The sequence below is a fragment of the Erythrolamprus reginae genome, chromosome 3, assembly GCF_031021105.1.
Source record: "Erythrolamprus reginae isolate rEryReg1 chromosome 3, rEryReg1.hap1, whole genome shotgun sequence".
Lineage (NCBI taxonomy): Eukaryota > Metazoa > Chordata > Lepidosauria > Squamata > Dipsadidae > Erythrolamprus > Erythrolamprus reginae.
In genome coordinates this window covers 31,530,095-31,602,183 of record NC_091952.1, presented here as the reverse complement: position 1 = coordinate 31,602,183, position 72,089 = coordinate 31,530,095, and the positions used below count along the sequence as shown (strand labels likewise).

Here is a 72,089-nt window from a genome sequence, read left to right as displayed (position 1 = left end):
CTTTTTTATTTTTATTGCAGAACACCCTTTAGTCTTTTTTCTCCCTCACCACTCTCGGCTTTATGTTCATGCATTGAAACTTACAAGAAGGAAACTAAAATAAGGCATTGTTTTCCTGTCGTGATTATTTTGCAGGATTCTTGTGATCATAAAGTAAGGATTGTGAAACTGATTTCAGTGCCACTCTGAACTCTTAAGCAAAGTGGAAAATATAAATAAGCATCACCCTAAAAACATTTTGCAAGGTGTTCTGGAATCTTACTTTTTAAACTACTACTCTGTCTTCTTCCATCCTTCCCTTCAACCAACTTTAAGGTATCAAGAGGCACATCTGCATTCCTCTACCTTCAACTTGAAAACACCTCACTAAGCTTCTTTAGGGACATAGCTGTGGGATAATCTTCTTTGCCATCCACAATTTACACCCAGGTCCAGCTAACAGCAGGGGTATTCTAATCTGATGTGCAAACAGTGTGTTTCCATATTCTCTCCAAATATAAGCTTTGCAGTTCACTCAGTTCCTGTTGGTTTTTGCAACCATTTTCTTCTCCAGTCATTGCCAATTTTCCTTCTTGAGGATTAACATTTGTGATGCTGAACTGACACCATTTATTTATTTATTGGATTTGTATGCCGCCCCTCTCCGTAGACTCGGGGCGGCTAACAACAATGATAAAAACAGCATGTAACAATCCAGTTAATAAAACAACTAAAAACCCTTATTATAAAACCAAATATACACACAAACATACCATGCATAACTTGTAATGGCCTAGGGGGAAGGAATATGTTAACTCCCCCATGCCTGGTGGCCTAAGTGAGTCTTGAGTAGTTTATGAAAGACAGGGAGGGTGGGGGCAGTTCTAATCTCCAGGGGGAGTTGATTCCAGAGGGCCGGGGCCACCACAGAGAAGACTCTTCCCCTGGTGCCCGCCAAACGACATTGTTTAGTCGACAGGACCCGGAGAAGGCCAACTCTGTGGGACCTTATCGGTCGCTGGTATTCGTGCGGTAGCAGGCGGTTCCGGAGGTAACCATACTGGTTCACTTCAGAAATGTCTTAGATTTTCACTTTCTTTACCTCTTAGGGAATCCTTTTTTTGCTCCAATGCCAAAAGGGTGTGTGTGTGCTTGTGATAGCATGCTCATCACACAATGCCCCCACTCTGCACATGTTTGCACACCCTCACCACAAACACTGCTCCCCTGTGCATGCATGAAGGGCTCATGGAAGCCTATGGAGCCTGTGGATGGCAAAAACAGATTCCAACTGATTTTCTGTCTTCCAGAGGCTGGGTGGGTGAGAGATCATTTTTGCCTTCTTCAGGCTTCAGGAAAGCCTCTGGAGCCTGTGGATGGTGAAAAACGAACTCAACAGCCCAACCGGAAGTTTGGAACTTTCAAGAGGCCCATTGGGTCCATTTTTTGCCATCTATAGTCTCTGGAGGCTTTCCTGAAACCTGGCGAAGGTGAAAAAGACCTCACCCTGGCCTCTGGAAGGCCGAAAACCAGCTGGCAAACATGCGCATATGCGCTGGAATTGAGATAGGGTAATGCCTCATGTGCCTTCAGATATGTCTCTGCGTGGAATAGGTTCACCAAGGTTCACTGAAAAAATAGATTAAAGCACATTAAACCAGTTTTTCAAAGATACAGTGGTACCTCTACTTAAGAACTTAATTCGTTCCGTGACCAGATTCTTAAGTAGAAATGTTCTTAAGTAGAAGCAATTTTTCCCATAGGAATCAATGTAAAAGCAAATAATGCGTGCAAACCCATTGGGAAAGAAATAAAAGTTCGGAATTTGGGTGGGAGGAGGAAGAGGAAGAAGAGGAGGAGGACAGTCGCTGCCGAAGGAAGAAGGTGAGGTAAGGGGAATCAAAAAAACCCAAAATTTTAAGGCTTTAAAAGAAAAAGAAAAAGAGGGACTCTGAGGCGGCAGGGAGGAGCATGCACCTCCCATACACCCAGCACGAGGTTGCCTTCTATACACTGTGCCTGAGAGAGAAACCCAGGGGGAATGGCAGGAAACGGTTCGGGCCTTCGTGCCGCTCTCAAATTTCCTGGGAAATTTTTCCAGGCTCGGGTTCTTAAGTAGAAAATGGTTCTTAAGTAGAGGCAAACAAATCTTGAACACCCGGTTCTTACCTAGAAAAGTTCTTAAGTAGAGGCGTTCTTAGGTAGAGGTTCCACTGTATCTACGATGGCCCAAACCTGCCTTGAAATATTTCTAATTATCTTGGTGTCATGTTGCTTTGCTGTCACTAGGGGGCATATCCTCTTAATACAGTAAATAATCTAGGTTTGATTGTGTTGTGAGTGGAACAATTATTTTTAAGGATTGCATAACTAATATTACGCAAATCTATTTTTTTTCCAGAATGCTCTTTAATTTTTTTGGACATCTTATTTCCAGAGATGTTTTGTTTTGTATATAAACTTATTTTCTAATATTGTTGCTTCTTTCCACAGTTTATAGTAACATGCCTGTAATTTGGATTGCTAAAAAAGGGGGAAATAATTTGTTCTCATGCTATTGATGGAGGAAGGAGAAAACATGACTCTTCCAATTCCTATACAGATTATTTCACATACTTTTTCTGTTTGGTTGAATCAGATATTCTGGATGATGCACTTTACGGCCTTGTTAAGATTTTCATGGCAGTGTGCCATGTACTATGCTATCATTTACATTTATGAGGAAAAGATGACAACAAGATGGGGGTACAAAGAGTTAACAAATAGGCAATTGTGATGGTTTGGCACAACTCACTCCCCCACCCCTTGTCTACATTGCAGAATCTTCTGTCTGCATTTCCAATTGGCTTGAAGCCTAGATAACCCAAACAAATTCAGTAGAATAACATGAGTAATGTTATTTACAATGGGGTTACATTAGGAATGACTTAGCAGAGGAATGGACGACGTGTGGCATTCCACATATTTATTTATTTATTGGATTTGTATGCCGCCCCTCTCCGTAGACTCGAGGCGGCTAACAACAGTGATAAAAAAACAGCATGTAACAATCCAATACTAAAACAACTAAAAAAAACCCTTATTATAAAACCAAACATACAAACAAACATATCATGCGTAAATTGTAAAGGCCTAGGGGGAAAGGGTAACTCAGTTCCCCCATGCCTAATGGCAGAGGTGGGTTTTAAAAAGCTTACGAAAGGCGAAGAGGGTGGGGGCAATTCTAATCTCTGGGGGGAGTTGGTTCCAGAGGGCTGGGGCCGCCAAAGAGAAGGCTCTTCCCCTGGGTCCCGCCAAACGATATTGTTTAGTTGATGGGACCCGGAGAAGGCCCACTCTGTGGGACCTAACTGGTTGCTGGGATTCATGCAGCAGAAGGCGGTCCCTGAGATAATCTGGTCCGGTGCCATGAAGGGCTTTATAGGTCATAACCAACACTTTAATTTTAACTTCTTATTAACTATTATTAATTTTAACTTCAAGCATCCTCACAATTTAGTCATTTGTGGAATCAATACAAATAGCACATTGTGAGCTATACATTAATCCATGTGAAATAGTGAAGACTATGCATAATTAAATCCTGGAAGAATGAAACAAGAAAATATAGGGGAATTGTGGGAGTTGATGCAAAATGTAGAAGAGAAACATGATTTAGAGGGAAACTAAAATATTAAGCATAGCCCAAGTGAAAGAAATATATACTGCTAAAAAATAAATAAAGGGAACACTCAAATAAACACATCCTAGATCTGAATGAGTGAAATATTCTCATTGAATACTGTGTTCTGTACAAAGTTGAATGTGCACAACAGCCTGTGAAATTGATTGTCAATCAGGGTTGTTTCCTAAGTGGACAGTTTGATTCCACAGAAGTTTGATTTACTTGGAGTTATATTGTGTTGTTTAAGTGTTCCCTTTATTTTTTTGAGCAGTGTAGATTAACAAAAAAAGAGTAACAGTTCACACCACAATAAGCTTAAGGCAATAAGAGAAATGGAGACAAAGCTAAGAGGAAAACAACTACTATATATATATATGTGAAATAGTTTCATTGATGAAATGTGTACTATCATATAAATATGATCCTTTTGTTCATACACTTCTGACCTTTGAATGCCATGTTGTATTCAAAAACCTGTTGAGCCCCACCTACTTCTCTCATTATCATATTCAAAGCAGAAATCAAATGCAGGTCCATTACACACAGCAGGGTGATTTCCCCAGAGACTGGAAACCCCTGGGCAGCTCACTAATATGACGAAAGGACTTTTATCTAGATTCCTTCTGTATAGGTTGTGACCTACTTTTTTCAGATAAATACATTATGTTTTTCATTTTCATTTCCTATCTAGTTTGAGATACTAATCATCACACTGTCTCAAAATTTTATAACATTAGTGCTATAATGATGCTAACCTTATATGAGTTTGTGAAATTTTTGGCTGAATTTTCACAAACTACTTTTTGAATTTCCTCTTAGTTGCAAAAACCCATTGTTGTTTCATATGGGGAGCTACTCCTTGAACAAATCAAACATTCCAAATTGCCTGGTTTGATCCAGCAAATAATCTGACATTTCCTAGGTATTTGGGGCAATCCTAACAATCATTCTCCAGTATCTATAGTGACTGGGGATAATGGGGCTTAAAATCTAAAATAAATATTGGGCACCAGCAGCGGTGAAATCTATTTATCTTCCCTACTGGTTTGGAAGTCACATACACTTTTTTATCCCACTGTGCCTGCATTTAGCTCCCAGCAACCTTTTAGAGCCCACATGGTTGGCCTTCTCCAGGTCCCATCGACTAAACAATGGTTGGTGGTGGGGCCACAGTGGAGGGCCTTCTCTGTGGCAGCACCGGCACTTTGGAACCAACTACCTCCCGAGATCTGTACTGCCCCCACCCTACTGGCTTTTTGGCAGGCCTGGGGGCTGTGAACAATCAACACTTTTCAGTTCCGGACACAGTACAATTGCATGACATGATATGATTGTATTAATGGGATTTTAAACTGTTTTTTATACTATTTTTATTTTTATTGTGAGTTGCCCAGTCCTTCAGGACATACAAACTAAATAACTAAATAACTAAATAACTAAATAACTAAATAGCTAAATAGCTAAATAGCTAAATAGCTAAATAGCTAAATAGCTAAATAGCTAAATAGCTAAATAGCTAAATAGCTAAATAGCTAAATAAATAGCTAAATAGCTAAATAGCTAAATAGCTAAATAGCTAAACAGCTAAACAACTAAACAACTAAACAACTAAATAGCTGTTTTATTATATTTTCAAAACAGAGCCAAGGTGGTGCAGCAGGTAGAGTGCAGTACTGCAGGTCACTATAGCTGACTGTAGATCTGCAGGTCAGCAGTTCAAATCTCATCACCGGCTCAAGGTTGACTCAGACTTCCATCCTTCCGCGGTGGGTAAAATGAGGAGCCGGATTGTGGGGGCAATAGGCTGGCTCTGTTAAAAAGTGCTATTGCTAACATGTTGTAAGCCGCCCTGAGTCTAAGGAGAAGGGTGGCATAAAAAATATATATCAATCAATCAATCAATCAATCAATCAATCAATCAAACAAACAAACAAACAAACAAACAAACAAACAAACAAACACCCAGCAGTATTTTCAATGTATGAGAGAGATTAATATAGTCCAGGTTGCTGTTCTGGCTTACTGAGGCTGAATATTCCTTTAAATATTGACATGCCTTAAATTTCCTAATTGTTTTATATTATTTGTGTCATCTTTCCCTATTCTGTTACCTTCACAGAGGGAAGTGATGAGGAATGTCATCTAAGGACAATTCCACACCAGATGCTTCTGTTCCCCTTGAATTGGCTTTGCATGGCTCCTAAACCATGCTGCCACTATGCCTTAGCAGATGAAACAGTTTACTTTTGGCTCAGTCGCAAAGGCATTGCTCCGAAGCTGATTTTCATATGGAAATGTTGTCACCCTGTAGTTTAGAAGCAGGCGAATTCCTGCAAGATACAGGTGGTCTCCCTCCCTCCCTCCCTCCCTCCCCCCTTCTCTCTCTCTCCCCTCCCTAAGTGCAGCCATGTTATGCAATTTTTCAGTGGTTTGGACCAGTTAAGGCAGGAGGGAATGGAAATAATTTAACTCAGAATCCTCATGTTCCTATTCCTACAAAAGAATAAAATAAAATGAGGAACCGTGTGGAAACAGTTCAGACTCATCTCTTCCAATGATGCCACTGAGGGCTTCCTGCAGTTCTCTGGAAAGTGAGAAAGCTAAATTGTGGTTCCCACATGCTAAAATATGGGTCACCTAGCTCTAAAGCAGGGGTGGGGAGCAATGGCCCTTTTTTGACCTATGGACTTCAATTTTATTTATTTTACTTTTATTTATTCATTTGTCCAATACACAATACATATGGAAGAGAATAGACATGAAGTAATATATATAAAGATAATATGTAAAAATAGAGAAGATATATGAAAGGAAGAAAATATATATGATATATGAGATAAAGGAAAGACAATTGGACAGGGGATGAAAGGCACACTAGTGCACTTATGTACGCTCCTTACTGACCTCTTAGGAACCTGGAGAGGTCAATCGTGGATAGTCTAAGGGAGAAATGTTGGGGGTTAGGGGTTGACACTATTGAGTCCAGTAATGAGTTCCACGCTTCGACGACTCGATTGTTAAAGTCATATTTTTTACAGTCAAGTTTGGAGCGGTTAATATTAAGTTTGAATCTGTTGTGTGCTCGTTTTGTTGCGGTTGAAGCTGAAGTAGTCATTGACCGGTAGGACGTTGCAGCATATGATCTTGTGGGCAATACTTAAATCGTGTTTTAGGCGCCGTAGTTCTAAGCTTTCTAGACCCAGGATTGTTAGTCTATTTTTGTAGGGTATTCTGTTTCGAGTGGAGGAGTTGAAGGGCTCTTCTGGTGAAATATCTTTGGACATTTTCAAGGGGGTTGATGTCCGAGATGTGGTATGGGTTCCAGACAGATGAGCTGTATTCAAGGATGAGTCTGGCAAAAGTTTTGTAGGCTCTTGTGAGTAGTGTGAGATTGCCAGAGCAGAAGCTACGTAGGATCAGGTTAACAACTCTAGAAGCCTTTTTGGCGATATTGCTGCAGTGGGCTTTAGCACTTAGGTCATTTGATAATAGTATTCCAAGGTCTTTTATTGAGTGTAGGTTGGCTGTGAGAATTTGTTTACTCAGTTTATATATGAGGTTTGGATTCTTTTTGCCAATGTGGAGGGTAGAGCATTTGTTGGTTGATATTTGAAGTTGCCAGGTGTTAAGATCAATCTGAGACAATTCTGGGAGTTGAAGTCCACAAGTCATAAAGTTCCCCACCTCTGCTCTAAAGGAAGGCTACTTTGACAACTTCACATCTTTTCTCTACATCCTCCAGCAGTGATATTAGGAACAGGTATGGCACTAGTAATATTTTCAGCTTCTCCCACTTGTTCTGCAAGTTGTTGTTGCAGAAGAACAGTTGTAACAACACAGGATGAGCAATGTTTTGGGGTTCTTGTTACTGAAAGGTCCATCATCAGTGAAGTTGTTTTCAAACACCTTTGGGGGATTGAGAAGCAGACTAGTAACTATGCCTAAAATGAAGTATATAGAGCAGGAGGTCCCAACCTTGGCAACCTTAAGACTTGTGGACTTCAACTCCCAGAGTTCCTCAGCCAGCTTTGTTGGCTTAGGAATTCTGGGAGTTGAAGTCCACAAGTCTTAAAGTTGCCAAGGTTGGAGACCCCTGATCTAGACCAATCAGAATCCAGACCCTTGATATAGAGCAGTGTTTCCCAACCTTGGCAACTTGAAGATATCTGGATTTCAACTCCCAGAATTCCTCAGCCAGCATTCGCTAGCTAGGGAATTCTGGGAGTTGAAGTCCAAATATCTTCAAGTTGCCAAGGTTGGGAAACACTGATATAGAGGATATAGAGGACATAACTTTTCTTAGGAAACATCTGAAGGCCATCAGGTTGGGGTAGCCACCCTTAATACATAAAATATATGGGTTATTTAAATGTATATTTCAAACCTTTATACTCTTATGATTTTATTGTTAATTATTTAGGAAAATAATTTTGATGCCAAGGTTTATAAATAGGAATACCTCCGAGGTAGTGTGGGATAAGAAACTGAATAATATTCTTCTGTGTGAAGGAAAAAGAAAGGTCCAGCAATAATCTTCTCCAGAAATTTCCCAGCTTTAAGGAAGGTGAATAGTAATAATAATAATAATAATAATAATAATAATAATAATAATAATAATAATAATAATAATAATAATATCATCATCATCTCCGGGACCACCTTCTGCCGCACGAATCCCAGCGACCAGTTAGGTCCCAGAGAGTTGGCCTTCTCCGGGTCCCGTCAACTAAACAATGTCGTTTGGCGGGACCCAGGGGAAGAACCTTCTCTGTGGCGGCCCCGACCCTTTGGAACCAACTCCCCCCAGATATCAGAGTTGCCCCCACCCTCCTAGCCTTTCGTAAGCTCCTTAAAACCCACCTCTGTCATCAAGCATGGGGGAATTGATACTTTCTCTCCCCCTAGGTTTATAAAATTTATGCATGGTATTCTAGTGTGTATGATTGGTTTCTAAATTGGGGTTTTTAAAAATTAACTTAAATATTAGATTTGTTTACATTGTATTATTATTGCTGTGAGTCGCCCCGAGTCTGCGGAGAGGGGCGGCATACAAATCTGATTAATAAATAAATAAATAAATAATAATAATAATATTTATTATTATTATTATTATTATTATTATTATTATTATTATTGTTGTTGTTATTATTATTATTATTATTATTATTGGTTCCCTGTGCATAAGGAGAGGTTTGATACTGTTGTTTGCAAGATTAATTTGTTGTATTAGGATTTTTTTCCCACCTTGCTTATGTCACATCCTTCAGCTTCCCTTTTCCTTTTGTCAATTTGAATGTGACACAACTGTGTTATTTCTGACCTCTCTAAACAGCATAGGTTACTTAGCTAGAAAGAAGGAAAATCCCACTCGGGTGGCTGCTGGCTTTTCCAGGCAACAGGACTGGCAAAGGCCTTTTCGGATAATTTGATTGTGATGTAATCAACCAATTATGTTTGGGAAAGTCCCAGCTCAGCTGTTTAGCCTGCTCTGCAAAGAACCACAAAACCACAAAATTTCCCCTTATGGCAGAAACTTGATGCTATTTGTTTCCATTTTCTACCTATCTCTTAAACACTTCAGTGAGCTGAAATTCTGAGAATCTGTCTGGGGGGGGGGAGACTTCAATAAGACAAGTGGATGTTCATATGAGGGCATGTAATGATGTACAGGAAATAGGGTAATGCTGCAAAGCATTTAAATCCAGCTGTACAATTTCTGGGCCCACCCCTGACTTGAACTCCCTGATTTCAGTTGCACAATTGCCAAACATTAATGGTGCAGTTACTCTTTTGTAGGAGGTTGACAACACTTTGTGCCAAAACAGAACAAGTTTAATATGTTTTCACAAGCAAGAAATTTTCTCCCCAGTGATGGGCTACCAAACTTTTTTGCTGCCACACTGTGGGCGGGGCTTATGCATTTTGTTTCAACATCTTTCAGTGCAAATTGAGTGCTCTGGGGTGGAGCTCCATTTTCGCTACCCCACTGCATTCTCCCCTATCCGGGCAGTAGCCCACCCCTGATTATCTACTACATAAAGCGTATGTACACACACGCACACACAGCTCTTCTAAAATTATACACATTCAACCTCATTTACTGCGATAGGAAAAACATACCCAGAGCCCAGAAGGGGGAAAAAAGAAAAAACCCCAAAAGTTTGCTACCAGTACTGCGTACCTGACCGTTCCCGTAGGAGCCCATCACTGGTTCTCCCCCTATTCTCCACTTACCTGGGAATCTTTTCTGTTCAATCCTTTTTTTTTTTTGTATTATCACTCCCAGTGATGAAATCTACTTACCTTCCCTACCGGTTTGCACTTACATGCTCGCTTTTTCTCGCACATCCCACTGTCGCACACACTTTTTTAACCTCAGCACATGCGCAGAAGGCCTTGCGCAGCGCAGAGGGTTAAAAAATGCAAATGTCAGTCTGGGTGGGCAGAGCCTCATGCTCAGTGAAGAGCTACCAAAATTTTTACTACCACGCTGTGGGCGTGGCTTATGCATTTTCTTTCAACATCTTTCAGTGCAAATTAGGTGCTCTGCGGTGGAGCTCCATTTTCACTACCCCACTGCATTCCTCCTCCCCCCTGGTCCGGGCAGTAGCCCATCCCTGCTCACGCTGCCGCTGCTACTGATTCTCTGAACCACAAGCAGCCACCACTATCGGTGTTCTGCTGGGCTCTCTGATAGGAGCCTCCCGAAAATTCAAGGGTACAAATTTCAGACACCCACAAGTTTGAAAATGCAAAACAATGTTCTTTATCCCAAAAGTCAAAATAAACTAAGCACTCTTTTTGTATTGCAAAGAGCACTCGTCCCAAAACAACCGGGTAGTCTGTAAAATTAACCTTACGCAGTCATTAAGTACTTAGCTAGCAGCTGTGAAGAAACTTCATACCCGTTCTTCTTCCAACGAAGTGAGACACACACACACACACACATTACTCTGCTTTGTTTTCAAAGGCGTGAAAAATCAACAAGCAAAGTCCAGAAACCAGCAACCCAGGATTCTTGACGAACTGCAATCAGATACTCTTGCACAACGGCCAAACCCACATGCTAATATTTATAGCAGCAGCCCTAATTACTGGAGCCCCACCCAAACGCAGGTGGCCACTCTTATCTCCTGTAATATGTCCTTACTTGGTCTCTTCTATGCATAATTCTGCGCTTGGGTGGATCCAAAATGTCTTCATCCGAATCGATGGAAGATAAGGGAGATTGACTGCCTGGGCTGTGTGCCAAGCTGCCCTCTGCCGAGTCACTCCCACCTTCTTCTTCGTCTGAGGAAAGTAAACTCTGAACTGACTCTGCCGGCAATAACACAGGCCTGTGACATGTTGAAATTTCCCCTGCATCCACCTCCACATTCCCTGGGGCAGGAGCTGGGCCAGAGCCAACTACAACATATCGGTATGGTGGAACTGGACCGAACCAGTAGCATTTCACCCCTGATCACGCCACTTATTCCCTGTGGCCCACTGGCTAATCCTAAAGCCCAGAATGATTTTTGATTGTTTATTTTATTATTTGTTTGTTTGGATTTCTATGCCACCCTTCTCCGTAGACTCAGGGCGGTTTTGCCAAGAAATATGATAGGAAAAGGTGATATTTCACCTTTTCTCTTTGTAGTAGGAATGGGAGGAGTTCACTATAAGATGTTATCATTCCAGTTTATGGGTTTGTCATGCTACAGAAATGCCACTTCTAAGGCTGGTGAGGGCAAGAACTGGTTCTGAGACTATTTTTTCACCCTGGTATCTGCTCCAAATCTACAGGGTTCATCCCTCAAAGTTGGGGAACAGATTACATGATGCCAACAGCTATTAATAAGGTCGCTGAACTGCAGAAAACTATTGCTCATTGTCATGTGTTTTGGTTTCTGTTGGACAAGGTAGTGGATATTTTTTATTTCCATCTTCTGAACAGAAGCCAGATCCTTTTGTAATTCCTGTGGGCTTATTATTATTATTATTATTATTTTTTTAAAAACGAGTTAAAGGAAATGCAGAGCACGGGTTTTTAAATTCTTTCCAATCCCTTTACCAGCAGTGATTATAAGAGGCCTCAATCCCCCCGCCCTGTGCAATGAAATAGCGTATTTTGTCTGCATTTTTCTTTTCTCTCTGTGCTACATCTCTCTCTGCTTGAATATTATGTGAGCCACTGGGAAGCATAGAGCAAGATGGATGTGCTTTGTTCTGGATCATATGTCTAGGAAAAGGGCTTCGGATAGGAGCATCCCACAGCCTTTCCTAATGGGAATTTGGAATTCTTTTTCTGGAATGTTTTTCCCACAACCCTGAAGCAGTTCTAACCCAATTTTGCTGGCTTTTCATACTATACCACATTTATTATAGTCTCATACTTCTCCATTTGGGAAGAGTCATCTCACTGCTGGTTAGCTGGATGGCATTTTGAGCCCCTTTGCATAGTTTTAACCAGTGACAGGCTCCTACGGGTACAGTCAGGTGTGCAGAACTGGTAGAAAAATGTTGGTCAGGTACGCAGAACCGTTTAAAAACTTTGAATTTTTTAAAATTTTCCCTTCTGGACTCTGGGTATGTTTTTCCTATCACGGTAAATGAGGTTGAATGTGTATAATTTAGAAGAGCTGTGCACATACACATACAGTTTATATAGTATATATTTTTGTGTGCCTGTGTGTAATATGTAATAAGTCTAAGGAGAGGGGTGGCATACAAATCTAAATAATAATAATAATAATAATAATAATAATAATAATAATAATTACACATATGGCATACATACATAGAATTAAATAGTATATTTTGGATGTTTATTAATAGTAAATAGATAATAGTTAATAGTAAATAGATAGGGATAGTTAATAGTTAATAATAAATAGGGAAATTGTATCTCTTTGAGGCAAGGAGAGGCCAGGCACTCTAACCCTAATCCAAACCCTTGACGTGAGTGACATCAATTGGCCACCTTTAAATCAGTCACATGACCTTTAAGCCACTCTCCTGGTCACATGATCATCAAGCCACTCCTACCTCTCTTGCTATGTCTCTCTTTCTCTCTCTCTTTCTCTGCCTCTCTTGCTGTCTCTCTTTCTTGCTGTCTCTCTGCCTCTCCTGCTATGTCTCTCTTTCTCTCTCTCTCTGCCTCTTATATGTCTCTCTTTCTTTCTCTTTCTCTCTCTCTGCCTCTCTTGCTAAGTCTCTCTTTTTCTCTTGCTATGTCTCTCTTTCTTTTTCTCTCTCTCTGCCTCTCTTGCTATGTCTCTCTTTCTCTCTCTCTCTGCCTCTCTTATATGTCTCTCTTTCTTTCTCTTTCTCTCTCTCTGCCTCTCTTGCTAAGTCTCTCTTTTTCTCTTGCTATGTCTCTCTTTCTTTTTCTCTCTCTCTGCCTCTCTTGCTATGTCTCTTTCTCTCTCTTTCTCTGCCTCTCTTGCTGTCTCTCTTTCTTGCTCTGTCTCTCTTTCTCTGCCTCTCTTGCTGTGTCTCTCTTTCTCTCTCTCTCTGCCTCTCTTATATGTCTCTCTTTCTTTCTCTTTGTCTCTCTCTCTGCCTCTCTTGCTAAGTCTCTCTTTTTCTCTTGCTATGTCTCTCTTTATTTTTCTCTCTCTCTGCCTCTCTTGCTATGTCTCTCTTTCTCTGCCTCTCTTGCTGTCTCTCTTTCTCTGCCTCTCTTGCTATGTCCCTCTTTCTCTCTCTCTCTCTTGCTATGTCTCTCTCTCTCTCTCTCTCTGTCTCTCTTGCTATGTCTCTCTTTTTCTCTTGCTATGTCTCTCTTTCTTTTTCTCTCTTTCTGCCTCTCTTGCTATGTCTCTCTTTTTCTCTCTCTCTGCCTCTCTTGCTATGTCTCTCTTTCTCTCTCTCTTTCTCTGCCTCTCTTGCTGTCTCTCTTTCTTGCTATGTCTCTCTTTCTCTCTCTCTCTGCCTCTCTTATATGTCTCTTTCTTTCTTTCTCTCTCTCAATTGACCGCCACGTCAGGGCTCCCGCTTGCAGTCAGCTGAGAGAGAGAGAGAGCGCTCCCTCTCGCCGCCGCCTGGAGCTCCCTCTCGCCGCAGCCATCTCCCTGCGACTGCCTGCGGCCGCTGCAGCCCCCCCCTCCCACCGGGCCACAAAGGACATTTGCCGCCGACGCCAGTGAAGCTTCAGCTGGGCGGGGCGCTGCCGGTACTTCCCTCCTGGGGCTCCCGCTCGCAGCTGTCCCCCGGCTTCTGCTCTTCATGGCGCAAAGCCACACAGTCCCGGACTCTCGGATTCCTCGCACCAAGGCAGGAGGCGGTGGCGGAGAAGAGTGGGCGGATCGGGCAGGCAATGGGGCAGGACGGAGAAGCCAGGGGCGCATTTGGCCGGAGGCACCGTGGGGAGCAGGGGCAGGGTGGTGCGGCAGTAGGAGTAAAGGGAGCCGCGGCTGCCCCTGCCTCCCCACGGTGCCTCCGGCCAAACGCGCCCCTGGCTTCTCCGCCCTGCCCCATTGCCCGCCCGATCCGCCCACTCTCCTCCGCCGCCTCTCGCCGCGGCACACCTGACAGTGTCTCGCGGCACACCACTGTGCCGCGGCACACCGGTTGGGAAACGCTGTTCTAGAGGAATTAAACCTTGTGTTAAACTGGCTTTTGACTTTAATCTAGCAAAGTTCTTACAGGATAGGCAGGTGAAGATCATTGTCTTTTTATGGAATGTAAAACTGCATTTGAATGGTCCCAAAAGCTAAAACTATATGTTGAGGGAAATACTTATTAAAAAGCATATGCTACTGTTTTGAAGAAGTAGCTGTAGGATCTGATCCAATATTTACTCACAGTCTGTTGTGGAGGCACAAAATACTGTTACCTTCCCACCAAAGGTGATCCTTTTTTTCTACTTGCATTTTTTTTTTTACATGCTTTCAAACTGCTAGGTTGGCAGAAGCTGGGGCAAGTAATGGGAGCTCACCCTGTTACATGACACTAGGGATTCGAACCCCTGAACTGCCAACCTTTTGATTGACAAGCTCAGCATTTTAGCCGCTGAGCCACTGCGCCCTTTCCACTTTATCCTTTGGACTGTCATTTGTTCATGTAGGTGCACTTTACCATTATAAATCTCTCCATGGTCTCTTAGGTTTTGGTAATTGAAAGGGGAGTTTTCAGCAGAAATTAGCATAACTGGAGTCAACATTCACAAGAAAAAATATATAGGGTCCTTTCTTCAAAAGTATAGCAAGTTAGGAAAGTTAAGCACACTTTGAAAATGCTTATTGTAACAGGTTTGGTAGAATTTACATAATTTCTAGATTCCTAATACAGTACTTGCTTTGAAAAAAGGCAGGTGAACCAAAGTTATTTTCCTTTGTTTTACCTTTCAAACATTAATTATAGGTGGTTTGAGCAGAAGAATTCCTATTATATATTGCACTAATGGAATCCCAGGTATGAACTGTGCTTTTAAAATCTGATTTAAGGGCAGATAGCCTTGTAAAAAGCAGTTTCCACACATTTCTCCTGCGTGCTATTTACAGCAACAATACCAAACAAACCTTGACCGTGATTATAAAAACCATATTTTATAGTCAAGGTTTCTTCAATATTGTACGGTAATGAGAATTAAAGTTATCAATGTTAGACAGGTAACTTTGAAGGAATAATTACCTCGTTTTCCCCAAAGCAAGACACCTGATAATAAGCCCAATTGGGCTTTTGAGTGCATAGCAATAAGGCCAAGCGCTTATTTCAGGGTTCAAAAAATGTAAGAGAGTGTTCTGCTTGCGGGTCTCTGATAAATTCCAATTCCCGAAAAATCACTTCTTAGTAATAAAACTCAGAGTTTATTTAAATCAAGCAGTATACATAAATTGCAATGCAGAGTTTAAGTAGCATATGAAGCAGACAATTCTATCTCATTAAGGAAACAGCCTCGACTCTGGGTCTGGGAAGTGTGCCAAAACTCAATCCTTATTACATTCCCAGATAACTCTCTTCTCATAAATCAAAACACAGGGAGAAGCTGACCGGAAACTTTTGCTAACACAGGAACACAGCACAGAATGCACTGGGAGACAGAGACCATGATTTTTAGGATTTATTTTCAGGCACGCCACAGTTTCTCGGCTCTTCCATGTAACAAACACTGAAAGTCCACATCCCCAGGGGTGGGCAGCAGGCAGGACAGGGTGGAACACAGTTCCACCAGTGGAAAATTATTTATTTATTTACTGGATTTGTATGCCGCCCCTCTCCGAGGACTTGGGGCAGCTCACAACATAAATGAATCTGTGTGTCCAGCTTCAGCTGACCATCCCACTCTCCCATCCTCCTCTTCCTCCTCGGAGAGTGGCAAGGAGACCAGCAGTGGCAGGAATTGCAGGGGGCCCTTTTATTCCCCTCTCTTTTCTTAGCCAGCCTGAGGCAGGGAGTGACCCAGGAAGGAGAGTGCGGGAAACGCAAAGCAAATTGTCACCCCAGCGAGCGACACTGGTGATGTTGTAAGTCGAGGACTTAACAGTTCACTTGAACTCCCACCTGGTCAAATGGCTGGCAAGCCACACCGACAAAATAAGCCACACCCACAGTGTGGCAGTAAAAATTTTGTTTGCCCATTACTGCATTTATTATTATTATTTATTGGATTTGTATGCTGCCCCTCTCCGCAGACTCGGGGCAGCTAACAACAATGATAAAAAACAGCATGTAACAATCCAATTAATAAAACAACTAAAAACCCTTATTATAAAACCAAACATACACACAAACATACCATGCATAACTTGTAATGGCCTAGGGGGAAGGAATATCTTAACTCCCCCATACCTGGCGATAAAGGTGGGTCTTGAGTAATTTGCGAAAGACAAGGAGGGTGGGGGCCATTCTAATCTCTGGGGGGAGTTGATTCCAGAGGGCCGGGGCCGCCATAGAGAAGACTACTCCCCTGGGGCCCGCCAAATGACATTGTTTGGTCGACGGGACCCGGAGAAGGCCAACTCTGTGGGACCTTATCGGCCGCTGGGATTCGTGCGGTAGAAGGCGGTTCCGGATGTATTCTGTCCTAATGCCATGTAGGGCTTTAAAGGTCATTACCAACACTTTGAATTGTGACCGGAAACCGATTGGCAGCCAGTGGAGGCCACGAAGTGTTGCAGAAACGTGGGTGAATCTAGGGAGCCCCATGATGGTTCTCGCGGCCGCATTCTGCATGATCTGAAGTTTCCAAACACTTTTCAAGGGTAGCCCCATGTAGAGAGCGTTGCATATCCCCATTTCCCAGAAACCATCCTTTATATAGCCTGGAAGTGACATCACACCTCAAAGAGGTAAGGCTATAAATTAATATCTTATACACTGGATTTCCTCTCACTTTTTAGTCATTCTTCTATAGAGTGGGTTAATCCATGTATTTTCCCCACTGTCTGACAGACACCAATCTTCCATTGTCAGATCAGGCTCTCCCCAATCACTGTCTGCCTCACTCTCGCTCTCAGCTTCCTCTGGTAGCCCCTCTGGCCCAAGGTACCCTGAGGGGCCTGGTTCATCCTCTTCAGAATCAGGCATGACCTGAGGTGGACAAGGATCACTCACAACAGAGAGGGTCATATTTTGGGGGAAACATGGTATTTTTGTTTGATTGAAAAGTGATATCCATATTCTTAATTTGAAAACCATATGCCACATGGCAAGAATCAGTGTTGTATGAAAAGTTTCAACTGAAAACTAGAGATGAAAACCTTCAGTGTCTGTTCAGGAAATGTTACTGAATTCATGCAAATTTCTTAAAGCTGAAAACGTATCAGCCCACCGGTTGATTTCCCACTTCGTGTATTACTCATTGGCCTCAGGTCAGCGATCTTTTTCTTTTTTTATCACTTGGTTTAGGTACGAGAAACCAAGATCTTTGCATTGACTGACGAGAATGCCCTGGCTGGTAAGAAGAAGTGACAATTAAGCTCCTGCAATTCAACACTGTAGAGAGAGTTCAGTAAAGATAGCAAAAACAATCTTCTAAGTTTTTGGACTTTTTAATTGTCTTTTATGTCCATGGTTCTGTTTTGTTCTCTGAATCCAATAGCTATTTTTACTACTGATAGTCCTCAACGTAACAACATTTCATTTAGTGAATGTTCGGCGTTACACTGAAAAAGTTACTTATGGCGTTTTGTCATACTTACGATGGTCAATGCATCAAAATTTGGATGCTTGGCAACTGGCGTGTATTTATGTCATGAGATCCTGCGATCGTTTTTTACGAACCTCTGCTAAGCAAAATCAATGGGGAAATCAGATTCACTTTACATTCATGTTACTAATTTAGGGAGTGCAGTCATTCACTTAACAACTATGGCAAGAAATGGAACAAAACTCATTTAACAATGGTCTTGCTTGGCAACAAAAATTTTGGGCACAGTTGTCGTCATAAGTTGGAGACTACCTATACTTCCCCCCAGTAATGGGCAGCCAACATTTTTACGGGCACACTGTGGGTGTGGCTTATTTTGTGGGTATGGCTTAATGATCATGTGACTGGGTAGGAGTGGCATGCCAGCCATGTTACCAGGTGGGAGTGGCCTGAACAATCATAATCTTTCAAGTGAACTGTTAAGTCCTTGACTTACAACCTTGCCAGTGTCGCTTGCTGGGGTGACAATTTGCTTTACGTTTCTCGTGCTCTCCTTCCTCGGTCACCCCCCCCCCCCAACCTCATGCTGGGTACCTAGGTGAACAGGTGCTGCCAGAAGCATAAATGCTGCCAGCAGCGCTTCCACCCACGCCTTCTGCTTCCATCTCAGGCAGAAGGTGGCCATGTGAGGCTGGAGGGGAGCCAGGTAGGAGAGAGGGAAGTTCATCTGAGGCCAGGAAGGAGGAAAGAGGAAAAAAGCAAGGAGCACAGACAGAGCAGCAGCAGCAGGGGAAAAAGGAGAGCTGAGTCGAGACCAGTAATGCAGGAAGTGACTGCTGTCGATCAGCTTGAACTGTGCACGCATCTTCATTTCCACCGGTGGAACTGTGTTCCACCCTGTCCTGCCTGCTGCCCACCCCTGCTTCCCCCCACCCCAAGTATATAGCTGCTACATGCCATTTTCATAGAACTCCAGATTATCTCACGAGGAAAACAACCATCTATTAAGATCAATCATACTGAGAATGCTCAGGCATGGTAAAAATACTGGATAGTTCATTTCCAGGCTCCTGTGGATTCTCCCTTTCCCTTCCCTCTTTGCAAAAAAGAGATGGGGAACATTTGCTTTTATATTTGATTGACACCCAAGCTTGGAATGAAACGTAATGATGCTTGGGTAGAATAAACTATGGCCAATATTATTAGCCCTGCTTATCAGTTTACCTGATGCAGGAAGTTGCAATTTCCTGGGGAAATAAACCTAATACTAAGATAAGTATGTTTTCCTTATGGCATCTGAATGAAGGCAAAGAGTTAGACCATGGGGTTTAGTCTTGTCTATGCTGCTTAGCAGCAGCTCTTCAATGTTAAGCTAAAAACCCTTTTACCTTAAACATATTAAGACAGTCTCCAAGAATGTTGGATACATCCCCAATAGATCTCTAAAAATTATACTGTAATTTTTAATGTGCCAGAAAGAAAATTATTCAATAGATGACTAAACGATACTAATCCTCATTATCCATGAATTCTGCTTCTACATATTTGCGTGTAGGTGGCTATGAAAGTGTAACCTATTTTGCATGAAACACAGACTCAACATGGTTCTATGCAGCCATGCAGAATAGGGAAGTGTATGAGAGCCTTCCTGCACAGAGTCAGCATGAGCTATGCACAGGGAAACTTCATTCTTGTTGTCTTTTAAAAAAAATAGTCTTTATTACATTCAGTGTATAGGATATAAGGTTTCATCCTCTTGTGGGGGTAAAAAGGTGCATTTTATACTCAAAAAATATGATACATGAATATTTTATCATTTAGTTTTTAGTTTTTTTCTGTTTCTTACTTTGATTCCTAATTTCTAGCCAATTGTAAAATCTATTCCAAATTCTATAATATTCCGATTCCTCTTTTTCTTTTAATCCCATGGTCATCCTATCCATTTCAGCACATTCTAAAATCTTACGAATCACCATTTCATCCAGGGAACCTTTTTTGCTTCCAGTATTGTGCAGAGTTAATTCTGGGCGCTGCTAGTATGTGAAGAGTTAAGTACTGTTTATCTTTCTCAATTTTTGAATCCAATATTCCCAATAAACACAGTTCTGGCTTCATTTGAATTTTATATTCCATCCTTTCTTCCAACCATTCCCTAACGTTTTGCCAGAATTTCCTTGCATGTTAACATTTTTGTTGTCTTGTTCTCACAGTTTTTGTTATGTTAAAAAGTCCCCATGTCAATATTACTAATAGTCCACATGTTTCCACTACAATGAATGCTTCATTAACCATAGTTTCTGTTTCTGCAGGGATGTTCAGGAACATAATTCCCATATATAATGAGGATTGAGTGTATTATTTAATGTTAATTAAACATAAATTACAAGTAGTGCTTGATTTACACCCATTTATTTAGTGACCATACAAAGTTGCAATGGCATGGAAAAAAAGTGATTTATAACTGGTCCTTGCACTTAGCTCCACCATAACATCTGTAGGGTCATGTGATCAAAATCTGGATGTTTGGCAACTGGGATGTATTTACGATGGTTGCAGTATCTCAGGATTATGTGATCCCCATTTGTAATCTCCTTTCCCTGTTGGCTCCTGACAAGCAAAGTCAACAAAGGAACCTGGATTCACTTAACATACGTGGGATTCAGAAGTGGGATTCAGCAAGTTCTGACCAGTTTTGGAGAACCAGTAGCGGAAATTTTGAGTAGCTCGGAAAACCGGTAAATACCACCTCTGACTGGCCTTGCCCTCATCTATTCTCTGCCTCCTGAGTCCTATCAGATTGGGAAGAAATGGGGATTTTGCAGTAACCTTCTCCTGCCATGGCCACCAAGCCACACCACACCCACCAAGTCACGTCCACAGAACCAGTAGTAAAAAAATTTGAAACCTACCACTGGTGTGATTCACTGCAGTGATTTGCTTAACAACCATGACAAAAAGGTTATAAAATCGGGTGCAAACCACCTTTAATAATTGCCTTCATTAGTGTTGTGGTTAACTCTGGCCCAACTCCTGCCCCAAGGACTGTGGATGTGGGGGAGACATCCACATGCTGCAGGCCTGTTTTGCCCCCCCCCCCCCCGTGGAATCTGCTGATGAAGGCTCCTCTGACCAAGAAGACATGAGTGACAGGGAGGAGGAGAGTGTGGCGGACAGCTCAGAAGGAGATCAATTATCTAGCTCCTCCTTGGATTCAGAACAATAGTTAATGATACAGTCACGCATGCGGAGAGCGATGCATAGGCAACAACAACTGAGAGATTATTATCAAAGAAAATGAGGCCACCTGTGGTTGGGTGGGGCTGTGGTAATTAGTGAGGCTGCTATAAATAGCAGCCTGTGGGTTTGGCCATTGAAGAGGATTATCTGATCGTTGTGTTTCGTGCCTGCTTTGCTGCGTTTGACCTTTTGTGTGCTGATTTTTCCTCGCTTTGAAACTAAACCAGAGCAAAGTGTGTTTCACTTTGTGAAAGAAGAAGGACTGTGAATTACCTCACAGCTGCAAGCTAAGTATCACAGAACTGCTAAGGGACTTGTACAAATTACCAGTTTGTTTGGAGAGGAGTGCTCTTTGCTATACCAAAAGAGGGCTTAGTTTAAGTGAATTTTCATTATAAAGAACATTGTTTTGAATTTTCAAACGTGTGTGTGTGTCTGAAATTTGTACCTGTGAATTTTCGGGAGGATTCTACCAGAGAGCCCGACAGAACAATTAGAAATGCAAATTGTGGTCCAAAAATAGTGATCATAAGTCAAGGATTAGCTGTATATCAAATTTAGGTTTTGTCCTAGCCCTATTGTCAGTTGTTTGAGATCAGCCAAATTAAGGACAGACAGACCCACAGGGATTCTAGGAATAGTACTTTATTATTCTGTGTATTATAATATGGAAATTTAGACTTTTTTCTGTCCCATCTCATACTAAAGAAAATCAAAGTGGGGGCTGGTGATAGTGAGCATTTTTCTCCTGCTTTGGTCAGTCACAGTAAAACCTAAACATTTCTTCAAGTCCCTCCTTAATAGATGTTTCATACCATCCTAAGGTCATTTCTAAATATTTTTTACATTGACTCACTTTGTTTTGGAATGTGGCTGCTGAGATATTTTTCTTGGTCCAGAAAAAAATGCAATTTTACTAGAAATGCCAGGTGTTACACAAAAATATGCCACCAAAGCACCGTAAATTGTCCAATACCCGAAACACGTGTAAGATGAAATACAAACATGAACTGACGTAATACAAACATATAGAACCATATAGAAAGTATGAAAAGGTAATATAATGTTCACTTGATAATGACTTTGTATTTAGAATAGCTTTTAAACATTAACCTCCTGAATTGGAATATTTGATATTGCTATCTTCTTGATATTTTAATGCCTTTTGTATTTCTATCTGCTTTCCCCTCTCCCCAATTTTTAATATTGAATTTATTATTATTTTAGTAAAGGAATGGGATTTAAATAACCAGCATAATGAAATGAAAATAAGCTGTATCTATTTTGAGATAATTCAGAGGGGTTTTCCCCCATAAACTATTCTTTCAAGATATGCTATGAATAATTTTATTAACTGTCTTGCGGTTTTACTCTTTGCCAAAGGAAGGTCACGTCTTTTAAAAAGAAAATATATGTTAACATCTGGGTTGGGGAGGGGAACATTTAAAAAAATCAAAATGCTCTCCACAAGTGAATCATTGAAAACCTCATGATTTCTTACATACATGTAAGAAGGGATGAAATTTCAATGTCATGGTTGTGTATCATCTTGGCTTTTTCGGTTCTTGGTATCTACCTTTTAAAAAAAAAATAACAATGTCTCATTCATATCAACAACTGTTACTCTATTTTTTGTGATAATTTATTACATTTATATCATGCCACAGGAAGAAATTACTCTTGGAATGATGGAATTCATATTATCTACTTTTCCTTACTGGGAAAATATGAAAATATGACACTTGTTGCTCTTTGAATTCATAGATCTGAATTAGATTTAACATTGTCTATGGCTCTGAGTTTCAAAGCGGTATAAAAAAATACATACTAATGTTTTGATCCTCAGTTTCTTAAGTAATCAAAACATTGTAATAAAAATGTATCTTTTCTGATGGGCTTCTACAGGTACGATCCGGTACGCAGAACCGGCAAATTTTTTTTAGTCAAGTACATAGAATCGGTAGAAAATTTTTGATATTTTTCTTATTTTCCTTTCTGGTCTCTGGGTATGGCTACACTGGCTGCCAATTGGTTTCCGGACACAATTCAAAGTGTTGGTTATGACCAATAAAGCCCTACATGGCATTAGACCAGACTGTCTCTGAAACCGCCTTCTGCTGCACGAATCCCAGTGACCGGTGAGGTCCCAGAGAGTTGGTCTCCTTAGGGTCCCATTGACCAAACAATGTTGGATGGCGGGACCTAGGGGAAGAGCCTTCTCTGTGGGGGCCCCGGACCTCTGAAATCAGCTCCCCCTGGAGATTCACACTGCCCCCACCCTCCTTGTCTTCCAAAGGAGTCTAAAAACACATCCTTGCCTTCAGGCCTGGAGACATTAGACCTTCCCCTGTCGAACGAAATGTTGTTAGCATGATTATTGTATGAATAATCATACATGTCGTTTGGCGGGACCCAGGAGAAGAGCCTTCTCTGTGGCGGCCCCGACCCTCTGGAACCAGCTCCCCCCAGATATCAGGGTTGCCCCCACCCTCCTTGCCTTTCGCAAGCTCCTTAAAACCCACCTCTGTCGTCAGGCATGGGGGAATTGAAATTTCCCTTCCCCCTAGGCTTATAGAATTTAGACATGTATGCTTGTATGTATGAGTGGTTCTTTAAATTGAGGTTTTTTAGATTGTCTTTTAATATTAGATTTGTTTACATTGTCTTTTTATATTGTTGTTAGCCGCCCCAAGTCTTTGGAGAGGGGCGGCATACAAATCTAATTAATAATAATAATAATAATAATAATAAATGTGAATGAATGGTTTAAATTAGAAATCTAGAATTGTTTTAGTATATTAATTGGACAAACTATTGTTATGTATCTTGGTATATGTTGTGAGTCACCCCGAATCCATGGTGAGGGGCAGCATACAAGTCCAATTAAATGAATGAATGAATAAATAAATAAATGAATGAATGAATGAATAAATAAATATGTTTTCCCTATCTCAGTAAATGAGGTTGAATGTGTATAATTTTAGAAGATCTGCGCGTGTGTGTGTACATACACTTTATATAGTAGATAATGTATATTTTTGTGTGCCTGTGTGTAATATGTATGTACACATATGGCATATATACATAGAGTTAAATAGCATATTTTGGATGTTCAGTAATAGTAAGGGAAATTGTATCTCTTTGAGGCGAGGAGAAGCCAGGCACCCTAACCCTTGATGTGAATGACATCAAGTTGGCCAGTTTTAAGCCAGTCACATCATGGCTGGTAAATCACACCCATAAAATAAGACATGCCCGCAGGATGGTAGTAAAATTTTTGCAGCCCTTCACTGGACCAAACCCACCAGATTTGGTACACTTGAGCTTGTCCTTGGACAGTGTGAAAATAAGAAAGAAAGAAAAATAAAATACAGAATCTTCAATCACAGGCTTGGGATGAGCTTCAGGCACATTATTTTGTTGCATGCTTGTGTAGAGGTCAGGTGGAGAAACCAATGTACATACTTATGCCCCACTTTTAAGCAGACATGTGGCTGCATACCTAGATTTCTGTAGGAAAGGAATGTGATGTGAAAATAATGGAATGTGAATCACAACACAAATGCCACTGCTTGTGTTATGATGTCATTGCGTGCACGTTGTCATCTTCCTGCCACTGTTGTTTATTGCACACATCTGTGAGACCATGACCGTTTGCCCACGTTTTAGTTATTTAAAAGCAAGGCTTCTATATAATTCAGGACAATCATAAAACACATACATAAAATAACTCTTTGCTGCTATTTAATGACTGTCAGGATTTTGGCAGCCCAGATACAGTTTGGCTTTGCCTCTAAAATCCTGTAGCTTCATAAATTCCCTAGAACTCCTATACAGTTCCGGCACAAGCTATTCAAATGACAAGCCACCCACATGAGTGGCTTGTCCTTCCATATGAAGGAAATACAGATGAATCATAGCTGCCCACCACCTATATGCTTTCTTTGGCAACAAAGCAATCAACTGCTCCCTTAGCAGACTTTAAGACACATTTCCTCAGGGTTCAGTTTATAGCAAATCAGAGTAGTGTAACACCTTCAGAAATTTCTTAGAGCCAGAATAGTACAGTGACAAAGTCTTATCATTCATAGCTAAAATCTTTGTGCCACTTTGTGTACTTTAGAAGTAAGCAACACATGTTTTTGAAAATCACACCAACACTCTGCACTCCCACATCACACCAACACTCTTATATCACACCAACACTCCGTGAGCTACACTGACTTCCAATCAGTCTCCGGATGCAATTTAAGGTGTTGGTTATCACCTATAAAGCCCTACATGGCTTAGGGCCAGACTATTTATGGGACCGCCTTCTGCCGCATACTTTCCATGGACTGATTAGGGCCCACAGGGTTGGCCTTCTATGGGTTCTGTTGGTTAGACAATGTCAGTTGGTGGGGCCATGTGGGAGGGCCTTCTCTGTGGTGGTGCCGGCTCTCTGGAAGCAGCTCCCCCCCAGAGGTCTGGACAGCCACTGCCCTCCTGGCCTTCCAGAAGCCTGTCAAAACCTGGCTTTGCCAGCAGGCCTAGGGCCACTAAGTAATGGTATCATCTAGACCCGGCCAACAGGATATGAATGATTTTTATTTTTTACGAGTTTTTAACTGTTTTGTTTTTAATTGTTGTATGCCTCTCAGAGTCCCAGAGGAGCTGAGCAGCCTATACATTTAAATAAATAATAAATAAAATATTATTTTCACAAACAAATAAATCAGAAGATAAAATCTGTTATAATAGTGTCTTGATTCTGTCCTGAGAAAATTTCTACTTTTTAAACTTGTTAGTTATTAAGTAATTTGCAATCCACCTTTAAACTTATCAAAAGCAACTGCATATATTACACACTTAAAACAAGTAACAGGATATAATTTAATGGAATTAATGATTTTTTAAACATAAAAGAAAAAGAAACGAGATACTTAGTAAGATTTTTTTATAACATGATCCTAAGTGTGCTTATCTAAGTACAATTCTTACTACCGGTATATTTAATTCTAATAAATGGGCATAAATTTGTACTCATTTTTCAAATGAGTTTTAATTTATTCCGTACAAGTCTTCTTGAGAATAATTTTTATGCTGGATTTCAGTGCCAGTTACTTTTAAATACAAGACTGTATACTGAATCTACTTTTTCTACAAAAGAAAAAAAGAATATTTTCTTTTGAGGCTTAAAGATGATTTTGTTCTTATGCATTGGAAGTGAACCTCTCACATAATCTCTTTAGAATTGTAGAAATCAACTGGTCTAATAAAAGAAATGAAATGTGCATTGAGTTATGCTTTGAAAATAGGACTATGCATAACATATTATTTATTCAGTAAGCCCACATTGAAGTTCATTTGGCAGATTACGAGTGATAATTAAAAGTCAAATGGCTTTAAAAAAGCCGCCCAAATGCCTCTTCCACAGAAATACATTAGAGATTTTTTTTCCTGGATTTATCTTTTATCCAGTCTTCAACCAGATCCAGTTTTAACATGATCTCTCCACGCACAATGCATTTGGTTCTCTTCTGCTCAGTTTTGAAGTTATCTTGCTCAAAAGGACAGTTGAATCTCTTCGACAATTTCTTTTTAACATTTCTTTGAGTTGGGAAAAACAACAATATAAGAAAAGCTTCTAAATTAATATCCACCCTAAATACACATAGTTCTTAACTTACAACCGTTCATTTAGTGACTGTTTGAAATTACAACAGCACTGAGAAAAGTGACCTATGACTGTTTTTCACACTTAAAGATCATTTCGTAAATTACTCAAGACCCACCTATACTGCCAGGCATGGGGGAGTTGAGACACCTTTCCCCCAGGCTCTTTATATTTTAGGTTTGGTATGTATGTGTTGTTTGGTTTTTAAATATGATAGGGTTTTATATGCTTCTTTTTTAATATTAGATTTGTTTCGCTATAATATTGTTTTTTATTATTGTTGTGAGCCGCCCCGAGTCTTTGGAGAGGGGCAGCATACAAATCTAATACATTCTTATTCTTATTCTTACTCTTATTTTTATTTAAGTGATGTTGTATCATGTAAACAAAATTTAGATACTTGGCAATTGACTCATATTTATGACAGTAACTCTGTCCAGCAGTGTACATTCTGACCAGCAAAGTCAATCAGAAAGCCAGATTCACTAACCATGATACTAATTTAACCACTACAATGATTCACTTAACAACTGTGCAAGAAAAATAGTAAAATGAAGAAAAATCCATTTAACAACTGTCCCACTTAACAACAGAAATTTTGAGCTCCGTTGTGTTCATAAGTTGAGGATTACCTGTAATAGCTCCAGTGTGGGTCACTTAATCAGAAGGCAGAAGCTAAGCATGGAACAACTGATAGCATTCCCACCTGATGCCCAATTGCCAGTCTCACACATTGGATATTTTCCCCCACCCTGGGTTGTTTTTCTCCCCAATCTTCTGCCAGCTTCAGACCATTTTTGAAGTTAATGTTTCTTTGTCTGGTTTCTTCTACTACACCAAATTTGCTTCAGTTCAGGTTTGAGAGAGTTATCCTCCCAAAACATAAAATGCCCAATATCTTTATGTAATTTCTTCCTACAATTTATTGGATTAAGAAGCAATACAAAAAGGAATGGCTGATAAAAATAAATGGGAAAAGTAAAGAATGAAGGCTATGGCGTTTCTCCAATATCCTGTGCCGTAATGATTTACTGTATTTCTGTTGAGACATGTGGCTCTTAAGATCTATGGAAGGAGCAAGATATAGCTGGGAAAAGTGAGGCTCCTTGGGAGGAATTGGAAGACACCGCATTTGGCAGAAATGTGGCTCAGTGTTTCTTCAGCTACTGTAAATCCATGATTGGTAGTAATGCATAGATTTCAGATTTCAGTGTAATTCAGGACTATTTACTTGGCAACGGAAGCTTGTTTTTGATAAAAAAATTGGTTTCCAACTCCTGAGAGAAATTTGGCCCTCAAGAACTGCTAGCTGTGGAAGTATTTGTGATGAAACAGCAGGGAAGACGTTTTCTTCTATGCCAAAGACCAACCTTAGTTTCCTTTTCTTCATATATCTGAAATAAAATCCAGCACTTCTGCCAACTGATTTCACATCCAGAAACAGAGCTGGGCCCTCGCCCGGAATCTTTGCTCCTTCCCCCAACTATACTTGTAAAAGTTGGTCTTGGCACATTTTTTTTCACAAGGGACCCCAGCACAATGTATCTCTGAGGGGGAAAAGGCATTCAAAATCAAAACATTTTTCCAAGCTTCCTTGAAGTTTTGCTCTTCTCTTTGTCTCTTTGTTTCTTCTCTTCCTAGAGTTGCTTATGGTGTAGCTTTGGGGTCAGGAGAGATTGCTAGAAAGGCCATGTGGGAGGTTGGCAGAATTTAGCTGGTTTTTGTGCTGGCAAATGACGCTGTTTTGAGGGGAAAGAACTGTAGGGAAGCCACAAACGGCTGCCCAAAACTGCATCGCAAAATGTTATGCCAGGATAGCAACATTGCCTAAGCTAGTTGCTAAGACATGGGGGGAAAGGCTGGGGGGGGAGGGCCCCCCAAGATAATTAATATGCTGCATTTTTCAGAGCATAAGACACACTTTTTTCATTCCTTTTTTTAATGTTTTATTTTTGTTTTTATTACATATAGAAATACATCTATTTACAGATCTTTGCCCATTTTTGGTATTGTTCTGTCGGGCTCTCTGGTAGACTCCTCCCAAAAATTCACAGGTACAAATTTCAGACACACACACACACACATTTGAAAATTCAAAACAATGTTCTTTATAATGAAAATTCACTTAACCTAAGCCCTCTTTTGGTATAGCAAAGAGCACTCGTCTCCAAACAAACTGGTAATTTGTACAAGTCCCTTATCAGTTCTGTGATACTTATCTTGCAGCTGTGAGGCAATTCACAGTCCTTCTTCTTTCACAAAGGGAAACACACTTTGCTCTGGTTTAGTTTCAAAGTGGGGAAAAATCAGCACACAAAAGGTCAAAGTCAGTAAAGCATTCACGAAACACAACAATCAGATTATCCTCCACAATGGCCAAACCCACAGGCTGCTCTTTATAGCAGCCTCACTAATTACCACAGCCCCACCCAACCACAGGTGGCCTCATTTTCTTTGATAATAATCTCTCAGTTGTTGTTGCCTATGCATCCCTCTCAGCATGGGTGGCTGTATCATTAACTCTTGTTCTGAATCCAAGGAGGAGCTAGATAATTGATCTCCTTCTGAGCTGTCTGCCACACTCTCCTCTTCCCTGTCACTCATGTCTCCTTGGTCAGAGGAGCCTTCATCATCAGATTCCACGGGGGGAAAACAGGCGTGCAGCATGTGGATGTCTCCCCCACACCCACAGTCCTTGGGGCAGGAGCTGGACCAGAGCTAACCACAACAGGTATACATTCTTAATAGTTTTTAGTTTTATAGCACATAGGTAGAAACGAATAATGGGAAAACAGGGAGCTTACATCAATCTCAGTTAATATGTGTTAGTGATAAAAAGGAAGGGGAGAAAAGAAAAGAGATTTTTAACATATACCCATCTTGCATGATTAACCATATGGTGAGATACTCAATTAATTCGATACAAATGTGATCTGAGGCTTACAGTTCTTCTGTCAAATATCTTTTTTGGATCCATATATGCCAATTCTCGCATATTTTTTCATTCCTAAAAGAGTCTGGAAATTTGCGTGCGCCTTATATTCTGAATGTAGCTTTTTTGGAAAAAAAAATCAGCCCTAACTAGGTGCTATAACAAATGTCCCGGCTTCCTATTCTCTCCCAAGACGTTTTTTCTCTGCCCCAAGTCTTTACAGGCTTGATTTCATTCCTACTCCCTAACCAGGTGATAAAGTAATGCGCTGAACCTGAACAGGCTAAGGACGCCAACCAGATGAATACCTGGAATACCCCCCCTCATTTTCCTCCCCCAAAAGTAAGGTGCGTCTTATATTCTGGTGTGTCTTATACTCCGAAAAATACGGTAGTAATGCACGCAATTCTGAACTTACAACTATAATTGGACTGCAACTTTCCTCACGGTTCTTAAGTCAGTTATGCCGAATTTTACTACCTTTTCTCTCTTCAGTTGGTAAGTGAATCATATGGTTGCTAAGCAAATCCACCTTCACACATTGCATGGTGGAGGCTTGTGGGAAGGTCACAAATGACGACCATGTGAGCCTGGCATGCAGCAACAGTGGGAAGTGTGAGGGCTGGTGGTAAATGATTTTTTTCCAGTGCTGTCATAACTTCAAAGAGTCGTCTAAACAGCTGGCCATAAGTGGAGGACTTAAATTTCAACTCAAGAATGTAAGGAAAGCCATTAGAAAGAGCCTAGAGAAGACTATAGTATTAACTATAAGCAGAGTAGCCAGATCTGCCTTGATCGGAGTCCCCAAACTTGATAACTTTAAGACTTGTGGACTTCAACTCCCAGAATTCAGAATTCTGTTTTCAGTAACTTTGAATGGTCACGAAATGAACGGTTGGAAGTTGAGGACTATCTGTACATAACATTTTCTATAAAAGAATGTCTTATATGGTCGAGATAAACGGGATTAAAATTACTATCGCCCAAGCTGTGAAACCTGTGGTCTATTTAGTCATTTCTTCCTTGACCTTCCATTTTTATTGAAAAAAAACCCCGTTCTAGATTCCTCATGGGCTTTTCACCTGACATATTTTAATAGAGCTCTGATTGATTAATCTCTAGGATATGGGTTTAAAGTTGCCAAGTTAGAAGACCTCTGGCCTTGATGAAGTCCAGGTAGTCCATGACTTACAACGGCTCACTTAGTGACCATTCAAAGTTACAACGGCACTACAACAGGTGACTTATGACCATTTTCACACTTACGACCATTGCAGCATCCCCAGGTCACGTGATTTACATTCGGATGCTTAACAACTAACTCACATGTATGACCGTTGCAGGGTCTTGTGATCACCTTTTGCACCCTTCTGATAAAATCAAGGGGGAAGCCAGGTTCAGTTAACAACTGTGTCACAAACTTAAAAACTGCAGTAATTCACTTAACAAATAAGGCAAGAAAAGTTGTAAAATGGGGCAAGACTCACTGAACAAATTTCTCGCTTAGCTACATAAATTTTGGGCTCAATTGCGGTCATACTTTGAGGAATATTTGTAGTTTACAGGGTAGTTTTGCTCAAGTCTTCAACAAAGCAAGGCATCCTTCTGAAAAGCCACATGGTTTCATATTTAATTTTTAATTACATCCAGTTTTTGTCACTTCTCTACCCAGTTGGAATGGTGCTCCAGGACCCTACACGTAGTCCTCAATTTATGACCAAAGTTTATTTATTTATTTTATTTATTTAGTTTGACTCCGAGTTCTCGGAGAGGGGCGGCATACAAATCTAATAAATTATTAGTATTATTATTGTTGTTGTTGTTGTTGTTATTATTATTATTATTATTATTATTATTATTATTATTATTATTATTATTATTATTATTATTATTATATGTTGCCCAATTCCGAAGGAGTTGGGACCAGCATTTCTGTTGCTAAGCAAGGTGGTTGTTAAGAAAGTTGTGTCTGATTTTACGAATATTTTTTTTACCATGGTTGTTAGGCGAATCACTACAGTTGTTAAATGAAACATGCAGTTGTTAAGTGAATTGTGCAACGAATGTGACTTCCCCATTTGCTCGTCAGAAGACAGCTGGGTAGATCAAAACTGCTGATCATATCACCCCAGGACACTGCAACAGTTGTAAATATTTGCCAGTTGTCAAGCACTTGAATTTTGATAGCAACTGTGTGGATGCTGGGAGGGTTGTGAGCATAAGAACTGCTCATTACTTTTCTCAGTGCTGTTGTAACTCGAATGGTCACAAAACAAATAGTTGCAATTTGAGGACTACCTGTAACCTGCATCTTTTTTTCTCATTATTTTTTTTTTTTTTTTCTTCCAGCATAGAATAAAAAAAACAATGCATAGTTTCCAACATAAAATCAAGCTGATTATCAAACATATACACTTTTTTTCTTTTTACTTTGTAATCATTCAATCAAGGCTCTTATATCTCTTTCTTTCACAAAAGGACTGTAGAAATATATAATATCTTATATATTCAAAAACTTCTTAAAATATAGCTTTTCTCCATCTAATATTAAAACATTACAGTAACCTTTACATTAATCGCTGGTCATCAAATTCACATCTTATTTGAGTCTTACAAATCTATCAAACTAATTGTTCCAAGAAACAATTTTCCTATAATCATCATATGTGCATGATATGACTGTATGTATGTTTTTTATATTGGGGTTCCTTGCTTTTAGATTTTTAAATGTACAATTGTTATTTTAGATTCTAATTATTAGATTTGTCATTATATATTGTTTTTATCACTGTTGTGAACCGCCCCGAGTCTGCGGAGAGGGGCGGCATACAAATCTAATTAATAATAATAATAATAATCATCATCATCATCATCTAAGAAAATTAGATTATATATAAAATAAATCTTCATATTGCAACAAAAAAATCTAAAAAACTATAATCCTATATGTCTAATAAAGTAATTAGTGTGCATAAGTAACCCACATCTTCAAGCACCCAAATTTCACACCTTGCCTATTTTGAGAGAGAAAAAGAGAGAGAGAATAACATCATGTTGTCACATAGATAGTGCATATAGTTAAACAAATAACAAGGAATGAGATAAAGTGGCTAGAGACAAAAGCATTGGGCGATCAGCTTTGTAAAGCTATTTGTTGCAATTAATGGGGAAGATGAAGAGGTAGGTGATGTAAGATATGTGAAACCTTTCACCCTCCAGATCACAGTGATTTGTAACTTCCAGGCGTGAAGAATGCCTGAAACTAGTAGTTCAGAAGATCCAACAAACCACATTTTCCATCACTAAGCTGTTGGACTCGCTTTCAGTCTACAGTCTAGAAATATTTTCAACTTCTGCCTTTGCTTCTTCTTACGGCCTCATGGAAATCCCCCGTTCTCTCCTCCTGGCCTGGTGTGAATCTTTGAAAGCAATCCTGCCAAAAGCGTCTTTCAAACCTAACTACAGTAACCTTTGACAAGTCTCACAAATCTCACGCTACTAACCAGAGCTGACAAAACTTTTGCCAGACCTATTCTTGAATACAGCTCTTCAGTCTGGAACCCACATTGCATCTCAGACATAAACACCCTAGAAAATGTCCAAAGATATTTTACCAGAAGAACCCTTCACTCTTCCACTCGCAACAGAATACCCTACGTGACTAGACTTACAATCCTGGGTCTTGAAAGCTTAGAACTTTGGCGCCTTAAACATGACCTAAGCATTGCCCATAAAATTATATGCTACAACATCCTTCCGATCAACGACTATTTCACCTTCAACCTCAACAACACATGAGCACACAACAGATTCAAATTCAAGGTAAACTGCTCCAAACTCGACTGCAAAAAGTATGACTTTAGTAATCGAGTGCTTGAAGCTTGGACCCCACTACCATACTCTGTAGTGTCACCTCTTAACCCTCAAAACTTTACCCGTAGACTGTCCACTGTTGACCTCTCCAGATTCTTAAGAGGTCAGTAACGGGCATGTATAAGCGCACCAATGTGCCTCCCGTCCCCTGTCCTAATGTCTCTTTATGTCTCACTATCATCATGTATATGAATATTACTATTTCTATTTCTATTCTTCTAATCTTTTATTCATGTATACAGTGGTACCTTGGTTCTCGACCACAATCCGTTCCAGAAGTCGAGAACCAAATTAATTTATCCCATAGGAAATAATGGAAATGGATTTAATTGGTTCCCAGCCCATTGACTTGGCCTGGTCTCCCTCTAGATCAGGGGTTGCTAAACTTTTTGCCATTACATCTCCCTTTAGCATAGCACTAATGTACACACCTCCCATAAAAATAAAAACACTAACATGAACAGAAGTGAAGCAGTGAAAGACTGACATCTTTGGCGCTACCGGTGCACCCTCTGAGGCTGTCGAGGCTGTCGCACCCATCGGCATGAGATTTGGCTTCTGCACATGCATGTGAGATTTCGCTTGCTGCGCATGTGCAGAAGCCAAATCTTGTGCAGGGCGTGCATGTGCACATGCTCAGAAGCAAAAAAAACGGTGAAAATCACTGAAATCTTGCACGAGCATCTTCACACAAGATTTCACTTGCACATACACAACAGCCAAATCTCATGCAGGGGCGCATGCATCAGGGATGCACAGCTACATGCACATCTGTAAAATCGCTACTGGAGTGTAGCACCTGACTGTTCCGGTAGCAGACCATCTCTGAAATGAAGAGAAGCGCTGGAGGGAGGGGGTGGCGGCATGAGGGCCGGCAGCTGCTGACTCCACGGACCGGTGCAACATGCCCCGCGGCCCGGTACTGGTCCGTGGCCCGGTGGTTGGGGACCACTGCTCTAGGGGGGATGGGAGAGGGCGTTTTTACCCTCCTCTGCTTCCAGGAAAGCTTTTGGAGCTTGGGGAGGGTGAAACACAACTTCTGGGCCCACCAGAAGTTGGGAAACAGGCTGTTTCTGGCCTCCAGAGGGCCTCCGGGGTGGTGGTAGTAGGTGTTTTCACCCTCCCCAGACATTGAATGATGGGTGTGGGCATTCACGCATGCATACTCTTTCGACACCCGAGGAAAAAAAGGTCTGCCATCACTACCTTAGACTACCCACTGTTGACCTCTCCCAATTCCTAAGAGGTCATTAAGGGGCAATGATGGGCTACCAAAATTTTTACTACCACACTGTGGGCGGGGCTTATGCATTTTGTTTCAACATCTTTCAGTGCAAATTGGGTGCTCTGGGGTGGAGCTCCATTTTCGTTACCTCACCGTCCTGGCAGTAGCCCACCCCTGATCTACTATATAAAGTGTATGTACACACATACGCACAGCTCTTCTAAAATTATACACATTCAACCTCATTTGCTGCGATAGGAAAAACATACCCAGAGCCTAGAAGGGAAAAAAAGGAAAAAAATATCAAAATTTTGCTACCGGTACTGTGTACTTGACCAATATTTTGCTACCAGTACTGCTGACCGTACCCGTAGGAGCCCATCACTGGTAAGGGGCGTGAGTAAGTGCACCAGAGTTCCTTATCTTAATGTTTCTCTCTTACTAGCATATATATAAACACTGTTAGATCTTTATATAGTACAAATTGTGTTGTTGCTTCAACCGCAACAACACAAGAGCACGCAACAGATTCAAACTTAATATGAACCGCTCCAAACTTGACTGTAAAAAATATGATTTCAACATTCGAGTTATTGAAGCGTGGAACTCATTACCGGACTTAATTGTGTCAACCCCTAACCCCTAACATTTCTCCCTTAGACTCTCCACGATTGACCTCTCTAGGTAGCTAAGAGGCCAGTAAGGGGCGTACATAAGTGCACTGGTGTGCCTTTCGTCCTCTGTCCAATTGTCTTTCCTTTCTCTCACTTATCATATACAGTGTTCCCTCGCTTTTCGCGGGGGATGCGTTCCGAGACCGCCCGCGAAAATTGAATGTCCGCGAAGTTAGAGATGCGGAAGTAAATACACTATTTTTGGCTATGAACAGTATCACAAGCCATCCCTTAACACTTTAAAGCCCCAAATTGCAATTTTCCATTCCCTTAGCAACCATTCAGATTATTACTCACCATGTTTATTTATTAAAGTTTATTTTAAAAAAATATTTATTAAAGGCAGACGAAAGTTTGGCGATGACATATGACGTCATTGGGTGGGAAAAACCGTAGTATAGGGAAAACACCCGCAAAGTATTTTTTAATTAATATTTTTGAAAAACTGTGGTATAGACTTTCCGCGATGTTCGAACCCGCGAAAATCGAGGGAGCACTGTATATTCTTTCTTTCATATATCCTCTCCTCTAAGTTCACTTTTACCCTTATACATATTATTACATGTCTATTTTTCTTCCTATGTATTTGTGTATTGGACAAATGAAGAAATAAAAATAAAATAAATAAAATAAAAATAAATAAATAAATATGTACAGTACTTGACAAAACAAACAAATCTACGGAGAGGGGCGGCATACAAATCCAATAAATTAAATAAATAAATAAATAAAACAAAAAATTAAAAACAACAGAAATAAAATAAAATAAAATGTCCAAGAGCGGGGCAACACCAACAACGAAGCATCCTTCATTATACTCCGTGGTGTAGATGCCGACACGTTTCTGTATCGCCCGCTGGCGGCCGGTCTCCGCCTTAGACTTGAAACAGGCGGACGACCCAGACGGGCTGTTGTGAAGTGCCGAGAAAATAACAACGCCTCACACGGCACGTCCCTAAAAGGGAGCGAGAGGGGCGGCGGCGGGGAGCAAAACCGAAAAGGAATCGCGAAAGCCGGGAAACTTCCCGCCGTCCGCCCTCGCCGCGAGGAGGCCCCCTTTTGTCGGGCTCCTCCCGGGAGGAGGCGGGCCTCGACGGGAGCCTCCTATAAGAAAGCCGAGCGCCGACGCGGGTGGGGGTTACAGAGGATCCATCGCCGCTCGTTTCGTTCTCTCTCGCCGCCCGCTTTGAAGAAAACGCCATGCAACTCGTTCGTCTCGCCGGCCTGTGCGCCGCTCTCCTGCTGGCCGTCAGCGCGGCTGCGGAATCGGTGAGTGGCGTTGTCGGGGATTTGCGTGGAGGAGGAGGAGTTGGGAGAGGGGGGTCAGCAAAAGGTTGGCGGTGGGGCTTCTTATTTTGGATGGGAAGGAAATTAAGCCCGGGATTGGCCGACCGTGATTTATTCGTAAACCGTCCCATCGTAGTTAGGTCTAAAGTTGAGTAGCCGACATCCATCTTCGCCCTTTATTCCCGGTGGCACGCCGGAGAGAGGGATCCCTGTCCCTCTTTTTTGAAGAGAAACCGACCCTCTTCCCCCCCCCCCTCAAGTAATCCTCTTTCTCCAAATGCCGGAATAGAGAAGGGGGGACGCTGGGCTCCAAAGCCGGAGCGAGCCGCCCTTTCTTCGCAGGAAGTTAGGAGAAGAGGGAGAGGGAGAAAGAGACGCTTGCAACCCCTTTGCTCCCGCCCCCCGCTTAGTAGTTTATTCTTTACTTCAGTGTTTCCCAACCTTGGCAACTTGAAGATATCTGGACTTCAACTCCCAGAATTCGCTGGCTGGGGAATTCTGGGAGTTGAAGTCCAAATATCTTCAAGTTGCCAAGGTTGGGAAATACTGCTTTACTTGGTCTTCTTTCTATTACTTGTAGCGCAGCGTTGGTTTTAACCCGCAAACATATCTTCTCGGTCCTTTTGGGCGTCCTGAGATTGGAGAAGGAGTGGGGGGGAGTAATCTCTTCCTCCCGTCCTTTACGACCAAGCGGGATGGTTTTCATCATCTCGTTGAAACTGCCTGGTTGGATTCCTGCCCTCTTCTCTGCCTCCCACCCCCCTCGCCCGCCGGCCCCAAATGTTCTCGAGAGCCTCCCAAAGAACCAACGCAGTTTGGCAAACGGCGTGCCGTCTTGTTGCCTTATTTAGCACTTCCTCTAGCTCATAGCTGTGGAATGAGTAACCGCTGACCCAAAGCCTGGCTCTGTTGCAATGCTCCATCGTCACACAGAAGAACCCATTAAGTGAAAATTCCCAGAGGCCTTAACACATCAGAGATCTGGGGTGGGGGGGGGTTGGTTTCCTGTAAATGGGAATTCGGATCTTTGCTCCTGGATGCATGATGGGTTGATTGATGGATTGGGTTTATATGCCGCTCAGTCCCATGGGACTCAGGGCGGCTTACAACAATAAAGCGATAGAAAACATTAAAGTCAAATCTTAAGCAATGATTTAATTTAATTTATTCGACTTCTATGCTGCCCAATCCCATAGACTTGCAACAGTAAAGCAATACAATACAATACAATAATAAAAAGAAGTCAAATACAACAGTAATTATAAACCCCAGTAATTATAAAACCCCATTAAGCTAGTCAATCAATATTAATAGCAATAAAATCCCTACAATTATACACTCATACATACCAATCAAACTGTAATTCCATAAGGCCAGGACTAAGATGTTAATTCTCACAGCCCTTCCTTCATTTCACCTCCTCCTGCTTTTTGAGAAAATAAAAAGCCTCTGTTTTGCTTCTCTTCAGTTATTTAGCCAGCCTTGGGTTTTTTTATCCTCTGGCAAACGCTCTTCAAACCTTTGACCTTGCCAAATTTCTGGCCTGCCTGTTGCTGATGTCTCCACTTTGGTGGAGTGGTTAAGTTACTGGTCAAGAAATCGGGAGACTTGAGTTCTAGTAACCCCCTAGTCAAGAAAGCCAGCTGGATTGGGGGGGGGGCAATAAGTGTCCCTCAGCCAAACCCATCTCATAGGGTCCTTGTGGGAAAAAGAGGAGAAGGAACTGGTACTAGACACAGTTGCTTATAATGTAATAAAGTTGTGATAAAAATCTAATGAAATTCTTAAACCTTTGTGTCTTCTCAGAAGAGATCGGTGGGAGATTAGTTGCAATTTGCTTTATAAGGTTATGCTGGGAGAAGATCAGAAAGCTTGAACAGCAAGCAGCATAGAGGGATAATTCAGGCTAAATTACTCCTCAACAGCCTATACTTAGGAAATGTTGCTTTATGTTTTTAGTAACTTGAGTGAGGGATTTCTTTGTATTTCTAGAGGGGAAGTTTGATGTTTATAAACTCGGTTTTGGTGCTTAATCCCTCCCCTTTATCTTATTTCAGATCAAGCTGTTTTACTCCTTTGCCAGTTTAGTTTTTGTCCTGCTTTCTTCTCTGTCTTGTCATTTGAGCCTCTGTCTGTAATTGTGTACTGTGATGTTCTGTGATCTTCTCTTGTAAATTGTTTTCGTTTTTGCTGGATTTGGGTATGGATTGCAGTAATCTGTAGACATGAATATTTTAACCCTCTTGTAAATTGCTGCTTAGTATCCTTTGCCAGATTGTTCCTAAAAATTCTGCACTTAGTTAGTGGAACACAAACTTTCATTTCTTAGTAATGAATCTGCAGAGCTTATTTTATTCATAAGCAGTAGTAATTTGTCAACTTCTCATCAGAGGTAACATTCAACTTAGCTTAAAAATGCAAAAAAGGCCTGGCCCCCAAACTGATGAGTCTAAGAGAATTTCAAGATGATAAAGCATTTCTGAAATGGAACACTTTTGTTTTAAACATTCCTGCAATTTCTCAGTCAAAGGTTCTGTTGAGGGTTTCTTCAGTCTTTAGTAAAATATGTAGTTATCCAGCTTTTCAGAGGGAATTCTAAATATTAACTCACCTTAATTTTATGGAATACTAGAATACACAAGAGGTTCTTACTTGTTTTAAGTGAATCCATGCAGAAAGTTATGTGTATCTGAGGGTTTATTTTATTGCCTTATTGGGTTAATAAAAATGTTCAGAGATTCTAATTACTTGGTATTCTGTAAAAGAAGGTTCAGAAAGGCTGTAGCTTTCTAGGATATGTTGAATTGCCATTCTCAGCAATTTAACCATTGCTGAGGGATGCTGGGAGGGGTAATTCAGTAACACCTGAATTGTGATAGATTACAGGTAGTCCTCAATTTAAGGCCACAATTGAGCCCAAAATTTATGTTGTTAAATGAGACATTTTATGATTTTTCTTACAACAGTTAAGTGAATTACCATAATTGATAAGCTAGAGACACAGTTGTTAAATGGATCTGGCATCCCCATTATTTTTGCTTGTCAAGAGGTTACAGAAAGTGGTCACATGACCTTTGGGACAAGTATGGGTCCATTGCCAAGCATCTGAATTTTGCTCACGTGATCATGGGGATGCTACAAAGGTCAGAAGTATGGACAAATGGTCATAAGCCCCTGTTTTCACTTTGAATGGTCACAAGTAGAGGGACTACCTGTACATAACCTTTTCTATAAAAGAATGTTTTATATGGTTTGAGATAAACCAAATAAAATTACTAATTTAATTACTAATTAGTAATTAAATTAAGCTACTATCACCCAAGCTGTGAAACCTGTGGTCTATTTCGTCATTTCTTCCCTGACCTTCTGTTTTTGTTGAAAAAACTGTTCTAGATTCCTCGTGGGCTTTTCACTTGACATATTTCAATAGAGCTCTGATTGATGAATCTCTATGATATGGGTTTACCTACAGCAGTGTTTCCCAACCTTGGCAACTTGAAGATATCTGGACTTCAACTCCCAGAATTCCCCAGCCGGCATTTGCTGGCTGGGGAATTCTGGGAGTTGAAGTCCAAATATCTTCAAGTTGCCAAGGTTGGGAAACACTGACCTACAGTACACGTCTCTGGTTTAATGCTGCTTTTTACTCTTTTATTTTGCACAAATTCCTCTTAACTCTTTCTGGAAGCCCTCCCCCCCTAAGGATTATAATGAAAGGGTGGTGCATGAATCATATTTTACACTGCTGTGGCAGTTGGAATTCACAAAGCTTTTGCTGTGGGGAATCAGATTGTGTCGTAAATGCAGCATGCCAAGTTTTTTTCCATCTTGGTGTTCAGGCGGTGTTAATCTAATTTCAAAAAATATAAGATTCTGGCTGAGCTTATTGTTTTGAAAAGTAGCACAGCATTATTAATGAACAAACCGGTTTGTCCTGTCCTGCTGCCATGGGATCCCTCAGGCTTGTTCTTTCTACTCTTTCCCAGTTTTGTTTTCTGTCTCTCACAATCAAATCAACATTGTTAGCCTAAATATGTACTTTTATTTCCAATGTATAACATGTGGTTTACACGGGCTGAGACACAGTACAGATATGCCTTCATTTGACCAGTATGATGTACTGTAACTGTTCAAAGACTGGTTATGTTAGAAGCATCTTGTACCTTGACAAAATCTAAATCTTTTTACTAGCATCTCCAGAATATGTTTAGCAGTGAATGGCCAAATGTTTTGTGTGGTTCTTGAGATTTTTCTATAGTTTCTAGTCATTTAGCATGTGACAGGAGACAGAACATGCCATAATATTAAAATATGGTTTGGCCTGTACCATCCAAAGCCATCAACTCACATCTCCAGAAGATGAGAATGTCTTAAATCTTTTAAACACAGAGGAAAGGAATTTGAAATGAAAACATGTTAAGAAAAATGGATGTTTATTTAGTTCGTATAGATTATCTTAACTGGCTTCAGTCTTTGACTTCATAATGTTTCCCATATAACTATTAGGGCAAACAAATTGTTTAGATGTTCCCTTTACACTTTAATAGAAGTGTAAAGTAATAGAAATAACAAATAATGAAGCAAGATAGTGGGAAGACTAAGGGTGACCCATAGTACTATGTATACAGTATGCCTATAAAACTATTATGTTCTGGGACCATGGTATGAATAAGTCACAAATGGGTAAATTCACATTGTGCAAATGCAGTCACTGGATTCACACAATATATACAAATAAAATCAAAGAACCGCAAGATCATTTTATATTTATGAACTCTGACTTGGTTGTGTTTGAAGAAATATTTGATCTTTTCAGGCATTCTTTCTCTGCCACTAGGTTATAGATCACACATGGTTTGGGGTGAAATAAGTGGGCCTTACAAACATACTGGGTTATGGAAGACTGGTGGTAACCATCTAGTAATTTAATATAAGTTGAATAGAGCTGCTAGTTGGTGGCTGCCAAAATTGGGAGACCATTAGAGTTTACTGAATCTTTGGGCTGCCAAAGGATTGTCCAAATTTTTATAACCTTAATTTAGCTGCTAGCCAATTTGAATTTTATATCTAGTAACAGAAAGACTATATTTTGTTGATTTTGCATTAATCTAGGATTGAATGTAGGTAGAAAAATTGCACAAAATTAGGGCCATTATAAAATACATTTCAGAATGTCGATATTGCATTGTGGTTCAGTTTCATTGCCTAAATTGAGATTTTTTTCATATTTACTAGCAAATGAATTGGGACTTGGTTTATTACATTGTGAGACCTCAGTATCGGTAAGATACTTTATGTCCACCTGTTCACTGCTATCACTTGAAACTGTACCACTTCACCACTTGTCAAACACCCACTGTTCTAAGTGAATGCTCAGAATTCTTGAGCTTAAATGTATGGCTATGGTACTTTAAACCTTCATAGGGAGGGGAATGTCACCAGAGAAAGTACCGTATTTTTCAGAGTATAAGACTCACCCCTCCCAAAAGAAGGGTGGAATTGTTGGTACGTCTTATACTTCCATTTTTGGCCTCCTGAAATGGGCCCAAGGTGAACCATTTTTGCCCAAAACAGGCCCATTTCCGCAAAAATGGGGTGTGCATAGGGTTTGGGAGGCCTGCAGAGTGCTCCTGGGGGCTGGAGTGGGCAACAGCATGGGGGGGTTTGGGAGGTGAAAAATGGGCCTGTGTTTCACAAAAATTGAGGCATTTTTGCCCTCCCCAGCCCTCAGGAACACTCTGCAGGCCCCCCAAACACTCCGTGCACCCCTTTCTTGTGAAAAACTGGCCTGTTTTTCACCTCACACCCCCATCACATTTTTGCCCTCCCCAGCAACCTTTGTGCATCCCGGTTTTGTGAAAAATGAGCCCATTTTTCACAAATCAGACTGACACTGAGTTTGGGAGGCCTGCAGAATGCTCCTGGGGGCTGAGGAGGGCAAAACCTTTTTGTTTCTTGTTTACCTCTTCAAAATCTTCTTGTGGTCTTATACTTCGGTGCATTTTATAATCTGAAAAATACGGGAAGTAGTTCTGGCTGAACTCTTCCTAGGAAAATTCCTGCTATAGTTGACATGCCTTGCTCTCTTGACCTAGAATGTCACACTGCAAAGATCATGGAAAGACTAAACATGTGGAAAAAGTATGACTTAGTACTTTGGCATATTGATTTTGTCTACAAGTTGCTACTTGAGATGGAAGATGACTCAGTGGAAACAACTCCTGGGGGGTAAAGACAACCTCCTGGTGTTTTTTTTTTAATGTCACATAGGAAATGGAGGAAGATATATTGCAAAATTAGTGGCAACAGTAGTGAATGAAGAATACATCCTATGTTCATCTGACCTGAAACCTTTTGGGTCTTGTAGAACAGGGGAAGCATAGTTAGGAAATATTGTTTCTGTCAACTACAGCAATGCAATGAGGAGAGGGGATCTTGTATGGTGATCTAGCATTAAGTCAACACGAGAAGAATGTACACAACCATCCTGAAAACTCAGCATTTCTCTATATTTTTGTAATTGTTAGCACTGTTATAAACTAAACAGGGAAGGTAATTTTCCCAAGAGATGTTTGACTCCCTAGCCTTTTGTTATTGACCATTTGGCAAATTGATTAAATTTATAAGTAATAGAAGTCCTCAGACAGATTCTAGCAATGATCTGCCATAGAACATAGATCTGAGGGGACTCAGGAAGTTCAGCACTTTCCAATTGAGCAGAGATAGATTCTGCAAATAATTCCAAGCAAGAAATATCTGTAGTTATTATATAAGGTCAGATTTTAAAGCATCAATACTCAACATGAGAACTTAATATTAGGTTTTGAGTTCCTGTTGATATAAAGAAAATACCAGAGTCTGATCATTTTCAAGCAACTGATTATCTTAGTTTTAATACTTTTCTTTTTAAAAACTTTAATGAAACTTGCCTTTTAAAAAGAATACTGAAACTTAAGAGGAATGACCTTGGATATGTCCTATTCTGAAGCGAATAAGAAATGCTTTTTAAAAAGAAAAGCCGATATATGCAACTAATCTCTGAGTTTAATTTGACTGTCTGATAAGAGGTTACGGGTGCAGTGCGCTAAGCTTTTGCAATATATTATGCATAGCTTCTTACATATTTTTTGTGATAATGTGTTAAAACTGCAATACAAATGAAACTGAATCAGTGCTGTTTGCCCCTGAAAAGAACATTCTTTCTTAAAACCATTATACCTAGTAAGTCAAGCTTTCCAAACAATTTGACATTCTCAGAAGTTTAAATTACGTATAGGATCTATTGTCATTGCTATTCTCAAAAAAATGTTGAGAGTTAGCATTTACTGCTTCACTAAGAAGCAGTCCAATTAACACACATTGTTTTTTTGTACATACGTATGGAATAACATGCTCAGTCATGACAACATATATAACATATATATATGTATTTGCTTTAACCATCAGATCTCTATAGTGCGTAATTTTACATGAGTTAATTTCTTAACTGTCCCTCATTTCCACTTCCAATAGATAAATGTTAATGTTAATATTATACCAGTAGTGCAATATATCCCACTCAATGGAGTTACATTAGGAAAAGGTTAAGTCCTTGTTACAATCTGTCAATCTTCCCTACCTCCCCCATCTCTTTGTAAATGAGGCATCAGGATGGTAATTTAAGCATAGTTTATAGAATCTCCTTGTTTTTTTGGGAAACAAACACACATTTATTGTAAAACCCTTCAGATGAAGTGGTCATTTGCTACGCCTTAATCAACATTCTACAGCTGGCCAAATGCTAATACTGAGATATTTCATTTAATCACTTAACAGATTTTGCTTTTAACCTTGCGTTAGGCCAAAAATTAATAATAATAATTTGAGGGAGGAATGCATACTGATTATCTGACACAATGACCTCTGGACTCAGAAAATGTGGGCTGATGTCCATGAAAGCAAGTATCCTGAGAACCTATTGTATTAATGAACAGTTAGCCTTTTCAATCCAGTCTTGTAATGTAATTGAGGAAAAATGGACTCTTTTCTGAATGTAATAGAAAATTCAAAGCATTGTATGCAGAAATTTACACAAAGGTAAATATGCTGTGGACATTATTAGAATATAAATATTTGACATATACAAATGGTTTTTAATTACAAGGAAGAATCTCTGCAGTCCTACAGAGGAAAGGATCTAATTATATCTAATCAGGGGATTTGAAGGATCTTTTTTGTGGAGACAGGAAAAGTAATATATCTGTTAACAATACAGACATCCTTTGGGTAAAGTAAAACTTCCAGGATTTTCAGTGAGGTATGCAGGTGGTCCTTTATGACCAACTTGCCTGATCTAGAATCTCAAGCTGGGTCAAGCCAGGTTAATATTTGGATGTAAATGCACTGGAAGATTATTGCTGTAGACCAGACTAGTAAGACAAAATGCATCCTGGAAGAAGGAAATGACAAAGTATCCTTGTATCTTGCCAAGAACACTGTACTGGATACATCTGTGTAAACACCAGAAGTTGAAGTTGACTCCAAAGTAACTTAACTTTTTTTTAATGGAATGAATTATTTTTTGTGGCAATGTCATCATAAAAATGTCCTTTGAGAACTTGATTCCTGGTGACTATATGGACATATTTTCTAGCCATTGCTGCCTTCTGGGATATTTTTTTGGTCTAATCTAGGATCCTGAAATTTTTTATTTGTTTGCCATCTAAAGGTTTAAAAAAGTCCAGCATTGCTTAACTTATCCAAGTCCTCGCCCCCAAATTGATAAATGATGTTTTTGAGGTCATCTTGATTTAAAATTTTCATGGGAGTAAAAGCAAGAAGATGATTATCTTTCTTGGCCTGAAAGTAACTTCTGCTGTTACTACTAATGCATCTTTCCCCCCGATTAAATATCTTCATTTTATAGAATGGGATGAACAGTCTGTCCAGATGTTATTGAACTAGAGTTTCCAGCAACTCTGGTTAAAGTCTGGGGACTATAGTTGAGGAATTCTGGGAACTATAGTTGAAGGGCCACACATGTTTCTAATCTAACTTTCACCTTTCAAAATCATGAACTGGGTTGGAATTATTACATATAATGCATTCATGCATTTAACTTTATTTCCTAGGGATGGTGATAGGGAGACTCACATCAGTCAAAACTGATAATTTTGCAAAGCAGAATTAACCATAAAGGTCATAGGCTATATCTTAATTAGTTGCAAATTTAAAAAAGCTATGCTAATCTTTAGGCATCCTGATTAGATTAAAACAGTTAGCATGGACATCATGCAAGAATTTAGCTGTACAAACAAGCCTGGATTATCTTCCTAGTATATCTTAATACAGGCTAACTACATCTGAAATATCACAGATATGATAAGTAAGTGCCAGACACTTAAATAATTAAATCAAGCTTTCTTGACATTAAAAAGTTAATCTGACATGGCAAACTAGTTGAGAGGCATAGTTTAAAAAAATAGACTAAGCATGGAGGTAGAATGCATCTTGTGCTGAAAAGACTTATGTTAATCTCAAATCAAAAGATCAAATCAAATAGTCCAAATGGAAGACCCAAGGCTACATGTTTCTCAGTACTAGTTGTACCCAGTACATGTTTTATGCTCATGATTAAGGGTATTTGGTTGGGCACTATGAACTAATACATAATGATTTGTTCTGCTCTAGCACTTAAGTTTGTAATTTTCTGCAGATTAGAATTGGTTCTTCTTTATGTCATTTGATATAGAAACATAGAAGACTGGCGGCAGAAAAAGACCTCATGGTCCATCCAGTCTGCCCCCATACTACCTCCTGTATTTTATCCTAGGATGGCCATATGTTTATCCCAGGCATGATTCAATTCAATCACTGTGGATCGACCAACCACGTCCGCTGGAGGTTTGCTCCAAGCATCCACTACTCCTTCAGCAACAAAATATTTTCTCATGTTGCTTCTGATCTTTCCCCCAACTAACTTCAGATTGTGTCCCCTTGTTCTTGTGTTCACTTTCCTATTAAAAACACTTCCCTCCTGAACCTTATTTTACCATTTAACATATTTAAATGTTTCAATCATGTCCCTCCTCTGAGGTTAGTTCGGGGAAAGATCAGAAGCAATGTGAGAAAATACCATTTCACTAAAAGAGGAGTAGATGCCCGGAACAAACCTCCAGCAGACGTGGCTGGTCAATCCACAGCAACTGAACCGAAACATGCCTGGGACAAAGATACATCTACCCCAAGATAAAATACAGGAAATCGTATAAGGGCAGATTAGGTGGACCAGGAGGTCTCTCTCTGCCATCAATCTTCTATGTTTCTATTCCCGGTCTTCACAGAACCAGAGTTGGAAGGAGATATTTAGGGACAAATCCAAATGAAAGCTTCTCTGGATACCATGTCTGGGTCCAAGTATACTATTGATATGAGAAATCAGGGTCACCTCTTTCTTTCACTCTCTTAAATAGTATGACTTTGGACTGCTTATACCAGTGATGGCGAACCTTTTTCCCCCTCGGGTGCCAAAAGAGCATGTGTGTGCACTATCGCTCATACACGACTGCCCACACCCATAATTCAATGCATGGGAAGGGCAAAAACAGCTCCCTCCACCCCTGGAGGCCTTGTGGAGGCCGGAAACAGCCTGCTACCCCACTTCTGGTGGGCCCCATAGACTCGTGTTTCACTCTCCCCAAGCTCCAAGGGCTTCCCTAGAGCTGGTGGAGGGTAAAAACATCCTCCCCCATCCCCTCCAGAAGCCCATAACACCCTCGCAGAGCCTCTGTGCAAGCCAAAAGTCAACTGGGCAACACACACATCCATGCTGGAGCTGAGCTAGGGCAACAGCTTATATGGCAGCAGATATGGTTCCGCTTGCCACCTCTGGCACCCGTGCCATAGGTTCACTATTAGTGGTTTATACTAAGTGGATGGTCTCCGGACCACTGCTTTATTTACCTAAAATGCTATCTTTAGATAATTTAAATAAGGAATCCTAGCTTTTTTTTTTCTTTTTGGCTTGCCTATTCTGTTAACATCCGTGCTCTTGTAATTCACACATTCAAAACGAGTGCAAGTACTTCCTGGAAAACTCTTTAATGCTAGTAAAGGTGGAATAGAAGGAGAGAAACATAGAAACATAGAAGATTGACGGCAGAAAAAGATCTCCTGGTCCATCTAGTCTGCCCTTATACTATTTTCTGTATTTTATTTTAGGATGGATATATGTTTATCCCAGGCATGTTTAAATTCAGTTACTGTGTATTTATCTACCACGTCTGCTGGAAGTTTGTTCCAAGGATCTACTACTCTTTCAGTAAAATAATATTTTCTCATGTTCTTGCCCCCAACTAACTTCAGATTGTGTCCCCTTGTTCTTGTGTTCACTTTCCTATTAAAAACACTTCCCTCCTGGACCTTATTTAACCCTTTAACATATTTAAATGTTTCGATCATTGTCCCCCCTTTTCCTTCTGCCCTCCACAATGACTAGTAGCAATGTTACAATGTCAATGAGTAAAGTATTGGAAGACCTGAAAGACCAATTTAGGGGCAGATCCTAGGACAAAATTTGTGTGGACATTAGTGCTTGAAAATAACTTTGAGGCACATAATCCAAGTGTTCTACCTCTCTGAGCACAGAGGATTAGTTCCCATTCAAAAGTGACTTTATTTTAAAACTTAGTTTGCATTCTGACTAGCTGGAGGGATGGGGTGATGGTCTTACACAACAAGGCCTTTTGTTTGATACCTATAGAGTAGAATCGGTGCATGACCATAACTTCAGCAGAGTCTGCTGATGGAAGGATTCTCTGAACTTCCTTAGAACCGTGGAGTCATAAGACTGAATGAACCCATACTGTACTTCTCTTTTCTCGCTCCGAGTTCTTCTTGTAAGACTTAACCTTTTACCACTTTACCCAATTCCTTAGCAAAGGGTTTTTTTTTAAAAGGAACTTTAGGAGTCAGAGCTGATGTAAAGATTACAAATTTTCCAAATGGTCAGCAAGTCTCAAAGCAGCATTTTTGTAAACGGAGGATTTGAACACCTAATGAACTGCAGAGCATGAGATTTACTTTGGCTGAGACACCCTCCGGACCACGGAGGCTGCCAAGAGGTTATGTGGTAACTGCAGGAGGGGAGAGGTTGTGGGAGTGCCAGGTTTGCCCTTCGGGTCTGCCAGTTAGAATTCTCTCAATAAGGTTCTGTCCAAATAACACAGTCCGTTAAGTCATGTTAGGTAAATCTGGTGAGCTTATTGCTACAGTAAAGCTGCTCTAAAACTTGTCAATGCATCTTGGAGACCATTGCATTGGCATCCTTCAGTCTAGAAAGACTGTGCAGTCAGGCGGTAGGGAAAGCAAGTGGAATGCTTGGCTGCATAGCTAGAGGTACAACAAGCAGGAAGAGGGAGACAGTGATCCCGCTGTATAGAGCGCTGGTGAGACCACATTTGGAATACTGTGTTCAGTTCTGGAGACCTCACCTACAAAAAGATATTGATAAAATTGAACGGGTCCAAAGACAGGCTACAAAAATGGTGGAAGGTCTTAAGCATAAAACTTATCAGGAAAGACTTAATGGTCTGGAGGACAGAAGGGAAAGTGGGGACATGATCGAAACATTTAAATATGTTAAAGGGTTAAATAAGGTTCAGGAGGGAAGTGTTTTGAATGGGAAAGTGAACACAAGAACAAGAGGGCACAATCTGAGGTTAGTTGGGGGAAAGATCAAAAGCAACGTGAGAAAATATTATTTGACTGAAAGAGTAGTAGATGCTTGGAACAAACTTCCAGCAGACATGGTTGGTAAATCCACAGTAACCGAATTTAAACATGCCTGGGATAAACATATATCCATCCTAAAATAAAATACAGGAAATAGTATAAGGGCAGACTAGATGGACCAGGAGATCTTTTTCTGCCGTCAATCTTCTATGTTTCTATGTTACTATGGTATCTATCAAGGCCTGGGTAGGTTAGTATGGAGGTTAGACTATTACCCAAGCAGCAGATCCCCTCTCTCCACGTGTCTGAAATAATCCAATGGAATGGCAAAGTCAATACGATTGGTTCCAGCTATGTTGCAGAATTATATACACAGTCACAAACTGCTTCTAGGACACTCCGACTCTGTTTTTTGCCTCAAGGTTTACTCCTGAAGCCTTTTCCAATAATGGATAAAGCCACAAGGCGGTGGAGGTTTGCTTGGGGTGTGGCCTATGCGCATGTTACAGCTGCTCGGAGCCACAGGTGAGAGATGAGTGACAGGTGGGGACCAACGGTGATCGAGCAGCCCCAAAAGCTGCCCTAAAATGAGCTGCTGTAAAAGAACACGACATGCCCCTACACCAGAGGTGCTACCCCTCCCTGAAAACCCCTATACACCCCAATTGGAGACACCCAAGGGCAAAAATACTATTAACTTTGTTTAATTAATACATATTAGTAGCTTAACTTTTCTCCTGCTTTGTTTGGGAAGTAATTAGACAGAAGGATTGCCGTAGTCCTTTATAAACTGTTGGGATGAAGATATGGTAGAAGACATCTGGCTCTTAAGTTTTAGTCCTCAGTTAACCTTTTCTGTATCCTTCCACTGTTAAAGCATCAGCTAGCAACACATGTCATGCTAAAACTTAACCATGTTACAAACTTAAGGATTTGGCTCAACCAAATCTAATACATTGCACGAGAAACCTTTGTGCTTTTGAAAAAAAAAAGCAGGGTAATACTTTAGACTAGATTAATTAACTGTGTGCACCCACAATTAACTCTTAACTCTTGTTCCACACATACTTTAATTGAAAGATTCATACTGGTAAACAACGTTTCTTTAATGGAAGGTTGTCTACTGATGACTAGTGATCTTCTGTCCAAGGACTCTAAGTCTCCAGGGAATCCTAAATTTCTTTAAAATAATATTGAAAATCAGTATGAGGTTAAATAAGGACATATGCATACTTTTTATGGAATTAAATCCCTTCTATACTCATTTTAATAGTTTTTGCCATTTGTATATGTAGGCAGAGAATTTTTGCACTTGAAATCTGGGCCAATTAACATAGAAGTATCAATAGCTTAACCCAAAGGAAATTAGACATGATCTTGCTTTGCTAGCTTAGATGAAGCAACTTTTTCATTAGGAATGATAAACATTATGACTAAAAATTTGCATAAATCCTGGCCAAAAGCATTGGAATCAAAGTAGTTAAGTGCTAGATCATCTGGGGGGACTTATATATACTGTACTTCTTTCTACATTACCCTGTAATTTGAAATAGAAAACTTATTTCTTAAATATAAGTAACTAAAAATGAACATTTTTCTCACTATTATATAATATTATGTAAGACTTTTGTGATTCTTTTTGTTGGTTTCTTATTTTCAATAGTTAATAAGCAATAGCTCATAGAACTTTTGAAAATAAAACATGATTATATAAAACATGTGGGCCAATTAAATATGCATACTGTAGCAATAATGTTTGCCTTGCCATTTCTACCTGTGGCTACGATAATGTTCAGAATCTTAAAAAATAGCCAACATTGTTAGTAATAATATGGTTGGTTGCATTTCTGCCAGATGTTTAGATTCAATTTGGCGTTTTCTTCTTCTTCTTCTTCTTCTTCTTCTTCTTCTTCTTCTTCTTCTTATTATTATTATTATTATTATTATTATTATTATTATTATTAGGAAATTGCAACAAATAAAGAATATATGTACAGGAAAAATCTTCCAACACTTAATTAATTAATTAATTAGACTTCTATGCGCCCAATCCCGAAGGACTCAAGGCGGTTTGCAACAGTATAAAACTACAAGTAACATGGTAGTTACAGAGTTGCTTTTACCCCAATAAGAAGTCTGCTTCTATTTGCAGTAGAGCCTCTGATTCAGAAGTGGAAGGAATTAGTTTTCAATTTCTTCCATGTCACGTTTCACACTCTTCAATTTTCTGCTCAAGGGAGCTGCAGGAAGAATAATTGGTTGTAATCTCTCCTTATATCAGAAATATTTGCTACTAGGATCTCTGCATTTAAATCTACAGGTGCCTGGAGTGTGAGAAAATTAGGAAGGAACTGACACAAGTACGGTATGTCTTAATCAGGGCTTTTGAATCTGTCATTTTAATCCAATCTTGCACAATCTTGTTCCATTCACCTACAGATTGGATTAAAAATGAATAGCCCTGATAAAGACACACTTGTCTCAGTCCTTTCTAATTTTGATAAAAGCCAACAGATACTTAGCAAGATAAAATGCATTGGAAGACAATTGTCCACCCTTTGTATAAAGGAGGGTTTATGGTCTGTGCTTGACTTTTCTGTTTTCTCCAGTCGTTCTGTTCTTCACATTCCTGGGAAATTGAACAAACAGGGCCAAGCTGTATTATTGCCCACCTAAGTAAACAGTTGAATTATGTACCGTTCACAAAAGAGTGCACACGTGAGTGTGTGTGACCGTGTCTGGGAGGGAGCAGGGTGTTGTTTTAGATTTAATAGGATCCATTCCTCCTGCACCTCCTATCTGACTCAGAACAAAATCAAGAACTGGCATGTTTGAAAAATCAAGACTGGCAAGAATCATAGTGCTCTGAAAGTCAATGTTTTACTGGCTTGAGAATTGTTTTTAAACCCACTTGTCATACATTGAGCCACACCCCACCAGAGAGTTTTAAATCTTCATTGGCTATCATTATGCAAGATCATGGATGAAGCAGTTCCCCAGGAAAAGAGCAAATCAATTCACCTCTCTTTGTCCCCTGGCAGCTTTCCTCCAAGTATATTGTCATTTGAACTGGTTAGATACTTTAAAAGATATACAGATTTGCCATACACATTTTCCTATTTGGGATACTGAAAAAAATAAATGTACTTCTGCAGGCTGCAAATTGTTGATACTCAGAATTTTGGAGGTAAAAATATGCACTTGATTGCTGCGCCTGTTTTACTTTCTTTAATAAGGATTAAATAGAAGAATCCGAAGTTTAATTATTTGTCTTACTGAAAATGGCAGAAAATGTGACATGTATAGTAGGAAATTCTGATCTTTGGTTTCAGACAATCCTTGGGTAGATTTGAAGTTTTCAATCAGTCTTTTTTTTTTTTTCTAAAGCCACAAATAAGATTCCCCCAGAATCTGATTGTCTTCAAGATTATCTGCAAATGGGTCTCTGAATAGAGCACCAGGTCAGACTGAAAAAACCCCAAAACTATCATTTTTGACTTGGCCCTAAATATTTCAAGTAATGAAAAAGAAACTGTATTAGGTTTGCTGGTTTACCTAGAATCATATCTATAAAAGTATCTTTGCTCTCTGCTCTAATGCTATTTTAAGGCATTATTAGATACATTAGCTGTACAGTTAACTACCAGGATTGTAAATATTTCTGTAGTTTCATTCCTAACTAGCAACTTCAAGCAAGGCACGTTTGTGTGCTTGCACAGATTTGTAGCTGGTAGCTGAGAAGTAAATCTTTCAGTGATTTGTAGGTTAGAAAATCTGCTTCTCCACCCTTCTGCTCCTCCCTATGATGTTTACTAATCTCACTTGGCACTCAATATGGGTAAAAGCTGCTTAATGCTCAGAAAATACACTGGAACTGGATTAAATGTAGAAATGACAGACTCCTAGTAGCTAAAGGATTCAGCTGGAGAGTGGATTAAGAGCCAGGCTCAAGGAGACTGTCAGAGCTGCAAGAACTCTTTTTCTGTCAAAAACCTTTTTTGGCACATGTATTATGATGAAGTCATGGTGGAGTTTTAAAAACAACCAAAGCCAGCCTTTATATATCACACTAACCCTATATTCTAAACCCAAGTAAGGCTTTATTTTTTAAAAAAGCAGGGTATAGTCAGCAAAGCAAGTACACTGTCCCAGTTCCTCTTCATAATAATGTGAAAGCTATAGGGGTGGGGTGGGGGGAATGTATAACAACTCTGTTCTTATCTAGGTTTTTCCCCCCAATGCAGTATATATCTAGTGAATATTTCTGATACAGAAAAATACTGATAACTGACAGCCTAATGGATCCCATGTAAAATTGCCAGCTTATTTTATAAAAAACAAATTTAGAGGGCTTTGTTCAGACAAAGCAAATGATTTTAAACTTGGGGTTCTTTTAAAAGAAGAATAACAACTACCCCACTTCTCCCATCTGTGTTGAATATTATGAAATTAGTCAAGCAGATTGCATATATACACTGCCAATTAAATATATACTGGATATTTACATATAATATTTATATATATATATATATAAACTTTTATAAAACTGAAACTTTTGGGGATGGGAAAGCAAGACAATAATATATATCAGAAGTCAATATGTATTTAATTTTAAATACAGTGCTACCTCTACTTAAGAACTTTTTTAGTTAAGAACTGAGTGTTCAAGATTTTTTTGCCTCTTCTTAAGAACCATTTTCTACTTAAGAACCTGAGCCCAGAAAAATTTCCCAGGAAATTTGAGAGCGGCACGAAGGCCCGGCCAGTTTCCTGCCATTTCCCCTTTAATCTCAGCTATCTTGTGCTTTTCTGGGCTGCTAGAGGAGCCTTTTGGTGGCGCTTAAGGAGGCTTTGGCAGGCCGTAGTGAACACAGCGGTTTCCTTTCTCTGGGCGCTTGGAGAGGGAATAAACCACTTTGCTGTGGTGACTCCCTCGCACTGCCTCCCATACACCTGGCACGAGGTTGCTCCCAGAGCACCTGGGCGTGGAAAGACAAAAGAGGGTGCTTCGCCCCGGCCGGGTCAACTCGGTTTCAGCCAAATTGAGAAGGAAAGGCACCGGCTACAAAGCGAGCAAGCGAGAGGAGAGGGGAGCCCTTCAGCATGGGAAGGAAGAGGAAGCAGCTAGCAACAGCAGCAGCTGCTGCCTTTTGGTCAAAGGGGTGGGAGGTTCCCCCCTCTCGCCCGCCTGGGAGGCAGCCTTGTGCCGGGTGGATGGAAGGTGTGTGCCCCTCATCACTGCCTCAGAGTCACTCCCCTTTTTTTAAGGGTTAAAGTTTTGGATTTTTTGATTCCCCTCACCTCACCTTCTTCATTCAGCAGAGACTGTCCTCCTCCTCCTCCTCTTCTTCTTCTTCCTCCTCCCACCCAAATTCCGAGCTTTTATTTCTTTCCTAATGGATTTGCACACATTATTTGTTTTTACATTGATTCCTATGGGAAAAATTGCTTCTACTTACAAACGTTTCTACTTAAGAACCTGGTCACAGAACGAATTAAGTTCTTAAGTAGAGGTACCACTGTATTTGATGTAAATCCTATTTTTCATCTGGGAGCTCCATATATTTTATCCAATCCTACTTTCCCCTCAACAAAAAAACTGTGAGGTAGATTGGGCTGAGGGAATGAATGACTGACTTAAAGTCATTGGGTTTCCTTCCTCCTAGTCAAGTACTTTGGCCACTCTACTATTGTCGCATTAAAATTCCTGAGCACACAGAATTGTGTAACTAAAACTGCATATAGGCTGTTTTGGAGAAAGTGTGTGGTCTAGCCATATGACGTTTGTCATACACTTGGTATTATTCATATAAAGTACATTGCTTAATGCTCTTTATGCCTCATCATTGTGTGCCTGAGTGAATCAGACATCCTATTTTAAATGAAAACTCTGTTCACTTGTTTAATCTGGTTATTTAGTTGACCCTTTATTTGAGTTTCTTGGTACAGTAAAAAAAAAGGCATTTTTAAGTTAGGTTCAACTCTTGCTGATTTCACAAATATACCATTGCTCTTTGAGGAATGTGTATATCAAAATTTGAAAGATGGTGGCAATGACATTGTGGTAAATCATCTTACAGATTTTGACAATTTATACATGGACAGATGGACATGTGTGGACATATCCATGTGCTAAAGTACTGAGCCACAAACTAATGAAACAGGCCAAATTCAGTGGCCAATATTTTATTTATTTATTTATTTATTAGATTTGTATGCCGCCCTCTCCGAAGGATCAGGTTAAAACTAAACAGTGTACTATTTTGTATGAATGCAGCCACTGAGACTCATTGACCTGATTAAGTATGTTGCACAATCCCAGTCAAAATAAAACAGTGCATGATATATGGAACATGAGATAAGATGAAGGGCTCTTCGGAAGCTAACCGAAGATCAAAAATATGTCACATTTATTTATTCATTCATTCACTCACTCACTCACTCACTCACTCACTCACTCACTCACTCATTCATTCATTTATTCGACTTCTAACCGGGGTGGTGCAGTGGTTAGAGGGCAGCACTGCAGGCTACTTCAGCTAACTGCTAGCTGTAATTCAGCAGTTCAAATCTCATCACCAGCTCAAGGTTGACTCAGCCTTCCATCCTTCCAAAGTAGGTAAAATGAGAACCAAGATTGATTGATTTATTATTTATTTATTTAATTGGATTTGTATGCCGCCCCTCTCCAAGGACTATCGTTGGGAGCAATATGCTGATTCTGTAAACTGCTTAGAGAGGGATGTAAAAGCACTATGAAACAGTATACAGTAGTACCTCTACCTACGAACTCCTGTACTTAACGAACTTTTCTAGACAAGATTTTTTGCCTCTTCTCAAGAACCATTTTCCATGAGTCTCCGAAACTGTAACCGGAAAAGGCAGGGAGAAGCCTCTGTGGGGCCTCTCTAGGAATCTCCTGGGAAGAAACAGGGCTGGAAAAGATAAGGAGAAGCCTCTGTGGGGCCTCTCTAGGAATCTCCTGAGAGAAAACGGGGCCTGCACCCTCTCTGTGGTTTCCCCAGTCGCATACATTATTTGTTTTTACATTGATTCCTATGGGAAAATTGCTTCTTCTTACAAACTGGTCACGGAACGAATTAAGTTCGTAAGTAGAGGTACCACTGCATAAGTCAATATGCTACTGCTAAATACTATTAACAAAGCAAATCTTGCTGTGACTAGACCTTCATGTAGGGTGTCAAACTCACGGAGTCACATTGCCGTCACATAATGTATCGTAACCTAATGTATCGTAACATTTTTCCCCTTTGGGGAACTGGGGCGGGCATGGCCTGCACGTAATGCCTCTGGCACGTGGGCCACCAGTTTGACACCCCTGGTTTGTATCGTGAAAATGCCTGATTTCAGTCAAGATTGAATAACTAGACTCTATAAGTATTTTCTGCTTTTTGAGGTTCCTGTAAATGGGTAACCTATAATTAAATTCCCTAAAGAGACTTTCAACATTATGTGAAACAAATTGCTTAATATCTAGGTATTTTAATGCATCCTTTACAAACTTGGACTTTTCATAATTTCAGAAAATGAGGTTTTTCAGTAAAGAGGCTATTAAATGTTCAGGTGATTTTCCCTTTAATGTACCTTTTTGAAAGTGGGTTTTCAGCAGTTAGCACACCCACAACAACATCTGAAAAGAGTCTGAAAATTATGATTGCTACTTTAAAATTATTCTAGGAGTTGATGACAGATCTCATTAGCTGCAAGATCATGCATGCAGTTGAATTCAAGGTATAAGCGGGAAGAGTATTACTAAAATATGTTTTACGTCAATATTTGTATTTTTCTTCTTTTTAAAAAAAGTTAATAATACCACATACAAATCTAATAAATAAATAAATAAATAAATAAATAAATAAATAAATAAATAAATAAATAAATAAATAAATATAGTCTCAATATATTGATAGCTTGGTATTGATGGTCTTTGGGAAACAGGTTTTGAATAAAGTTTTTGATTATGTAAAGTGCCCCATTTTACCACTAAAACCTATCTATACTCTTTCAATTAAACTCCTGTAGTTGCTAATTAGAAGCCGTGTGATTATATATATATATCTGGTCCTTGACCTTGCTTATCCTCTCCATCTACTGATTTCAACTCTTCCCCTGTAGTAAAATCTGTTTAGTCTTTTCAAATCTCTCATCAACAACAGAATGACTTGAAAAAAAAAGTTGCATTGATGAGTCAATAAAATGAACGCCGTCTGAGTTGGCATATATAGGTGTGTCCATTATGTCTGTTCTGAAAACAGGACAAAAATGAATCACAGTTCCCAATGCCCATAGTATCAAAAGCCAAAATTTGGTAGCAAAACGTATCCAGTTTGCAGAGTTCCAGTCATGCAAGATTTATACGGACCCTCTAGATCAGGAGTGTCAAATTCAAGGCCCGGGACTGATCTGGCCCATAAGGTGCTCAGATCTGGTCCTCGTGGCTGCCCTGGAAATAGTGAAGGACTGGCCCATGGTGCCTCTGTCAAGGAAAACAGCTTAGGGGGCTGCGTTCGGCCTCTCAAGTTTCTTTTTCACTGGCAGAGGGTTTCAGGAGGCAATTACAGCCGAAAGTGGAGCTCGGAAGCACAGTTTTGCTGGCAGAATGCTCGGGCCACCACAGGCGCCCCCTACAGGAATAATGTTGAACTGGCAACGGCCACCACCCAGTCCCGAAGTCAAACACAACCCTGATGTGGCCCACAAGGGGCTACCCTTGAAAAATGTTTGGAGACTCCGAATGGTCCAGAATGCAGCCGTGCGGGTTAAACCTATACTCCGTGAGCTGCACTGGCTCCCTATTAGTATCCGGGCACAATTCAATGTGTTGGTTATTACCTATAAAGCCTTTTATGGCTCAGGGCCAGATTATTTATGGGACCGTCTCCTGCCACATACCTCCCAGAGACCAAGTAGAGCACACAGAGTTGGCCTCCTCCAGGTTCCATCAGCTAAACAATGCAGGTTGGCCGGACCGTGGGGAAGGGCCTTCTCTGTTGCTGCCCCAACTTTATGGAATCAACTCCCCCCCAAAGTCTGTACGGCCCCCACCTTGTTGGCTTTTTGTAAAGCCACGAAGACCTGGCTATACCGGCAGGCCTGGGGCCCCTAAATCAGCCACTAGCTTGTCCATATATTTGAATTTGGTATGAATGACTAGTACATGTGTTGTTGAATTGTTTCTTAAGTTTTAATTAGGATTTTAGAAATTGCTCATTTTTTCCCTTGACTTCTTTTTATTTTCATTGTTATTGTAATTTTATATTGTTGTGAGCTAGGACTGGGTGGCACAGAAGTATGTATGTATGTATGTATGTATGTATGTATGTATGTATGTATGAATAAATAAATAAATAAATAAAGGCATGATCGAAACATTTAAATATGGTAAAGGGTTAAATAAGGTTCAGGAGGGAAGTGTTTTTAATAGGAAAGTGAACACAAGAACAAAGGGCCACAATCTGAAGTTAGTTGGGGGGGGGGATAAATCAGAAGCAACGTGAGAAAATATTATTTGACTGAAAGAGTAGTAGATGCTTGGAACAAACTTCCAGCAGACGTGGTTGATAAATCCACAGTAACTGAATTTTAAACATGCCTGGGATAAACATATATCCACCCTAAGATAAAATACAGGAAATAGTATAAGGGCAGAGTAGATGGACCATGAGGTCTTTTTCTGCCATCAGTTTTCTATGTTTCTATGTTAACAAACAAACAAACAAACAAACAAAATCAAGTTTGATACCCCTGCTCTAGATTCTGCAGCTTGGCATACTGCCATACCTTTCTTGTTTTGGATTTTCTGAAGCCATTTGGCAGCCTTTGTAAGTGTTACCAAGCTTGTATCAGGTACTTTGATCTCATTCTCAGAGCTGTAATTCGACACATAAACATTCCAGAAAGGATATTCTAATAGATGACGCAACCTTTGGGGCTGTGGAGAGGAGAATCTGAAAGGCTCATTCTAGTCCTCTTGTTGTTTGTTTCCCATTCTGCACACAGCAAGTTCTCAACTACTGCTGCTGCTAAATAAATAGATTAAAATTAGACTTGCTTGCAAACTCTGATACTTCTGTTCAGGCAGATGGAGAACTTGTTTTCAAAAGCAAGGCCACACGTTATCAAAGTAACAGAACTCCCCACTGATTTTGGAATGGAGCCGCTTGCAATTTTAAGTTGCAATGTCCTAATCACTGCGCTATCCAAGGTTCAGTGGTGTTCCGCAGGAAGCGGGCTTATCTCGTAGGACTGTAACACAGGTCCCCCTCTGGTTCCTTGAAGGCACAAGGTAAATGGGCTCTGATAAAATCATGTAGTTTGACATCTCAACCTTGGCAAAGTCACTTTGGCTTTTATGTATTGTGGAGCGGCTTATCTGTTGTAGCAATGCTAGCGTTATATCTAGCTGTTACTGGGCCCCAGCATTGAAGCCTTTTTAAAAAAAAAATTCAAAGGACAGTTAACCGAGTTTGCTTTATAAAGGGCAATGTTCTTAATGGAACACTTAATTCAAGTGAGTTAATATTTTTTACACGCTAGCCCCTTTGATCTTCCGTCAGCTAAATTTTCAGATTGAAGTACAAACAAGTCTATCAGTTTTAACTTGAATGTAATAGTCCTATTTAAAAAACATTTACTATTATATTATAGGCAAAGGCTTCAAAGAATTAAATGATTTAAAAAAAATCTATACCTGGCTTCAGCCACTAGCACTCACGGTCTGGAAAAAAAAGTACACTTGGCTCATTAGGAGCATACAAATAAAATAAAAGTTGGTTGCATGAATTGAATTGGTGGCAATGCTGTAAGAAAGTCATTCCATTTTGCCCACTGTATCAAACCTTGTTTTCATTTTTTAAATTAACTACCAGCACAAGTACAAGAAGGGAAACAAATTATACTATTAAGTATTCTTTCTTACTGGATCTGGGCTTTTAACAAATTAAGTCCTGTTTCTAAGTGACGACTTTTACAATTCCTCAAAGGAGTTTGGCATGAATATTGCTCAATATACATGACCAATTAATTATATTCCTAATCTTACCTCCTTGCAATTTTCTGCAGAGTTACCAATATTTCTATTTTTTCCTGTAAACCTTCAATATTCCTTAATTTTCTTGTTGTTTTGACATATATGAGGCTCTCAAATACTGGAATTTAGTTGTGTTCCGAGTCAACAAATCAAGCTGCTAAAGTCACCACTTTGAACCTCTCCTTGTGTTGCAAATGCTGTGCTTGGTCATTGGTCTTCAGTTGTTCATCTCTCTCTCTCTTTCTCTCTTTTAGGTAAGAGAAACTGAGATTATGGACCCAAAACTAAACATAGAAGAATTTGCATCTGGAGACTTGCCAGATGATGAAGATGCAAGGTCAGACTTAGCAATTGATTATGAGGAAGAGGATGAGTTCTCAGGTTCAGGAGATGAAGAAGGTAGGTCTTTTTCAGAATTAACTCCTGGTCAAATTCACGTTTTGTTTTGTTTTTGATAACTGTATCAATGGGAATGGGTGCTTCAATATGTAAATGACCATAGTTCATAAGTCTGAGGTTATATTTCAACGTAGACTTACTGTGCTGTTGTTTACTTTCCTGAATACCATTTCTCTAATAAATTTGAGATGACAGTATTGAACTTCTTGCCTTTGACCTGGGAATGTGTCTATGCAAAATGGTTCCTCAGCTGGGTAGAATTCAAGAACTTTGGAGAGCTTGCTGCTTCATATTTTCTGATCATTCAGATGTAACCCACCTGGTTCACATATTTAACTTGTAATGCTTCCAATACCCTTGTTTCCACATGCCCAGTAATGAGAGAGTCTACTATTGCCTGAGTTTTCTAAATCACCTTTCAAGAAAACCTGCTATCCTCTAGATTAATTTAATATGTTTTTAACACTGTTTTTTTTGGTGGTGGGGGCATGGCTTTTGACATTCCATTGTAGTATCACTTTTTTCTGAAGATGACAAACGCCCCCCCCCTGTTTTTACCTTCTGTTTGTAACTAATTTACAAAGTGGTATTGGTTCTTCACAAATTCTCAACACTAACTTTTTGTAACAATGCATTGACCTCATATACTCTGTGTTCTCAAGAAAAACAATTTCTGAAACTAGCACACTGCAAGTTGAGGCAAATCTGGTGGTTAATATGAGTCAAGGACTGCTACCACTTTCAAGAAATGGGTGTTTTAAAAGAACCAACAGATTCTTTGCAAGGCAAGGCAAAATACATTTTGAATGACCTGTAATTCAGGTCTTTGTAATTGATTGCAAGATCTAATGAGACGGATGTATTTGATAGAGGAGTGTGTATGATCTGGCGCAAACTAACCAAAAGAGCTTGAGAGATTAAGCTAATGATTGTTTAAAACACTGCATTTCACAATTTTAATATTAGCAAGGATTAAATATTATTTTCTTTCCTGTAGGTTATACAGATATGGAGGATAAATTGGTTTCTACCACCAATAGCACTATGGTAGGTATTTCCATTGGAAATTGAATTTCTGAAGCAGCTGGTCATTGGCTTTCCTACCTTTCATCATGACTGATCCACTGAAAACAAAAAAAAATATCTTCAGTGCATTAATAGTAGCACGTTTAAATCACGGGAGGTATAATAATTCAGTTTTACTCTGAAAAGGAAGATAGAAAAGCAAGGTGTATGAATCATAAAAGGGATTGAAACTCAAACTCTGAGTAAAGTTAAAGCAAATAGAATGTTTCACATACACATACAAAAGAAAAATCAATTTACAGATATATAAATGTCTGCCCCATGCAAGAGGGGGGGAACTTGGTTGTCAGTTAAAACAAAAGGCATGACAAGGGAATATGCATTGTAATTAACGAAATAACCTAGATGGATTATTTTGAAAAATGTCCTGACAATAAATATAGTTAAGCAACAGAACGAGTCTCCTTAGAACTTCTGAAGTTCTTCTCTAATGCTGCAGTTGGATAGCCATGGTTTGATGCAGTGTTTTTGAAAGTTGGTAACTTTAAGATATGTGAATTTCCACTTCCAGATGTCCACAGTCAGCATGTTTCTGGGAGGTAGAGTCCACACATCTTAAAGGTGCCAGCTTTAATGGTTTAGTGGATTCTGACACTGGTGCAGTTGGTCTAGATCAGGAGTCTCCAACCTTGGCAACTTTAAGACTTGTGGACTTCAACTTCCAGAACTCTGGGAGTTGAAGTCCATTAGTCTTAAAATTGCCAAGGTTGGGCACTCCTGGTCTGAATAACCTTCTGAGAATCTGGTTCCTACAAATCTCTATCTCTTCCACTCTTAAAAGTTAAAAAAAAGTTACGGGGAGAAAATGATGTTACTGTGCAGGAAAATAGGACGGTAGAAGCCCTTAATAGCATTATTAATATCCATAGGTAATGTGTGACCCTAGTTGAGTACCTGATTTCAAAAAGGAGCTATTGTTTACTCTCCGATTTTTGGGTCAATCTCCATCACACGTTGCCCCCAAATGTGTGATCAGTCCTAAATAGAAACTTGGAACAGGTAGGGTCTGGGTGGTATCAAAGTCTGGCTTTTAAGAACACTCAACAGCGCTCATTGTTCTAATGTTCTCAACTGTACTTTAGAGGTAGGATTGACGTTCTTCTCTTTATTAGGATTCCATGGACAACTCTATTCCTGACTCCAAAAAAGATGCCAAGGATGAAGTTGAACCAGCTGTGATAGACAACGAGATTATTGTTCCCAAAAAATCATCTCCTGAAGGAGAAGACTTGTCTAACAAAGTCTCAATGGCCAGCACAGCCAATGGGAGCATCTTCGAGAGAACAGAAGTGCTTGCAGGTAACCACCCTTTGGATCAGGAGGTCCTAAACTTGGCAATTTTAAGACTTGTGGACTTCAACTCCCAGAATCCCCAGCATAGCTGTCTGGAGAATTCTGGGAGTTGAAGTTCACAAGTCTTAAAAGTTGCCAAGTTTGAAGACCTCTGTTTGTATGGATGGATAAACTTGGCTCTCTATAACTAAGGAAAAGGCCATGCTTTCTGAAGCAAAGATTTTTTTAAAAAAATCAAGAATGTCCCATACGGACACAAATTATAAGTCTGCAATGCTAGTTTTAATCTAAAAAACCCTCCACCAAAAATTGTTTTGAGTACTGCTTTAAAATTATTTCCCCCCAGTCTCCATAGCTGTTGTTTTTTTAAAAATAGAATGTGTATGAGGCGTTAGGACATATAAGTTGAACATTTCTACAGAATTTGGTGTTCCAGATCCATTGCTGCTTAAACCAGAGGGGGCACATTTGATTAAACAATGTAATAAAAACTAAAGTTTTCTAATAAGAATTTCCCCCCATTATTGATGATCCGTGATCTTCACAAGGTTCAGAGAAGTGAGTTTATTGATGGAAGCTTGTCTGAGCAGGCTTTGCTGCTCTGCTACCCCCAGAAATCTATTGCATCTGCACAGTAGCTTATTTTGATCGATTTGGGATACATGAAATACAATACAGGTTATGCACGCAAGACATAGGCAGATCACATCCATGGATAAGTGCAGCCCTCTTGACTACTGGATAGAGGTTTAGAAATATTGAAGATCTACCATATTCTCCAATTCATCCTCATTCCAGGATAATTCTGGAAAATATGAATTGCAATATAATGATTGCATAGACAGTAAACCAGTGTCTTTCCCCAGTCCCCAACATTTAATACGTTTTGCTGAATGGCTGTTCAGATTTAAAAAAAAAAAAGATTTTCTCATTTCCTGTCTCAGTAGAAGCTTTCCAGGATCAATTTCCAGGCATTCATTGTTCAGCCAGAAATGTGACAGTAGCTTTGCTGCCTTTATTTGGAGTTTTTTTTCCCCAGCATGAACTGCAGTTTTATATAGTGGATCATATTTATTCCGAGTCAGAACTAAAGCAGGATAGAGAGTGGTTCTCGGTAGCTATTTTCTAAAATCAGCAGGGGTAAAGTTGCACTATTGGACAGAATCAGAATGTCAATGCAGAGCTTTTCAAGTTTCCATGGCATTTATTCTACTTTTCTCTTTCCTCCATCCCTTTCCATTCCAGCTCTTATTGCAGGTGGAGCAGTTGGGCTCCTCTTCGCTGTCTTCCTCATCCTGCTCCTAATCTACCGCATGAAGAAGAAGGATGAGGGTAGTTATGACCTTGGCAAGAAGCCCATCTACAAGAAAGCTCCTACAAATGAATTCTATGCCTAATGTTTGCCAGTGCTTGATATACCAACTCGGGAGTCAAAAAATAGACTTTGTAAAAAGAAAAAAAGGAAAAGAAAAAAAAGCATTTGGACTATGGACAAAATGCTCTGAAACAAATACTCTTTTGGATCTAATGTCAAACTGTTGTTTGTTTTTTTAAAACCCTCTTTTCCAGCCCTTCCTACTAACCAATGAGGAGATGAAATAAATAAAGCATTCGGAATCCCAGAATGGGGAAGGGAAACCTCGCACAAAGTAGCGCATGCTTTAACTATGGAAAGGAAAAAAAATGTTGAATTTTATATCTGGGTGAAGGTTGTATATGGAACTTTTGCATTTGGTTGCTGTGCTTCGACTTACCTTGTTTTATAGAAAGTGTTAAGAGGGACTGTCCCATAGCCAGCTTAGGGGTCACTAAAGGTGTGACCAGCCACTATCTTTTTTTTTTTAACACAAAGTTATATATGAAATTCCTACACTACATGCACCATAAATTAGCCTGAGTCTTGATAAAATTATTCAGTAGCTCTGCCTGTAGTTAGGGCCTTGCTGTAAAAGATTTCCCTCCTTGGAGAACAAGTACTCAGTCACCTATAAAAGCAAATTGTTAGTTAGAGGAATATCATGTCTTCCATTTTGTAATAGGATACTTTTAGTGAAGAAGATTTCACTAAAAATGTCAATAGCTGCCTATAAAATCCATCAAAATACTGCTTGATAATAATAAGAATAAAGTTTTATAGTCATTCATAGATATTACACTTGTAGTTCCTATTGCTGGGCATCTTTCTACCAAGGTAGCATTTCAGATCAATGATTGCACAGCCTGAGAATGTTTCAACTTTCTTAAGTTCATATCATAAATGATACTAAACAAGAGAAGAAGATATTTATGTATTTTTTTCCAAAATAAAAAACAAAGATGTGTTTGTTTTTAATAGAACTATTTATAGTTTCCAAGATGGCTGCTCTGTTTTGGGTAACTTCTTTTTATATGTAAAACACTAATATAATGAAATTCCTGATTGTGAAAACTATTTAAGCTTTACTCTGTGTATTATATATATATATATATATATCCTAGATGCAATAACCTCTGCTTAGAATTAATGTTTATGTGCAAAATTGGTTTTCTCTGAAATAATTGTAAGGGGGGAGGGTTTTTTTAGCTTTGTAATATATTATCGTTACTATAGAGCTATATTTTTTCAGTAAAGTGCACAGTTTTTATAAAAAAAACCAGAAGGACTTTATGCAGTTTTTCTGCATGGGTGATGGGATTACTTTCTCTGATTTATGGAGTTTTGTTTTGGTTTTAATACCAGCCCGTTCTGAGTAGAGTAACAACTTCACAAAGCCACTAATGGCAACTGAAAGTAACTCAGATAAACTGAGATCTGGATTTTGGTCTTGGCTTCACTTGCATGGTCAGTTGGTAACTTGGGTAGGAGTTCTTGCTTTGCGGGTGGTGGGGCTGCTTTACAAAGATAATTCAGCTAGCTTAAGAAATAGCACATAACATGGTTTGAAAGCACATGGTACGAATATTTCTTTCTCTTAGCAACTTGGTCCTTTCATGGAAACAACCAAGACATTATGATGCTAAAGCAAGCTTTTGTTCCCTTTTAGAACCTTGGCTGATGCTCTTGGCTTTCAAAGTTATGAATGAGCATGCAGCTATTTTTCCTCTTAAGGAATAGAGATGCTAATTGTACTTGGTGAAAAATGTCTTGGGGAGAACTTGCCATCCAGCTATTGCAAGCTAGGATAGATAGAAGATTTTGAATAGCCTGCCTCTTCTATACCAGATCAGGCTGAAGTGTGAAGTTTCTGCAGCTGAGCTGATTTTCAGGTAGAGGAAGTAGCTTGGTAAAGATGCTTCCTACTTTATATAGCACCCTATGCATTCCATTGAAGTTTCATGCAAAGCTGCTGCTTCAGAACAATGACATGTGAGAGATACATTTTTATCTTAAGATTTTTTACTTGGAAACTCTGTTAGTTCAAAACCCCTTTTAAGGACTTCAGTCAATGTAGTGGGATCAAACTCTTTATCAATTTTAATGTGTGCTTCCCTTGTTTTTAGACCATTGCTTATAGGGCAGGAGTTGTGACTCTTTAATTTGAGAGTTAAACAGCTTGTGTCATGTAAATCCCGACGTATAGCCTTGATCTTTTCCCAATTTTGCATCCTTTTCAAAGCCTGCCATAATTTTGTGCTTCCCTTTGCAAAACTCACATTGCTAAAAGTAGCCTGGGCAAGGCTCTGTTTATTCATAGTTGCATAAGGACTGTTCTCCTTTCCTGCTTTTGGCAGCAAATTCATGCTATGATTTTTATCGTGTCATTATGGGATTGCTAAACATATGGCTAAAGTTAAGCCCATGCCAAGGGTTCTGTTTCAGCAATAGCATCATTTTTTAAAAAATGGAATTGTGTTTTGGGGGGCAGGGTGGGGTGGGTAGGAGGCAGATACAGCATATAAACACTTTCAATTAGCATTACTTGGAAAATATGGATCCCATGTCTGCCTTGGGTTGCTTGAATATTTCTTGTATATTTTCACCGTCACTGATTTGATAAAATAAACTGGTACTTTCTAAAATTCTGTCCTTGTATAATTAAACTCTGAATCATAATAATCAGAATTGCAGAAAAAACAATTGCTGCCAATCTGCCTTCCATTGAGGACCTGTATACTGCACGAGTCAAAAAGAGGGCAGGTAAAATATTTACTGACCCCTCACATCCTGGACACAAATTGTTTCAACTCCTACCCTCAAAACGTCGCTACAGAGCACTGCACACCAAGACAACTAGACACAAGAACAGTTTTTTTCCGAACGCCATCACTCTACTAAACAAATAATTCCCTCAACACTGTCAGACTTTCTACTAAATCTGCACTTCTATTCTACTAGTTTTTCTCATCATTCCTATCACCCATTTCCTCCCATGTTGACTGTATGACACTAACTTGTTGCGTACATCCTAAGATTTTTATTAATACTGCTTCTTCATTGCTTATTTGACCCCTATGACAATCATTAAGTGTCGTACCACATGATTCTTGACAAATGTATATTTTATTTTATGTACCTTGAGAGCATATGCACCAAGACAAATTCCTTGTGTGTCCAATCACACTTGGCCAATAAATAAATTCTATTCTATTCTATTCTAATCTTGAAGAGGTGCTAACGCTGCCCCACCCCTTTCTTAGGGGAAGGCTCCAAAACTTTTACAAATTGAGATTTTAAGGTGCGTGCAGTTTAATTTCCAGAATACTCAGCCAGCCATGAGATTGGGAAAAACTGCTCTAAATAACCTTTCAGTATATACTGGTAGTTGCCTGCCTTGAAACTAAAACGATGGCTTCTGCATTTGTGGGAAGAATATAGATGTCCTACATAGATGGTGACCACAAATTGGTCTCCATCCTTGTACAGACAGTGGAGACTTGTGTGTTGCCAGTCATTTGCTGCATTTAAGCTGTGACTGGTTCTTTTAAAAGATCAGTACGATGACAAGTTTAACATTAACTTGCTTAGATTGGAGAAACATATTTGGATAAACAGCGAAACATTTCAAATCAGCAAGAAAAATAATGTAAAATAATGCACTTGGGGAAAAGGAATCCTAAATCTGAGTATTGCATTGGCAGTTCTGTGTTAGCAAAAACTTCAGAAGAGAAGGATTTAGGTGTAGTGATTTCTGACAGTCTCAAAATGGGTGAGCAGTGTGGTCGGGCGGTAGGAAAGGCAAGTAGGATGCTTGGCTGCATAGCTAGAGGTATAACAAGCAGGAAGAGGGAGATTGTGATCCCCTTATATAGAGCGCTGGTGAGACCACATTTGGAGTACTGTGTTCAGTTCTGGAGACCTTACCTACAAAAAGATATTGACAAAATTGAACGGGTCCAAAGACGGGCTACAAGAATGGTGGAAGGTCTGAAGTATAAAACGTATCAGGAAAGACTTAATGAACTCAATCTGTATAGTCTGGAAGACAGAAGGAAAAGGGGGGACATGATCGAAACATTTAAATATGTTAAAGGGTTAAATAGGGTTCAGGAGGGAAGTGTTTTTAACAGGAAAGTGAACACAAGAACAAGGGGACACAATCTGAAGTTAGTTGGGGGAAAGATCAAAGGCAACATGAGAAAGTATTATTTTACTGAAAGAGTAGTAGATCCTTGGAACAAACTTCCAGCAGACGTGGTTGGTAAATCCACAGTAACCGAATTTAAACATGCCTGGGATAAACATATATCCATTGTAAGATAAAATACAGGAAATAGTAAAAGGGCAGACTAGATGGACCATGGGGTCTTTTTCTGCCGTCAGTCTTCTATGTTTCTATGTTTCTAAGAAAAGTCCAGTTGCCAAGACTCGGCTTTCAGATAACAGGGTTAAAGGTTCTGTTCACAAGCTACGCCATAGGAAACTTCTATTTATAACATAATGCTATTTGTAAGGCAAAGTATTATGGTATGTTCAACAAACCATGCTTGAAAGCAATGTGTGAACCCAACTACTGAGTTCAGATCATGATGTGCCATAAAGAGCGCAGAATGCAGCTTAATGGTGAAACCCATGTTGTAATTTTCCATTAAGGCAGTGTTTCCCAACATTGGCAACTTGAAGATATCTGGACTTCAACTGCCAGAAGTCCCTAGCCAGCATTCGCTGGCTGGGGAATTCTGGGAGTTGAAGTCCAAATAGCTTCAAGTTGCCAAGGTTGGGAAACACTGCATTAAGGAATAGAGAAAGACTTACCTGAAACCCATGAGTTTTGCCTTAAATTCAGTAAATTCACATGGGCCTTTAATTTGAGCACTTTTATGGTTGCAATCAATATGATTAAAAGACTATTAACATGGCTTGATGATGAATTGTAAAAACAAAGGGCACCTGCAATTGAAGCATGTATGTGACATACACCATCGATGTAACTTTGTAGGGTTCTGATGCTGTTGGATGTCACCGATTACTGATCCCCTCCTGGGTAAAACGACCCTGCTGTCCTATTTTGCAGTTCCACACATATGCAAAGAGGTAAAATAAAAGTTGGGGACAAATAACAGGATATCTATTGACTTGGTGTGATACTTGCAGGTGGCCAAAGGAGTTGCTGTAGCAAAAATTCTAATGTATCTTGGATATTTTTGAATCATTTCGTTTTGTTGCCTTTGTCTCCTGGAAACTTCTTGGACAAGTCCCTGTAGTTTCCTTGGCAAGATTTTGGGAGTGATTTGCCACTAACTCCTTTCTTAAGAGGAGAAAGTAACTGGCCCAAATTCAATCTAGCTTTGTGCCTAAAGCAGGACTAGAACTCAAAAGTCTCCTGTTTCTAGCCTGATGTCTTTATTTACTTCACCACATTGGTTCTCAACTCTTGGTTACAAGCCTGTTTTTCACCAAGGAATAGAGCATGGCATTAAACCATGGTTTGCATAGCAAATTACAGCAGCTGAGTTCTATTTCAAATTGAGGGTGAGGGCTGTGATGGAAGACAGCTGCATGAACATGCATTCATCCAGTCCTTGAGTCTGAAAAAAAATGTACATGCATAAATTATATTAATATATTAGAGTGCAGCAGGGCACTCTTAACTACTCCCTGTGGCCTTTTTCAGGCTGGGACTTGTTGAGCTAGGAGGAGGCACTGAGATGAGATGGGAGGAAACAATCTGGCAACCAAGTCCATTTTCCAAGGTAATGGCAATGTTATAATGTGATGAGCACCTTGAAGCAGTCCATGAAAAGCAAAAAATGGTATTCCCTTCAACCAAAGTAATTAAAAGTGCATATTCGGTGGAATCACATTCACCATCATCAGGCTGAAGTTTTAGGCTTCGTGCTGCTGTAAATATTTACAGCAGCACGAAGCTTAAAACTTCAGCCTGATGATGGTGAATGTGATTTCACCGAAACGTCGCATAGACACTCAAAATATTACACGGGGCAAAACCCGAACAAATATATACAGTGGTACCTCGAGATACGAGTTTAATTCGTTCCGGACCTGGGCTCTTAAGTCGAGCAGCTCTTATCTCGAACGACTTTTCCCCATAGGAATTAATGTAAATAATTTTAATTGGTTCCAGCCCTCAAAAAACTCACAAAGTTAGTCTAAATTATGCAGAAAGACATGTTTTTAATGAAGAAATGTACATGTACATATAAATGAATAATGAAGTTTCTTTCACTTAACTTGTAAACTTTCTTAAACTTTTAAATTTACATATGTTCAACTTCTCTGCCACCCAATCCTGTAGGACAGAGGTCCCCAACCCTTTTTGCACCAGGGACCGACTTTAAGCGATCAAGAGAGGAATGGGTGAATGAATGGACGGAGGGTGGGAAGGAAGGAAGGAAAGAGGGAAGGGACAGGAACAGAGGAAGGAAGCAAGGAAACTTATGAAAGGGGAGAGTAAGAGAGGAATGAGTGAAGGGAGGGAGGGAGGGAAGAAGGTGGGAAGGAGAAAGAAAAGAAGAAATAGAGGAAGGGAAGGTAAAAGAGAGAAAGAAAAAGAGCAAGAAAGAAAGCAAGAAAGAAAGAAAGGGGGAAGGGACAGGAACAGAGGAAGGAAGCAAGGAAACTTATGAAAGGGGAGAGTAAGAGAGGAATGAGTGAAGGGAGGGAGGGAGGGAAGAAGGTGGGAAGGAGAAAGAAAAGAAGAAATAGAGGAAGGGAAGGTAAAAGAGAGAAAGAAAAAGAGCAAGAAAGAAAGCTGCAAGCACCCCCCCGAGTCCCCCAGGCCGGCTGCAACCTTTTAAAACACGCGCGCCGCTTCGCAGCTGTCTCCTGAAGCCGAACGTGGAAGTTAGCGTTTGGCTTCAGGAGACAGCTCCTTGGCGCTTGTATCTCGAATTTGGGCTTGTAAGTAGAACAAAAATATCTCTCCCCTCCCAGCTCTTATCTCGAGTTGCTCTTAAGTAGAGCAGCTCTTATGTCGGGGTTCCACTGTATATATTTTTATGTCGGATCACCCTGGTATATTCCGGATCAAATCCCAGTAAGGAAGGGTGTGGCTAGCTGATGAGGCCAGAACAAGGCCGAAATGGGGGTTACTATTTACAAGACCATCTCCTGCCGTATACCTCACAGAGACCTATTAGATCACAAGGAGTTGGCCTTCTCCAAGTCCAGTTGACTAAACAAGGCAGGTTGAAGGGCCCGTGAAAGAGGACCTTCCCTGTGGCTGCCTGACCTTATGGAACCAGCTGCCCCCCAATGTCCATACTGGTCCCACCCTACTGTCCTTCAAAAAGGCTGTGAAGACCTCTCTTTGCCGGCAGGCCTGGGGGCCGTGAATGTAACATCTTATCACGGCCAAATTGTAACTGATTCTGTATGCATGTGTGTTTGATTGGATAGTTCATTGAGTTTATTATGGTTTTACTCTTTTTTATTAAGTAATATTTGACTTTTGTCATATTGTATTATTTACTGTTGTAAGCCACCCTGAGTCCATAGGAGTCAAATGAATAAAGTAAAGTAAAGTAAAGTAAAGTAAAGTAAAGTAAAGTAAAGTAAAGTAAAGTAAAGTA

At 39.9% G+C, this 72,089-nt stretch overlaps 1 protein-coding gene across 1 annotated transcript; it reads left to right on the top strand.

The window, feature by feature from the left end:
- The first annotated feature begins 36,296 nt into the window (after positions 1-36,296).
- On the top strand, positions 36,297-67,139 carry SDC4 (syndecan 4). Its single transcript, XM_070744721.1, has 5 exons — positions 36,297-36,583; positions 60,617-60,761; positions 61,759-61,808; positions 62,960-63,146; positions 64,386-67,139. The coding sequence occupies exons 1-5, from the start codon at positions 36,515-36,517 to the stop codon at positions 64,535-64,537; spliced, it is 603 nt and encodes a 200-aa protein (XP_070600822.1). The 5' UTR covers positions 36,297-36,514; the 3' UTR covers positions 64,538-67,139.
- Positions 67,140-72,089: the final 4,950 nt, after the last annotated feature.

Coding starts and splice junctions, on each gene's coding strand:
- SDC4 (XM_070744721.1), top strand. CDS start 36,515: ATGCAACTCGTTCGTCTCGCCGGCCTGTGCGCCGCTCTCCTGCTGGCC. Junction 36,584..60,616: donor TCAGCGCGGCTGCGGAATCG/GTGAGTGGCGTT, acceptor TCTCTCTTTTAG/GTAAGAGAAACTGAGATTAT. Junction 61,809..62,959: donor CTACCACCAATAGCACTATG/GTAGGTATTTCC, acceptor TCTCTTTATTAG/GATTCCATGGACAACTCTAT.